At 49.4% G+C, this 59,129-nt stretch overlaps 2 long non-coding RNA genes and 1 other non-coding gene across 4 annotated transcripts; 1 reads left to right on the top strand and 2 right to left on the bottom strand.

Annotated features, from left to right (window-relative positions):
- Positions 1–25,275: 25,275 nt before the first annotated feature.
- LOC132249668 (uncharacterized) lies at positions 25,276–29,594 on the bottom strand. Its single transcript, XR_009461195.1, has 2 exons — positions 28,800–29,594; positions 25,276–25,733 (listed from the first exon to the last, which is right to left on the bottom strand). It is a non-coding gene; the product is annotated as an uncharacterized LOC132249668 (long non-coding RNA).
- Positions 29,595–30,587: 993 nt separating this feature from the next.
- LOC132247909 (U2 spliceosomal RNA) lies at positions 30,588–30,778 on the bottom strand. Its single transcript, XR_009459305.1, has one exon. It is a non-coding gene; the product is annotated as a U2 spliceosomal RNA (small nuclear RNA).
- A 12,196-nt stretch (positions 30,779–42,974) lies between these two features.
- Positions 42,975–53,703, top strand: LOC132249663 (uncharacterized). Of its 2 annotated transcripts, none has more exons than XR_009461189.1 (3): positions 42,975–43,262; positions 47,141–47,245; positions 52,994–53,703. It is a non-coding gene; the product is annotated as an uncharacterized LOC132249663 (long non-coding RNA). The 2 variants fall into 2 exon arrangements; XR_009461188.1 differs by lacking the exon at positions 52,994–53,703 and adding an exon at positions 48,938–49,915.
- Positions 53,704–59,129: the final 5,426 nt, after the last annotated feature.

The raw sequence follows: 59,129 nt of genomic DNA, 5'->3' as shown, positions 1-59,129 counted from the left end.
GATAAAATTCAAGAGTTAAAACTTTAAGCAAAGTCTGGATTTTCCACATGTAGTCCAAAACAATGACCTAGATAAGGAGATAAATCTTATCTTCTTCCTGAAACTGGCTAATGGGCAACCATCACAAACATTCAAACTATTTCATTCAATATGACAGACCTCTAAATCAGATCCTTGCTCGGGTGCACATTAAGAGTGATAGCATGCAGTGGAGCATGTATGTACAACTGCCAGCCAGCTCCACAGATGCAATGGAGAATCAAAACCTTAACTGTTCTGTGGCTCAGCCTAGTCCTTTTCCTTTGTCACCTCTTTTGTCCTTTGATAAACTGAGTTTTTTGTCCATTGATAGACTGATTGCAATGATGTCTCTCTAGACTGAATATTTTTCGATCTCATTTCATTCAGCACAACAGAGCCCTGCTCTCAGATGGGTCTCCGGGTACTGTTGTCATACAAAGAATTAACAATAGCCATTATAACTGGACTCTGTCACCCTAGGCTGGCCAAGAGAAGTGGAAAGAAGGGGTAGTTTGCAAAGAGGTTTTGGAAAAATGTAACTTCCTTTCACCTAACAGACACATCGTTTGTGGATCAGAGGTCTATAATAGGGATGCTATGGGTGTAAAGTAGAAGAAATCTGGCAAAACCCCCCAAACTAGAAATCTATTTATTTTAAGCAGGTGGGGCAGCCATGGGTGGGGGGGCTGGGGGAGTGGGTGGAGGTCAGGGGGGCTGAGGGAGCAGGCAGAGGATGGGGCCTGGCAGGGGTCCCCCCATGGTCCCCTCCCCCTCCTGCCGCCCCCCTCCCCCACCCCTACTTACCAGCTCAGAGTTCAGGATCAGCTCCCTGCTGCAGTAAGCAGGGACTACCCAAATCCCTGAAGCTCTCCAAATCTTTTCCAAATTGATTTGGAGAGCTTCGAATCTATTCAGACCTTTTAATTCGTCCCCTGATTGAATTCAGATTTGGAGATTTGGCCACTGAATCAGGCCAAATCTCCTCTGAATCGAATCAGCACACCCCAGGACACAGGCAAGCTTTAACATCTCCATGCTGCAAAGGAGGAAAGTATAGCACAGAACAGTTAAGCGATTTCTCCCACTGTTGTGGGAGCAGCACAGCTAGGAGAAGAACCCACGGCCCCTGTTTCCAGACTTACCTTTGCCATCTCTGACTTTAAATACTTCACCAGGGAAAAAAATGTTCAGTCATGATGTTTGTGACCCGCTGTGAACATGACCAGGTGCAGTGGTACCAGGCCAGGTTGCCAGCCTAACATATTACTAGGGGGTTTTTTTTAGTGTTATGAGTTCAGAAGTGGGAAAGCCACCTCCTCCAGAGGTGCATGCATTCATGATGCTATTCAGTTGAGAAATGATAACCAACCAAAAGCTGCTTCTCCTGTCTCTCCTCTTACTCTGTCCTCCCAACACAGGGCAGGCATGACAAAAAAATGTCATGTGCAAAACAAAACAGGCCACATAGTCTTCTCTCTGCACATTTTCTGTGCTGTTGTAACTTAACCAGAATTATCCCTGCTGATGAGCATCAGTCTGTGTGAGTGGAGAAGCAGGGCATAATCCAAGGCAGACTTCTGCAGAAGTCTATGGGCTTGGGAAGGCAATGACCACAGGAGGGGATGGGGCACAAGTACTGATGTGGGCAGGGGTGTGGATGAGGTATGCTGAGAGGGACTGAGCTGGGTTTTGATGACCTGAGAGGGCAAGTTGTCAGGGAGACTGCAGGCAGGAAAGTGTTCCTGGCCCAGAGAAGAGGGCTCCCAGAGGGCTCCTCAGCAGCCAGGCCTGCAGTAAGCCTCAGCTCCTGACCTCTGCGCCGGGTTAGGAAGAGTGAGCAGCTTACTTGGCTGCTGGGAGCTCTGCCTATCCATGCACCAGCTGGAGTCCTGGGTTTGCATGCCAATCAAAAGCTCTGAGCCACTTCTGCTGGGACAAGCCTCCTGGTTCCTGCACTCTGGTTTTGGCTTATTTCTGGACTTCAGCTTTGCATTTCCCTGTGGTTCTGCTCTCTAGCTCCTCAACCCAATTTGGCTCTCAGACTTCAACATGTGGATGATCCCTTGGCATCTGATCCCTGGATCCTGACCCTGGACAGTGTTGTGTACTCTGCTCCTGGATTTCCCTCTAGATTTTAGTAATATGGCTCCCATCCTCTGCCTCAGCCTCAGCCCTCTGCTTTCCATCCGTGGTCTAACCACCAGGCCAGACCTCCTACCCCCTGGTCCCTTACAGTGGCTGAGCCCTGGGATGCTATTTACAGAGTGGCATCCTGAGATCAGTGTACACCCACATCTCCCACTGTGCACCGAGGTGGTAGGATGCCTTCCTAGAAGTGCAAGCTCAGGCTGGTGGCATTGTCTCCCCCAGCTCTTACTTGGACTTCTTGGAAATCTTCCTCATCTGCCAAGCTAGCCCGAATACCAGTGGCCCACCATGGTGTGGAAAGGACAGCAACTCACTGCCCTCACCAGCCTGCAGCAGTCTCTGGACGTCCTTTTCCTTCTCCTCCATTGCTGCTGCTGTGGCACAAAACTTCTGGAGAGAGTTTCACACGCACAAGTATTCTCAAGGGATGGGGAGTGCACAGTGCAGGTGAAATCCTGGCTCTGCTCAGGTAAGTGGGAACTAACTTTGCCCTTAACTGCTGTGGGGCTGAGATTGTATTCCACACACCCAAAACCAGCCTCAGCTCCTTCCATACAGCCATCCCCTCCCACAGTCCTAGAGAAATGCGTCAGGGGGAAGCCTAAAAACAGGGAGACCTGATCTGATATTTAGGTCAAATTCATCAGTCACAAGATTGTGATATTTGAAATAATAAAACCACATAGACACAAGCTGGCCTTGTTTGGTATTTTCCATGTCCCTGAGAGCAGAACTGGACCCCTTGCGGGATGTTTAAAACATCCGAATGCCGTTGGGTACCCGACTGCTATGGGACAGGCCTTATCACGTGACTTGCTCCTCCAAGCTGTATTTAATACGTACAGCCATATTCATACGGTCGTACCAGACCAGGGGATGACAGAGTATTGAATCCAGGGCATTAGTTTCTGACTTCTTCCAGTACCATAAATTGTAAATATGCTAACTGCCTCAATGTAAAGTCAGCAGATTTTCTGCAAACAAGACCTTGCTGACTTGAAACTTCAGGTGGAAGCTGGAGAGCAAAGCACATCACAGCCCGCCGTCTCTTTCCAAGACTTTTCCCCAGTGATTGTTAGGTAGGAGAGTCTACTTGTCTGCTTAAAGGATTCCAGACATTTGCACAGCGGCGCCCAGGTGTTTGCATACCATGACCTGCCTGGTGAAAACTTGGGGCCAGCCTCTCACTGTGCTGCTGCTAATCACCCCCTTTCTCTTGAGTGTTTTTTTCCTAAATCCTAATGGAATTTTCTTTGTCAAAGGAAAGGCTGCAGAATTGTGCATTAAAAGTCTGTAAATGCACCCAAGGCCTGACCCTGCCTTTTCTGAGGACAGAATTGCCCACACTGTGAGGTAAGGGGATGGCCCCGGGAATAAAGAGCCTTTCCCCTGTCTAGTAACCAGGGATCCTGGATTTCTCTGATAAAAAAAAAAAAAATCCCCAATTTTTGGATGTAACCCCCCCACCTCAATGGCTCCCCCGGGGGAGCAAGGAGGCACGTGGTGCCAGGGCCAGGGAGCGGAGCAGTGTCCTTGAGCCAGAGGAGCTTCACTGGGGCAGGCAGTGGCTCCTCCCCAAGTTGAGACAAGGCAGGGACGGAGGCTGGGGCGGGGAGCTGGCGCGGGCTCCACCAGCTCCGGGGAAGTCCTCCACTCCCCACCCCTGATGCAGGGGATCGGAGCACTTCCCCGGAGCCAGCGGAGCTTGTGCCAGCCCCCGGCCCCAGTTTCCAGCATCCGGCCCCCAGCATTCAGGCCTCAGCCCCCTTCGGTAAGTGTCCAATGCTAGACCAAGGCAGCACGCTGACGGACCGAGGTGGAGCGCTCACAGACCGAGGCGGCACGCTCGCGGACCGCTACTCCTTGGAGGGAACGTTGGTAGCCAGGCTGGCTCATGCGAAGGTGGAGCTTACAATGGGGGAGACAGATTTGAAGACCTGGTGCCATAGAGATGGGTCGAGCCCTCAGAGCAGAAGGAGACAGGGCATCTTGGCTGCATTGTGCTTTTTTCTGCAAATAGTACAAAGTTCACAGGACTTGCACGAAGGAGGCTTTGAAAGCAGAGCTGTTGAGGAGCACAGATCTCCAGGGGAGTGTGGAAGAGCTCTGTACGATGGAGGACAGCTTGCTTGTGCCCGAACTTGGCAGCTGAAGACAGAGAGCCTTCTCTCTAAGAGCCCCCCAGCACAGTGCTCAGCCTGATGCACTGAGTAGCATTAAGTGGAAAAGGGCTTGGAAATGGCCACTTCACTGCCAACACCATGTAGACATGCCTGTGATTACTGAATGTGCTGAATGACTGGTGAAAGCCTGAATTAAAACAAAGATGAGGGAGTGGGGAGTGAGGTGGTTCAGTTTTTGCTGATTATAGGATAACAGATCAGAAAGCCTTTTGGATCCTCCCTGCCCAGCACCCTGGTAGTATGGCCTGGCAGGACACACCAAAGACTCTGGCGTCATGGGTAATACAGAGTGCACTGATCTGTGCAGACCCCACAGCTTTGTGTCGTTGCAATGGAGGAAAGTAACTGCAATACCTCTGTTCCTGAATGAGTCAGTTAAGGAGGATCTCACATTTTAAAGCCAGATGTGCAACCTAGTGAAATGCTCTGTCTCAGGTGAAAAAGGCCCCTGTCACAGGGTTGCTAGTGCTGGGAGGGAGCAGGTGCTGCCCATCTGGCCCTGAGGAGGAGGCTGGGGCAGCAGCTGAGAGCGGATAAAGAGGGCACAGGAAGGGCTACAGCTCTGCATTGCTGTAGGAGGAGGTGATGGGAGCAGCTGACTGGGGCTGGGCAGGGCTAGGTAGGAGTTCATGGTGAGCAGCAGCGGACTCTGGCCTTGGCTTTACCTGAGTTGTGAGCTGGAAGTGGCAAAGGCAGAAGGGAGGAGAGGCAGCAGTGGGACTGGCTTGTTGATCTGCCCTTGCTGGATAGTCAGAGCTGGACGCTTGGGGCCAGGAGAGCAGCAAAGGGTTTATCTGCTGGCTTCTCTGGGGCTCAAGAGGGTTGAGAGGCAGGGATGAGTGAAGGGGCTTGTGTCCCTGGGCTGGGGAGCAAGAGATGGAGAAGACTGTGAAAGATTGCTGCTAGGTCAGGGACTGAGGAGCTGTGCTTGGAGCAGGGGAAGAGTGTGTGCAGGGCAACAGGACTGAATAGGAAAGAGATCACTTGTACAGTGTCAAAGGTTAAATGGAGCCTTCCTCCCCAGTAACATCCTCTTGTCTTTCTCCATGTCTGAGAATTGCAGATGGGGATTTTATCCACCCAGAGAACAGGAATATTGTGTGCGACTTACATGACATATTGGCATCATTAATTACTCAAGCAGTTACAGACAATTGTTAACACTGTATTGAAAGAAAGAAAGAAGAGTGAAAAAATGACATTAATAGCAGTCTTCGCTCCTCTTCTTCAGTCCTCTGAGGTCTCTACGATAAATGTGAAACTTGAGGAATAAATCCCAAATAAACACCAGGAACCTGATTTTCCTCTCAAAGCAGGGAACACACAAGTGGTGCTGTCAAGGCAAAAGGGGATACATAAGGTTGCTTGTAGTATGGAAAAATGGCAGCCTTTAACTAGAAAAGACAGAAATCCTGAACATTGGGAACCCCTTGCATGAAGAAGGCAGGTACTGCAGTTATCCTGGGAGGCACTAGAGGGTACTTTCTAATAGGCATTGCTCTTGGGAGGAGAATGAAAATGTTTCTATTTTTTTATGTTCTTTAAAAAAAAATAGTGGGGAGGGGCAGGACGAAGAAGGGAAATTGTCTGCAATCAGGAAAGGGTCTTCTAGTAAACAGTCACGTGGAAGGGCCCCGAGGGTCCCAAAGAGCAGTACCAATGAGCAGCAGTCAATAGGCTGCAGCTGCAGGAAGAAGTTGGGAACAGATGTCAGGGCCTGCAGGAGAGGAAGGAAATGCCCAGTTCACGCCTAGCAGAGGCATGGCCATGACAGCATCCCCGTCCAGAGCGGAGTTGCTGTGGCCACAAGTCACATGCCCCGAAAGCTTTCTGGGGAGTGCCAACGAACAGCTTCCCCTGGAAGAGGCTGATTCCTCACATAAGCTCAGAAGTGGTAACTTCAAGTCAGGGTGGGATCCTGAAGTTTGCTTGCAGGTCTCAAGTAATGAGACACAATGGAGCCAGACAACCATCTGCCCCAACTTACTGTAGAAGTTGAAATGCAAGCCATTGGGAAAAGTTAAACAACTGTGTGTGGTTAGGGTGTAGAAAAGGAGATGCAGGGGAGGTATTATTGAAATTTATGGGACGAGTCATTGGACTGAACTTTTAAAATGACCAGTTGGTTGAAGGATAAAGTGGGTACCAGAGCAGAAGGAGGGCACTGAGCACAGTGCCTCGGTTTACAAGAAGTGATGGCTCCCAACAGCAGGACCTTGAACGTGTGTCAGACAAGATGGGACACTGGCAGGAACCTGTTACGCTCCCCCAGATCAAAGGAGAGAACCGACCGAGTTGTTCCTGAAGTGCCGATCTGCAAAGTGAAGAAAAGGAATCAATATGAATTACCTTCGGGATGTACAAAGACAAGTAGGAAAACTAGTTCTGAAAATTTGCAATCATTTTCTAAAACACAAGATATCTCATCCATTATAGGGTAACATGGTTTTAGACCACATTGTGATGATGGCTGGAAAGAGGTTGTTGGAAACATGCTGGCTACACACCATGACCTGAATACCATGATTCTGGAAGAATGGAAAACATGTGCAAACAAATTGACTTTCTTCAGCTCTGGGAATTATGTTTGGAAAATGTGGGAAAATGTTGGGAGTTTTTCAAAAAGGGTTACTGTAAAGTCTTGTAATCTTATTTCCCCATTACTTTCCTTAAAAGTCCAGCTCAGTTAAGAGGAGAAACGGATAAGACAGGTGGCAGGGCAAAAGAATAATAGAGAGATTTTAATGCTCAAAGGAAAAGAAAAGAGAGAAATGATGACTCCATTATATGACTGTTAACAATCACGCAGGGAGCTGGAGGCAGAGGGAGCCCTTGGGCTTTAAAACTGTATTGACTTGCCCCGGCTCCTGTCCATGCTGACAGGAGCCAGGGGCAGTAGGACCAGGAGAAGCCTCAGCAGGACCGACTAGTGCAGCCCGTCCCACCCCCAGCAATTGCACTCCCTGCCTACAGCAACCCCCTGCTAGGGTGTGTGTGTGTGTCTGGTGTGGGTGTGTCATGGGGGTGTGTGTGGGGTGTGTAGCCAGGGACAGAATGGGTGGGTAGGTGTGGTTGTGGAGCAAGAAGCACAGTGTATGGGTGTGTGTAGGTGTGCAGCCCAGGGCACAGTGGGTGGGCAAGTGTGTGTGTGTGCAGCCAGGGGCAGAGTGGGAGGGTGGGTGTGCAGCTAGGGGCATAGTGGGTGGGTGGGTGTGGGTTTGCAACCAAGGGAAGGGTGGGTGTGGTTGTGGAGCCATGGGCAGAGTGTGTGGGTTGGTTGTGGGTGTGCCGGCCCGGCTGCAGCAGGGCCCAGCCTGGCTCCGTCGCTGCACCTCAGACCGGCCCCAGGCACCGCATGGGGGTTCAGATGGGGGCAGCCAGTGTTTTGTTGGGGGCATTGAGCTCCTGTTACGGGGTCCCCCCACATCTGGCCCTGGGGGTCTCGGGGGTCACCAGTGTCGCTGGTTTTGGGGGGACCTTGAAACAAAGACAGGAGCAGGATCTCAGGGCTCAAGTGGTCACCGTTTCTTCCTGCATGGGAAAATATGAAGCTTTCATTTCAAAACATCGATATCTACAATTCGATATTTTCCATATGTCAGATATCCACCTTGTAGCCGTATTGGTCTAGAGGAAAAGGCAATCAGGACTCGTAGTAGAGATGATCTCTTTTATTAGATCGACAAGATTTTTGCAAAAAGTGTCTTTAATTGCAAGCCCGACCATCCCACACAAGCGCTTGTCTAGCCTATTCCAAACACTGCACAAATGACCCTCTCGCACAGGTAAAGCGTGCGCAGCCTGAGGACCCCAGGAGCTGCCTTACCTGACGTAAATAAAGCAGGGGACAAGGACGCTCGCTATATCCTGCCACTGCAAGGCTGTTAAATACACTTCAGAGGTCCAAAGGAGAGAGCTGTGCCCTCTGCCTCCCCCCACTGTCCTGGGGACGGGAAGGCGACCCGTCCCCCCATGGTCTGCACCATTAAGGTCCCAGGGGAAACTCCTTCCTGACCCCAAAAGAGGGGATGGATTAGACCCTGAGCAGAAGGGCAACACCCTCCAGCCGGGGACCGGGAACTATGGGATTCTTGCGCCAGTGACCATGATGTTACTGCGCACCCAGGGAGCTGCACCCCTGAGTCTCCCAGTCACCCAGAGACCCTGTGTGCACTGTGGGGCTCTGCAAGGAAAAGCCTGAGCACACACAGGCAGCGGGGAAGGGTTCAGGTGGCTGTGGAGGGTCCAATCTGACCCCTTTTAGACACAGGCATTTATAGATGACCTGGTTTTCCCCTGCCCTGAGCCCAGTCATGCAGGTCCGACTAAAGCAATACCGGTGCTTGGCTAAAGCCTGTCATTGAGAAGCACCTCCTGGCTGGAACAGAGCACACCTGGAGAGGAAGGATCCAGGTCATCCCAGGGGAGAGCATCCTACGGCTTTGTCCTGCCCTGCTCGCATCTTGCACCTCCTTTCGAATTCCAGCTACTCCAAGTTGAAGACTCTGCTCTGGACTTTCATGTTTTGTGCAGTCCTTACAGCAGTGAGCAGTGACTCTGGACACTCAGCCTGGGACACCCCAGAGGTTCTGGGAGTGGAGATGTGCTGAGCACCTGCCTTTGAACACCAGGCTCCCTCAGGTGTCTCTGCTGGGGTGCCCAAAGCGGAGGCACCCCCAGTCCGAAGTGGCATTTGCAAAACTTGTGCAGGACTCACTGCCTGACCCCACCTGGCTCACCTGGGCTCAGCTCTCGGCTCAGCCACAGGGTGCTTGGCCTGAGTCCTGATGTCGGTGGCGCTGCAGACTCCTGTGTCCCCGTAAGCCCTGCTGAGAGCAGAGCAGACGGGCTGTTGTGCTGCCCGGGGAAATGCCTCACTACATGTCAGACACATGAGCAGTGATACCCCCTCCCCACCCTAACGCCGTGCTCAAAGTGCGGCAGGCACTGACCTGCAATACTGATGGTCCCTGTTTTCTCCTGGTTCAGGAACAGGCTCCTGACAGAACAGGTCATGTTCTGGTTCGACTCTGCCATGAACACAACCGAAACCTCATGAGAAATAGCCCGGCAGCGTCTGTGAACATCTTCTCAGAGGTGTCCTGTCCTGAGTGGTGCTGAGTCGGGGGCCAAACTTGTGGGGGGCACATGCCCCCCGCCCTGTGCCCACTCTACCAGTTGCCTGTGAACACACTGCATTTGTCTCAATGTAGTCTTTTCAAAGGTGGTAAGTGTGGAGACCAGCAAACATCCCCTGGGCTCAGCTAACGGCATGTGAACTGGCTGATGTTTAGCAAGACAGGTGCCGAGCCCAGAGCCCCCAGTGTTTCACCCTTATTACAGAAGGGTTGGAGGCTGGCGAGAAAAATCCAGCAAAATACTCCATGCAGAGATTAGGACTCTCATGTCTGCATCAATACATGGGAAAAATCCCCACGCTCCTCACAGCTCACTTTCCGTAGGAGTGCAGCTTTGTATTGCTATGTGAGAGACAAGGGTTTGCATCTCACCTCAAAATCAATATATGAAAAATCACATCAAAATCAGTCTATCCAAGATATAGACAATTATCAAAATATATCCAATATCATCAAAATTGCAGAAAGATCAATATAACCAGGAAAGATATCAACCAAAAACTCCTTGCCTCTCACGTTGTTCCTGGACCACAGCTACAGCATCCCTCCACCACCGCCATTACATGTGACATGTCAATGAAATGAAGCGTTAAAAATTCTGTCCAACTCAAAGCTTCTGCCCCAGCCCCATGGTCCTGCCCCAGCGTGCGCCAGCTCTCGACTGACCGCAGCCTACCCTGAGGACAGGATGTGAATGGAAACCCCCCGGGGCTGCTCTAGGGAGCACACGCTGCAGGAACTGGAGGCTGAGACGGGACTCTGGGGACTGATAGGTGAATTATCATCTGCTCCCATTAAGCCCTCCAGCCTCTTTCAGTGCACCATGGGCAGGCCCAGACTGTAACAGGAGGTACCCACCTGTCACCTGCAGCTCCAGGACAGCTTCTTCAGAGGAGACACGGGACTGGAAGAAGCAGGTGTGCTGCCCGTGGGCAGAGGGTCGCACCCTATCTATTCTTAGGGAGACACTCCCAGAGGTGATGTTGTCCTTCTGCACCTGAGTCCTCCGAAATGTGCCTGCATCTGCTCTCCAGGCTGATCCTGACCTCCCCGGTACAAGTGCACCACTGAAGAGAACCGGGACCTGAACCACCACACCTCCATGCTCTCAGCGCTCGTCGCAGGGGAGAGGCGGCAAGGAAGGGCTGCGACTTCTCCCACCGATGCAACAACTGGCTGGGCTGGGCTGGTCCAGTCACTCTGAACTGTGCTGGGCAAGAGTGCAAGGCCAGAGGGAAATGAAACTGGAAAGAAGCCATGAAGGGTGTCAATGCCATTTCAAAGGCAGCATGACATATAGATGGACACAGGCAAACATGCATGCAGAGCAGCCTGGCTGGAGCGGGCAGAGGACAATATGGCCTCCCTCGGCCTTCCTCTGCTGTGGGTCAGCTCTTCGGTCCTGGGCCCAACAGTGACAAAGGAGAAGGGACGGGGCCCCTGCACATGCAGGGACAGGATGCAGCCAGGTACATAGCTCTTGCTTTTGGATGTGGGCAAGATGGACCTGTTGTGCTGAGGCAGAACAAGTTTGTAGGACAAAGCTCACAAGTCTCTGCCCTGCCTCATTCGAGCCTAGCATGGCTGCTTCTTCCAAGTTTTAGATGAGAAGAGATGGAGAGGATCAAGGATGGGTGAAAAATGGCCTTGTGTCGAAGTGCAGAGGAAGGAGGAGAGCTTAGTCCTCACCAGGGATACAGGAGGCAGATAATGACTCCACACAGAAGTCTGCAGCAAAGCTGTCTAACAGGAAACTCCATTTATTTTCTGAGACAGACAAAAGCATAATGTTCAACTAGGCAGAGCAACCCAGCAGGACCAACGGTTGAGTGCAGGTAAATCAACGCCACGTGGCATGCTGAAGACACAGAGAGGAAACGGGTTCGAGGATGCTGCGTCGTTCTCATGATATTTCTTGTCTTTGAAGAGCTGCACCAATATCAAGCCCCCTCCAGCCTTGCAAGCCAGCACTAGCAAGCACATTTTGCAGGTGGAAAAGCTGGGAAGAAAAGCGGCAAGCTAGCAGCAGAAGCCTGGATAGGAGCTGAAACCCCTCTCTCTCTCTCTCCTTCCTCTCCACAGATTGCTGACTTACGCCTCTTTCTCAGCTGATCAAAATAAGAGCTACCTTGGTCCTTATATCTGCACAGCCAGCTTTCTGAGGACCTTCTCATGGCTTTTCCTACACCAGCAGGGATGCCAAGAAAGTCATGGGAGATTTCAGAGAGCTAAAAAGAAGATAGGTGCAGGAAAATCATGGCAGTACAGACAAGAGGCAGACTCTCACGTACACCCAAATACTCCTTAAAATCATTGTTCTCTCGCATATACACATTGTACACAAACACACACGTATGTATACACACACACATCTACACACAAACAATTACATAGATACCCAATTATAAAGTGTGGTTTATCTGTGTTTCTAGGCAGAAGTGACTTGCATCTCAAGTGTGCTCGGTCCAGGCCAGGATGAAACACCATCTAGCCTACACGTCTCGGTCTGCACGTATTTTGAGCAGGGACAGCAGGAGGCATTTTCATTTGTACCGACAGCAGAATTGGAGCAGGGGAAAGGAGACCTTGCTCGGTGTAAACTCGCTTTGCTGCAAGCAGCTGCTGTGAAGGGCTCCATAGGCAGGACCCCATGACGCCCTTTGCACCCCGGGCAGGCGGGCGCTGGGCCTGGCAACAGCCCGCAGGGGATGCTCCGCCGTCGGTTCCCCGCGACTTCATGCTCCCTTGTCATGGGCATGCGCGGCTGCCGGCTCACGCGGTCGTTTGTATCAGCGCGGCCGGTGCCTGGGGGGGAAGAGAGAGCCTCTGGGGGGCTGGGGAGCGAGTAGGGCGCAGAGCGAGGCCGGGGGACGTGCAGGGGCACAATGACGACGGGTGTCTGGAGCCGCGCAGTCGCCGTTCTGTTTGAGACCTCAGTGCTGACGCTCCTGCCCTGGAGCTGACGAACTGTTGGCTGCGGATGACCAGGGGCAGAAATCATACGAATCAGAGAGAAGTAGGGCTGGAAGGGCCTCCGGAGGTGGGGGCCAGGGTCTCACAGCCGGAGGCTTGCCCCTCGAGAGGGCATGCCAGGGCTGGCTTCAGGGGGTCTTTGGGAGAGGAGTCTGGATACTGCAATGTGCAGCCGTTTGCTATATCATCCATTATATGTCAAGACACAACAAACTAGGCAGAAAAGAATCCAAAGAGGTTGTTTCTTTACTCCTGATGCCACGATAATTAAATGAATGTCTCCCCCAGATTCAGAAAAACCAGTCTAGCCTTCGTGAGTATCCTAGTGTATCTAATGCCTCACCAAACGTTATTTCCACACCTGCACTGATGTCCACATGACTTAATGTTTGCAGGTTAACCATAATACTACTACAGTAAAAGCCCTGTTATCTGGCCCGAGTGGGGAATTGGGGTGCTGGGTATCTAAAAATTCCTGTTACCTGAGGCCAGACACGGAGCGGGGGGAGGAGACGGACAGGGGGTGGTGGCCGGACGTGGAGCACCGGCAGCACAGGATGGACATTTTGGCTGGACGTGGAGCAGCGGCAGTGCAGGGTGGTGGGTGGTGCCACTGACCGCCCTACACATACTTCCCTCCCCTCCGCATCCGGCTGGCCAGAAATTCTAGTGAACAGAGTATTCTGGTTAGTGAAATGCCGGATAACAGAGCTTTACTGTGCTTTCACAACCATGATTGCCCTGGGATCAAGAAGCATTATATGCATTGTATACACGATTTACAATGCGCTTAATAATTTGTACAACACTGATTGCTCATGCTGTTAATCGCATAAGGACCTTTCCACTCATTCAGTTGCCAAGAGTGGTACCATTTGATCACCTTTTTCTTCTTTCAAGGCACTTGTACCCCATACACCATTTTATCCACAGTTAGGAAGGGTCCTTCCCACAAGAGCAACAAGCAAAGTTGCTGCTGTTTATAGCACTGCACCTTGACTTTAGTTCCCACATCCCATTCAATAACTCTAAAAGGTACAAAGTGCTTGTGCATCTTCTGCTGTTTTGGTTCAGATTCCTGGTGAATTGTAACTGGATTTATTTAATACTTTTGAGCATGGCATTAATCCACTGATTATTGCAAATTGCAGGGTTGAATTCAGTTGGTTCATCATTAGTAACGAACCATGCCCCTGGCATTCTCATCTCTCATCCAGTATTCACCATGTGCGGAGTGTAACCACGAGCAGCTAGAGTTCCTCATAATGCCATTAATATTCGTGGGAACTTTATATCCCAATCCTTATCATTTGCATTAATAATCTTTCTAAATGCCATTTTGATGGTCTGATTAATTCGCTGTACCAACGCTGATTATTGCAGGTGGTAGGCGATGTGTAATCTTTGGTCAGTATTAAATACCTTACATGTTTGGCTTGTAATTTCCCTGACAAAATGCAGTCCCTGATCACATTCCATTATTACGGGCATTCTCCATCTTGTGAAGACTTGATGAATTAATGTCTTAGTGGTAGCCATTGCAGTACATGGTCTTAATGGGTATGCTTCAACCCACTTGTTAAATAAGTCTATAATTACCAGGCGGTACCGGTTGTTAGGTTGCGTGACAGGCAATGGATCACTTAAATCTATCTGGATTGTATGCCACAGGTCTATAATCCTATGGTGACATAGGGGTCCCTTCTGTACCTGAAGATCAGCATTATTAGCTGCTCACGCAATGCAGGTATTAATGAAGTCCTGAGTATCCTTTACCATAGCAGGCCACCATCCAATTTTGAGTAATCTGGGCACTGTTTTCTCCAAGCCAAAATGACCAATGCTAAAGTCTTTGCAGACTTGTTCTGGAGGCACCCACACAGCGGGCGAGCCGGGGCACTGAGCCATCACTCCACGGTCACGGCATAGCCCAAGGCACAACACCACACCATGATGTTACCAAATTTGCCCATTACTTTGGGGTGTGCTCATTTATTAGGGATAGTTTCTAGGGTCTTGGTGATTCTGTCAGTGTGCTGCTTGTGTTACTGTACGGAGCTGTATCGCTCCCTTCTGCAAGCCCTCACCCCCAATGGAGCTATCTTGCAGGACTCCATCTCAATGGGACTGGGTTCCTCCAGTCACCAAATCAGTCATACACAGAAACACACACAAATTAACGTGACACGCCTGACCTGGCTGGGCTGATCAGCATGGACAGTTTGACACCCTCATATGCCAAGAATCAGTTCATAAGAGCAACAATAAAATGCAGTCAGACACAAGCACACAGGTGAACAGAATCCCTCTGAATCCGGCTGGGTGTCCAGCTGACACCCTCACGGCCCAGCATGCAGTTCATAAGGGCATGTCTGAGGCAAACTGGGTCAATCAGCCTGTACAAGCTGATCCCCTTATGTGTTTCAAACTCAGCACATCCCAATCTTTGGCCTCTTGATGAGCAGACCCCACAATATTTTTGGCCTTCACAGGGATCTTTAGCTTAGGTAAAAGAAGCATTGCTGCAGAGCACAGAAGGAAAGAGAAGCAGAGAAGGAAAAATATACCCAGTTACTACCAGTTTGACTATAAAAGTTATTTATTGCTAAGCATATGAAATATATAATGGTACTAGTAGTAATAGATATGCAAAAGAAAAACAAACACAAACAATTACAGTACTACCCTGGTTTCACTAAGTAATTGGGGAAACTTAGCTCAAGCTTACCTAATACAGTTCAGGTTCAGAAGTTTATGCCTAGACAGAAAAGAGAGAGAGAGCGCTGGGATCTCACCAGTCCAAGGTACTGAGGCTGCAGAGCTGACGGGCATAGTTCGTAGCCGAGTTCCTGAAGAGAGAGACAATCTGTTCTTCCAGCATCCCAAGAACGACAGGGGATGGTGTCAGCACAGGAGTTTTCTTCTTTCTTTCTTTCTCTCTTCTTCTTTGTCTTCTTCTTCTTGAAGCACACACAGTTTTTACAGATTTTTATACCCTCAGTTCAGCTGCTTTAAAGCATCCTTAACTGTGTAAATCATTGTCTTTTCTATTGACAAGGGGTTATCTGGTTTGGAACATCTCAAGAAACTGATTGATAATCAGGAAACACTTAAAATTAGGGAGTAACCAAATGCTTGGAAGCCAGCTTGAGATTCCTATGGATGGCAGATATACTGATGGGATATCTCATGGTTTCTTCAGAAATAATAGATAGCTTGCAGCATCAGGATTTTGGATTTTTACTTGTTGTGAACAAGCCTCAGCTTAGCATGACTTTTCCAGATTTTACTAGAGTCTTTTAACAGACTTAAAGCAATTATTGGAGTGCTCATAACCTTTTGTGGAGAGGACTCCCACCAGTCGTCTCGGGAAAAGTATGACAGCACCTGTGATTAGGGTTCCAACAGGCTGGATGTTGTGATGAACCCTTAACCATTGTTCAAATGTTGCCCATATCCCCTCTGACTCCGTCTCTTGCCTCAGCATTCCCTAACCAGGCAACCGAGTTTTAGTCAATCAAGTTTAAATAAGCCTCCCATAGTGGGACCGGGGAATGTACGGCCCGAGATGCCTATTCAACTTAGAGGTGTGTGTGTGTCTGGGGGGTGGAAAAGTCCTTAGTAAATCCAGATTAGAACTGGTCTGATAAATGCTGAGCTGGGTGTGTGTGAAGATGGGTTGATTAACATTTCGAGCACAGATTCCCCATCATGCAGTGCTCCCCTGCTTCTCTGGTCCCAGAATTCACTGCAGTCTCTGCTTCAGGCTTTCTGTTCTCCATCTCTCATGTAAATGAATCATCATCTGGTTCCATCTCGGATGCAAATGAGACCTAGGGCAGTTGGTTCACTCTTGTCACCCTTATCTGGAGGGTCTTAGGTATGTCTCTCACTGCATCTTAATCAGTTTCGTTTAGGTAGAGGAGAGGAGGGGGTGGGGGTGAGTCATTTGTGAGTGAGACAGACTGCATCCTGTGCCAGTGTTGGGCCCCAGCTCAAGTCTGGGATCGTGCCCGCTATGCAAAGGCCAATAAAGATACCAGGGGTGAAAGTATAAAGAAGGTTTATTGCTAGCAATAAAAGGTGCGAGCGGAATAATTTCACCTAACAAGCACACCAGATCACTACCACTAAGCATCTTTTATACAGGAGTTTTCAAGTTCTCACCAGCGTATTTGTTTGCTGATTGGTTGTAAGGTGTGACGCAAGAAGTTCTTTACTAAGCATGTCTCTATACCTGTGTTTTAGCTATGTATCTCATTTACATACATATATGTTTCATTAGCATACTTTTTCCCCACCTAGAGGCGTGATTTTTAGTATTTTAATGAGCTCTTTAACCCAGTACCTTGGCTTCTGCTTTTGTTTTCAAGCCCCCTTTATCTAGGACTGTCTCCTCCTTATCATCGCAGATGGGCATTCGTCTCATAACATTCTCTTTTGCTTCGTCTCCGAGTAGTGGTTTCTAGGTCACTCCTTACACCAGGGTTCCCAAGAACACACAGCTGAGACATAACAATTCCCCCCGTTGATGGGATGCTTGCATTGAGCAAGTATCCCCATCACGTTCTTGCTCCATAGTACTGGTTCTGGCCTTCTATCCATTGCAATCGTCGCATCAGTTTCTGGATCCAGCAAACTAGTAGCATCAGACTAATTACTAGTATAATTTGAAAACTAATGATTACTACAATGGGGTGAAGCATGACATTTAAAAGACCTGTTGCATTGGGGCTCCACCCAAACAAAACCTCCCACCAGGAGTGATGGCCTGCATTTTTAACTGTAGCTGCTAGCTTAGAGATCTCCTGACTGTGGTGTTGAATCTTGAGTTTGCCATTCTTTCCCAAAGCTTTGAGTCTTTGCAGTTCAGCTTGTAAGGAGGGATGAGTTAATAGTTCCTTAACAGTGATGAGACCCATTCCTAGTAAAATGGGGGACACCTCTTTGTAGAGCTCAGGGTAGGCATTCAAACGTTGTATGGTCCATATACGTACAGTAAACTTAAGATCACAAGTAACAATAGTGGTTACATTACAGAAACAGCGATGAATATAAGGCACCATAGGTTGAATCCAATATCCATTAATTAATACAGTATCACATCTTGTTCTCATGCACACACATGCTTTACCCACATAAACAATAGCAGATTCCCTTTCTTGGATAACATCAAAGGAACAGTGAGACTTTTTCCCAGGTTGTGGGAAAAAACATTCATCATGCTCCTCCAATGCTTGGTCTTCACAGATGTAACCTAAACCTTCTTTTCTCCTACACCCTTTTACATTTACTGTTTTCCACGCACTATCTTTCTGCCAGGCCCAAGTGTTATGATCCCTGGAGTACATCACTGAGCTATCATCAATTTGTAATCCCAATGGGACTACTGGGTGGATTGTTCTAATTTCCTTGCCTGCCACAGTTACAAGGAATAACTGCAAGCTTTGCTGGTGGTGGTTGTATGAAGCATTAACTTATCTCCACCAGGGCTGGAGGGCTAATTCTTCCTCCATTACATGGGGCCGAATTAGGTTGATTGCTTCCATGGGAATTTTTCCCATCATGGCTTGCCGAATCATTCCCATGATGACATTTTGGGTGAGAGCCTGAGCTTGCTCACACGCTAAAACCAATGATACATTATTTTGGAGGGACTGTATACCAGACAACATTAATTTTTCATCCCCTTCTATGAGTTTTTCCCACCCAGGAAATACCTTACTTATTAGCTGCTGTTCTTCGCTTAACATTTTTAAAGATGCAGTTAATGGAGTTCCCATTTTCCCCATATTTTCAGTGGCATATGACAGCTTATTAGCAAGAACTTCTATATTTGCAGCATCAATTAAAGAGACTCCTGCTCCTACCAGTGCAATTTAATAACTTATGGTACAGGTTCCTCTTGAGTCCATGATGGCTTACAGAGCTGGTAGCAATGCTGTAGGGCCAGGGGGGTGCTTCCATTTCCATAGAATCCATGCATATGGCACAGCCATTTTATTTCCCAGGCTCCAACTGGCAAACACTTCCAGAGTTTCAGAGGCATTGCAGGTTCAGAATAGAGTCTGGACATCAGACTCCAGATACCTATGCACAGCAATGCTTTGGTGCAGCTATGGAATGTCATAATTCGTGTTTGGAGACCTGTGAGGGGACAGAGAAGAGAAAAACAAACTCCCACACTCCCCCCGTATATACTGGGAGAAGCTGGGATCAACCTTGCAGGGGAAAAGCGGAACATTGATCTACAAGAGGGTGGCCATAACAAGTTGAGCGCTTCTCTGGCCTTTTCCTGCCTCAACATCGGGGTAGGCACTGACAAGCCTATCTGATGCATATTTTCCAACGGCTCAAAGCCGTTCCTTCCTGCTAGCCAAGAAGGGTGGCCGGCAGGATAGAGAAGACTGTTTACCCTATTCCTTGAGGGTCAGGTGGTTTACCCTTCCATTCTTTGAGGTGTGACGAATGAAACCATTTTTTCCAAGGTTTTCTACCTTTTCCATTCAGGATTTCAACCTGATAAACATTGGGGCTGGCTCGATTTACAATAAAGCAAGGACCATCCCAGGTGTGAGTCAAAGAGTGTTCCTTTGCTGAAAACTTCCTATACATTACTGGTTGGCCTATTTCCCATATTAAGGGAGGTTTTTCCCATCCTAGCTTCTTGTCTGTTTTGCTGTACTAACCCTAGCTGTGTTGCCACTTGTTTGTGTAGAGCAGCTACTGTTTCCACAAGAGTCTGTACCCATTCATCTGTCACCACCTTCCCTTCCCAGGCATTAGGCAGTTCTATTCCTAACCACCAGCTTTCAGGCATGCGCATGTGCCTTCCAGTCATGACCTCAAAGGGAGTGTACCCATGTATTGCCTTAGAGCCTCTTAGGGCCATCAAGATGATTGGTAACTTTTCATCCCAATCTTTTCCTGAGCTTTTTACCTGTTTTTCAAAAGCTTCCTTCAGAGTGCGATTGGTTCGTTCTACTTGTCCAGAGGACTCAGGGTGTCCGGCTATGTGGAAACGTTGCTTAATGCCGAGAGCCTTACATAGCTCTTGCATAACCTCTCCCACAAAGTGAGATCCTAAATCTGAATCAATTACTCTGGGAATTCCCATTCTTGAGAAAACAATGTTGAAGAGCTGTTTAGCAGTGACAGAGGCAGTGTTGGTTTTAGTAGGGATGGCTTCCACCCATTTGGAGAAGGGATCTACTATTACCAGACAGTATTTATTCCCTCTACTAGTGGTGGGCAAAGGACCTATATAATCTATCTGAATTCGGGACCAAGGACCCTCTATTCTTTGATGCCCCAATGCATTCTTTTGAACTTTGTGATCAGCATTAACCATGGCACACTGTAAGCAATTATCACACCATTGGTCTACATCTGCTTTCATGCCTGGCCACCAGCCTGTATCTTTAATCCTGTTCAAAGTATCCTGTTTTCCTTTGTGTCCTTGCTCATGCACAAACTGAATCAGATCCCCCCATACCTGGCTGGGGATTATCCAGTGCCTTTGACCATCTGTATTTACTGCCCACCAGACATTATCAAACTGCTCAATCTTGTATTTGCCAGTAAGATCTTTTCCTGCTTTGGCTAAGGACTGGATTTCTGTATCCCCATGCTGAAGGGTACTTAAGTCTAAGGTATCTATTCCTTTAGTCCCTAAAGTTTGTCTCTGGGTAGTTACTGCATCTATTTTCTTTACCTGGTCTGTCTTCAGTGTGGTTACTAGTAGCAGCATTTTTGGCTAAGGCATCAGCTTTATTGTTCCTTTATTGTTCCAATGTGCTTCTTCTGAGTGATTTTTCTGGTGCCCCTTTGTGCGAGTCACCCAGGTGTCCCCAGTTCTTTCTTTGATCAGGTTGGCAATTTTTCTCCATTTGTCTGAATGAGAAATGGGACGCCCATCTGCAGCTACCATTTCTCTAACTAACCAAAGTGGGAGCCACACAGTGATTGCTCTGGCTGTCCAGTCAGAGTCAGTATAAATAGCAACAGAAGTGTCCCAAGATTCATAAGCTAGGACAGCTTTAACTGCCTCTACTTCAGCTGCTTGGGCAGAATGAGGGCGAGCTGGTCCTTGGAGCACCTCTCCGTCATTTATGCGGATGGCTCCATACCCTGTTAGGGGATGCCCTTTATGATAGAAACTTGATCCATCTGTAAACCAAATTACAAACCCCTTCTGTTGTGCATCTGCAAGCCTCTTATCTCCCTTGACAGGCCATTCAAGGTGTTTTAGAAGAGGGAGGGGGCAGGTATGCTCCTCTCCTTCTATGATTAATCCATATGGGGCTGGTGAAACAGCTTGCTCTTTTTTAAACTCTACTCCTCGGTTTACTAGGGCGAGGGTCCACTGAGCAATTGCGTGGGTTAGAAACCTGGCCGTCTTGTATTTTCCCTGATATGATGTACTTAAGCAGGGAATGCACAGTCTGAACAATGACCTTTGACCCTCCAATAATAAAATTCCCCAATGTGCAAGGCTCCAGACCAGAGCAAGACACTCCTTTTCACAGGGGGTGAAGCCTTGCTCTGTTCGATTAAGGAGCCTGGAGGCATATGCAATGACTCAGAGCTTATCACATTGCTTTTGACTAAGAGTGGCTCCAATACTTGTTTTTGAAGAGGCCAACTGAATTACAAAAGGAAGGACAGGATCCGGATAGCCCAGAGCTGGAGCACAAACTAAATCTTGTTTTAAGGTAGCCAGAGCAGTTTGTTGGTCTGCTCCCCATTCCCAAATCCTGTTTTTCTTTAATAATTTATACAGAGGCTTAGCTTTGTCAGAGAACATTTCAATGAACTCTCTGGAGAAGTTAAAAAGTTCCCAGAAGAGCTTGCAAAGAGTGTGTATCTGGGAGAAGGCAGCTTTCCTACGGTTTCTACCCTTTGCTGATCTGGAGTCCTGCCATCCTCTCCAAGACATACACCCAGGTATTTCACTTGTTGCTGCACTAACTGAGCCTTTTCCCTATTTACCTGAAATCCAGTTTCCTGTACTATAGTCAGCACCTCCTTAGTGATTTCTCTGTTCATTTCTGCAGTGGGGGTGTGTATCAAAATGTCATCCACATATGAAATTACGTGCGAGTGGTGCTTAGGGCTCAAACGGTTCCACATTTTAGTGACATGGGCATGGCAAATACTAGGGGAAGAATGGAAACCTTGGGGAGTTCGGCTGAAGGCATATTGTTGTCCCCTGTAGGTGAAAGCAAAAACTTATACCAACATGAAGGATGGAGAGGTATAGCCATGAAAGCATTGGCCAAATCGATTACAGGGAACCATTTGGAGCCGGCTGCTACTGCTGCTAAGATCTCATTGTATTTAGCTACCACAGGAGCAGCGGCAGGGGTGGCTGCATTTCAGGCACGGAAGTCTATTGCCATTCTATAAGTGACCCCGTCCGCTTTAAGGACTGGCCGTACTGGCGCATTGCAAATACTTTGCATAGGCACAAGCACTCCTTGTTCTAAGAGACTATCTATAGTAGTTCTAATGCCTTCCTCTGCTGCCGCTGGGTATTTATACTGTCTTTGAGGAGGGGGAATCTTTTCCTTCAATCAAAACTTCAGCATTTATTTTTCCACACTCTGCCTTATGTTTAGTCCACACACTGGGAAATTCCTGTACCCATGGATCACTAATGGAGGTTAGGGTGGCAGTAGGTGCCTTTATGGTAGCACAACGATGCACAGCAGAGACTTGTGCAGGTCCTCCTTTTAACTCCCTTAACACCCCATTAGCTAGATCTACAGTTAGCTGAAATGCCTGGAGGAAAGGAACTCCTAGGATTCCCTTCTCATTTCCCTCATGAGCACAGCACTCTACTTTTCCTTGCAATCTGTCAATTTGCAAGGGAACATCCTGCCAGACAGGAGCTTCCTGAATTTCTCCCCCATATCCGCTGAGCTGAACATGTTTCATGGTGGGTCTCCCTCCAGAGATCCACCGGGGACTTAGAATATTTACCGAGGATCCAGTATCCACTAGCAATTGGGCTAACATCCCTGGGTTCCCCACTGTAGCCCTCACAGTGGGTCTCCCCCATGCATCACACTGAAGTCTTGTGACCAGTTGGGGAGGCCCGAGGAGAACCGGGCACCCCTATTGATCAGCAGACTCCCTCTGGAGCCTCCACTCAGGAGAGGAGGCAGGGGTCTGGCGCTGACAGGGAGCGGGCACATGGGATGCACTCTGTACTGGGGCAGTGGGCTGAGGAGGTGCTCCCTGCATTAACTCTGCTTTCCACATGGCTTGAGATAAAGCATTAATCAGGACACTAATGGGCTGACCATCATATTTTCCCATATCTTCCCCTAAATTCACTAGCTCTTTCCAAATCATTCTCCTAAGGGTCTCTTTGGGCTGTCGTTGCCCGGGGTTGTGAGGCAAAGGGGGATTAGAACTGGGAGGGCGACTGGCAGAGTGAGGACCATTATTTGCAGAGGTGATAGCCTGCACAGGCTCTGAAGTAATCTTTTTGCCTGCTTGTCTCTCTAAAACACCAGTCTCTCGCAGCAAATCTCCTGCTTGTTTGATTTCTGCCACTAGTTCATTCCATCTTATGTGTTCTAAATCCACAACCCCATGGTCATTTTCATCTGGGAATTTAACCCTGCATAGGTGCTCTGTATTAATTCAAGTCCCTGATAATGGAAAGTGATGACTCCATTCTGTTCTGTCTGGGGCAATGAATCAGAGAGAGCTGCTAGCATTTTCTTTCGGATCAGGTAAGATTCTGGGGCTTCTCCTGGCTTCTGCTCTTCCATTACATACAATTTCTTAAGGGAAGAAGCAGGCAGTAATATTTTAAGAGCACTTATCATCCATTCCTGGGGTCCAGGAGCAGTTCGCTCCCAAGAACTTATGCCCATGTCTAAAGCATCTGCATCACAAGGAGAAGCACATAACTGAGCTACTTGAGTTAAGTCTGTGCCATCAGCAGAGGGGTACATTTGCCAAACCTGAGCCAGCCATGCAATAGCAGTGTCTCAGTTCAGTGGCCCCAGTCTCTCAGCAATAGCCTTGGCTTGCCTGGGAGACCATCTCACTATGTCAGTGACTATTTCCATTGTGGGAAGATCATCTCCTGCAACTAGGCGTTTAACCTCCTTTGTGGAAACGGGCAACATTATGCACATAGGGCCAATCGGGGTTGATTGGGCTCTTGGGGACTGCTTCAGGGAGTGCCTCCATTTTCCCAGGGGACTCAAAATCACAATCCTCTCTCAGCCTTACAGCTGCTATCATTCCCTTATGGACACTAAGTTGGGCATGCAATTTACTGATCTCTGCCTCACACTTCTGATGGCTTGCTGCTGTCTTTGCTGCCTTTTTTTCCTCTGCCAGGAAACGAGTTGCTGCTCTCACTTCTTCTAACAATACATTTGTGTGCGCTAATTCTTTCTTATACAGCTCTAACGTCTTGCTTACCTTGTCTCTGTCTTCCTGCATATCTCTAAGTAACATTACCAGTTTAAGCTTTTCTGCTACAAAAATCACACCCGTTTATCTCACAATCTTTCAAACGCTGTTGTAACTGTTCTTTTTCAAGCTCCATCTCAATTATTTCCAAACATGCATAAAACAATGCCCAGGCAGCAGCTTCATCTTTTGCACTACTACATGGCTTAAGAATGGTGCAATACTGTTCAAAACTCAAACCTGCCTTAGTCAGGGGATTCTCACCCTTGAAGCACCCTTTTTCCCAGGGACATTTTCCCTTCTTCATTACCCATCTCTCTAACCTGCAGGGTTTCTCCTGCTTCAAACCGGCAGCTAAAGGAGTTTTACCAGACATCTCCATTTCCCTTATCACACTAATGATCACTATCAAGAAGCCTCTTTTACACAGTCACTTAGATTCCACACTGCCACAGTATTACTCCACAATCCTAGTTCTAAAGTACAACTCTTAACTCTACAGCATGGTCTTAAAGTTATTCCAGCACAGTTCTTAACTTAAAAGTTACAGGAGGTCTATGAGAGAGGGACCTAGCTGAAGGAGCTTGGTCTGATAAGAAAGAAAAGAGAAAAAAGGAAAAGAAAAAGGAAAGTAAAGCTTTCAGGTAGGTGCCTCAGTTTACCACTCTGCAGCAACTACTCAACAATTACCATGTGATTAGGGTCACATGCTGCCAGCTATCTCCACCAATTTTGTTACCAGATTTGCCCATTACTTTGGGGTGTGCTCATTTATTAGGGATAGTTTCTAGGGTCTTGGTGATTCTGTCAATGTGCTGCTTGTGTTACTATACGGAGCTGTATCTCTCCCTTCTGCAAGCCCTCACCCCCAATGGAGCTATCTTGCAGGACTCCATCTCAATGGGGCTGGGTTCCTCCAGTCACCAAATCAGTCATACACACAAACACACACAAATTAACGTGACACGCCTGACCGGGCCAGGTTGATATGCATGGACAGGCTGACACCCTCATATGCCCAGAATCAGTTCATCAGAGCAACGATGATGTGTCTGACAACGAACTGCAGTCAGACACAAGCACACAGGTGAACAGAATCCCTCTGAATCCGGCTGGGTTCAGCTGACACCCTCATGGGCCAGCATTCAGTTCATAAGGGCACGTCTGAGTCAAACTGGGTCAATCAGCCTGTACAAGCTGATCCCCTTATGTGTTTCCAAATCAGCACATCCCAATCTTTGGCCTCTTGATGAGCAGACCCCACAGTAATTTTGGCCTTCACAGGGATCTTTAGCTTAGGTAAAAGAAGTGTTGCTGCAGAGCATGGGAGGAAAGGGAAGCAGAGAAGTAAAAATACACCCAGTTACTACCAGTTTGACTATAAAAGTTATTTATTGCTAAGCATATGAAATATATAATGGTACTAGTAGTAATAGATATGCAAAAGAAAAACACACACAAACAATTACAGTACTACCCTGGTTTCACTAAGTATTTGGGGAAACTTAGCTCAAGCTTAACTATGACACTTCAGGTTCAGAAGTTTATGCCTAGAGAGAAAAGAGAGAGAGCGAGCACTGGTATCTCACCAGTCCAAGGTACTCAGGCTGCAAAGCTGACAGGCACAGTCCTTGAAGGGAGATGTTCTTGGGACGCTGGAAGAACACATCAACAGAGGATGGTGTCAGCGCAGGAGTTTTTCTTCTTTCTTTCTTCTTGAAGCACGCACACTTTTTTTTTTTTTTTATACAGACTTTTATACCCTCAGTTCAGCTGCTTCAAGCATTCTCAATAGTGTAAATCATTGTCTCTTCTTTTGACAAGGGGTTATCTGTTTTGGAACATGTCAAGAAAATGACTGATAATAATCAGGAAACACAAGGTTAGGGAGTAACCAAATACTTGGGAGCCAGCTTGAAATTCCTATGGGTAGCAGATATACTGATGGGATCTCTCATGGTTTCTTCAGAAACAATAGATAGCTTGCAGCATCAGGATTTTGGATTTTTACTTGTGCACAAGCCTCAGCTTAGCATGACTTTTCCAGATCTTACTATAGTCTTTTAACAGACTTAAAGCAATTATTGGGGTGTTCATAACCTTTTGTGGAGAGGACTCCCACCAGTCGTCTCGGGAAAAGTATGACAAGACCTGTGATTAGGGCTCCAAGGGGCTGGACGCTGTGATGAACCCTTAGCCATTGTTCAAACGTTGCCCATGCCCCCTCTGACTTGGTCTCTTGCCTCAGCATTCCCTAACCCGGCAACCGAGTTTTAGTCAATCAAGTTTAAATAGGCCTCCCATAATGGGACCGGGGAATGTATGGCCTGAGATGCCTATTAAACTTGGGGGGGGGGGTGTCTGAGGGCGGGGGGAGGAGTTCTTAGTAAATCCAGATTAGAACTGGTCTGATAAATGCTGAGCTGGGTGTGTGTGTGAAGATGGGTTGATTAACATTTCGAGCACAGATTCCCCATCATGCAGTGCTCCCCTGTTTCTCTGGTCCCAGAATTCACTACAGTCTCTGCTTTAGTCTTTCTCCATCTGTTCTCCATCTCTCATGTAAATGAATGGTCATCTGGTTCCATCTCGGATGCAAATGAGACCTAGGACAGTTGGTTTACTCTTGTCACCCTTATCTGGAGGGTCTTACGTGTGTCTCTCGCTGCATCCTAATCAGTTTCATTTATGTAGGGGGGTGGGGGGGGTGAGTCAGACAGACTGCATCCTGTGCCAGGGTTGCCCAAGAACACACAGCTGAGACATAACAACCTGCTCCCCTTCCCAAATGTCCTTCGAACCCTCCTCCCGTATCCAATTTCTTAACCACCTCCCCGTGCTGTCCATTGTTCCCCACCTCCCCGACACCTCCCTCCCTATCCCCCTCTTCAATAATACAATTATAATCCCCAACAAATACCTTGTTCCCTCCCCATCCCCCACATATCCCCAGCTTCCAGAAAAATCCCCTGTGCTCAGCCCTCAGTGCAGATGCATACACATTAAAAATCCCCACCTCCACCCCCACCTTCAGGTGCTGCAAGCAACCCTCAATTAGCGTTTCTACTGCCAACACCCTCACCTGTGCCTCCTTAAGTAAAACACCCACCCCCGCTGTCCTATTCCCTTCTGCCCCCGCCCACCAAGATTGCCCCTTCTCCCATTGTTTCCTTAAAAACCTATAATTCCCCTTCCACCCTATCCCACACTCCTGCATGCAAATTATATCTGCTGAAATAGTTCCAAACACTTCCACACCCTCTCCCACCTCTTCCTTGTCAAAAGGCTCCTCATGTTTAACGAGGCCACCCTCAACATCATTTCCAAAACTTTCAAAAGAAAAGGAACACCCTTATTCCCTTACCCCTCCTCCCCACTCCCACTCTCTAACTCACTCTGACCCTTCCGCCACAGACGGAATCCCTTGTCTCCATATTCCCGTAGTCGCCACCAAACCCTCCACTGCCCCAGGGCTCAAAAATCCCACCCTCTCCTCCCCCTCCCCTGTTCTGTCTCTTCCCCCTTCCACCTTCTCCTTCCGTTTCCCTTCCCCCTTCCTCCCCTCCCTCTTTCCCCAACTCTCCAGGTTCGTCCACTTCCACTCCCACTCTTTTCTTACCCCCTTCCCCACTCCCCCCCCCCCCCCCCGCTGCTTCTTCCTTTTCTTTAAACCCCCCTCCTGCCCTTGCTCCAGGGCTTCCATTCCTTCTGCCCAATCTCCCCCCTTGGGCTTTTCCGCTCCCCCTAATCGCTCCACCATCCCTCTCAGTTGTTTCAAAGCCTCACCCCCACCTTCTTTCTCTCCCTTTTGTTCTTCTCCCTTCCCTTCCCCCTCCACTTCTTCCTCTGAAAGCCCCAGCACTGCTTCTTCAATCCCTTGTTGACCCCCCTCCCCCTCAGGTGTCTCCTCTACAAATGATCTCCTCCTCCTCCACCTGCACCTCCAGCTGTTCCTCATTCCCTCCTTCCTCCGCTCCCCTCTGTTTCTCCCCGTCTCCACCCACCCGTACTCTGTTTGCGTAGGAGTACGGGCACTCCCGCTGAATGCGACCCTCCTGCCTACACCCGGTGCACATCAGTTTTTCTGTACAGAACTGTGCTCTGTGCCCCATTCCCCTACACCGAAAACAAACTGTTAACAAACAAAATGCAGCCAAGTTCCCCCCCAACCCACACCTGCTACACACCTTCGGCTGGTCATGGTATGTAACATACCCCCTGCAAGGTCCAATTTGAACCACCAGCAACAAATGCCTCAGACCCCCAGGGTTCCCCACCTCTTCATGTAATAAAACTTGTGCCCTCCACGACCCCGTCCAGACCCTCCATCCGTCAAAAACCCTCTCCACATTCAGCACATGCTGCACCTTTCTCTCCAGCCAATCCACCACATCCCCTTCCTCCAAAACATCAGTGTACAACTTAATAAACAACACCCGCTCCCATGCTTTCTGGCCCACTTCAAAATTTAGCCCCTCCAACTCCCCGCACTCCACAGGTGCCTTATACGCTTCCCAAAAAGCAAAGTAGGCCTTGCAGTTCCAAAAGGACACGTGCCACTCCTTGAAATTATCAAATGCCACCACACAACTCAAGTCCACAGGCTCCACCTTCAGTGTGGCAAACGGTACCCGCGCCATAAAGTCCACCCGGCTCAAAGTCTTTGAGCTGTTAAACCCCTTTCTAGCCAAAGTCACTTTGACCCTCCATCTTTTGTCCCTCCTCCGGTCTCCATCTTCCTGCTCCGGCCCAGAAGGTACCGCCGTCCACGCCACCATCTCCTGCCCACGAGCCTCCTGCCGTCCGCCCTCTTCGGGGGTCTTCCTCCTCCCCCCCGCACTCTCCCGGCTGGTCCTTCCCACAAAGCTCCATCCCTCCTCCACCGCCATCCACTCACCTCCGTCTCTGCTCCGCTCACCTCCTCCCGTCTCCCGACTTCTCTGCCCACTCTTGCCTGGATCTTGCTCTCTTTGCCTCCGCTCCGCTCCCGTCTGCTCCACCAACTCCATTGCCACCGTCACCTCCATCATCGCCCTCGCCGTCGCCATCCCTGCTCTCCTCCCAGCGCTTGGCCTCCCGAGGCCCGACCAGGCAGTGGCCGGACCTGCGCCTGACCGCCAAACTGATCTTGTGGTAAAAATATAGCATAATCTATATTTTCCTGCTTTTATAATTGCTTCTACGTATTTTCATAATTGCTTTTGCTAAGGCATATATGCTAATGATAGATTTACGAGTATGCACAAAGACTTCTACAGACAGAGCCAGGAACAGATGCAATAAATAACTCCTTACGAGAGATAAGAGAAGAGGGGCAGGGAAGATGCTGAGGTGGAGAGACCAGACCCTGACCGAAGGATGACCGCGAGGGGCTTAAGAACTGCCCCTGGGAGGGGATTTAAGATGTAAATGAGACATGTATGTAAACCATCATAGAACATGTAACTGCTAGACATACGATGCAAGACGTAATGCTAAGTCTGCCAATAATTGCACGATACGTTGAAATCTATTGTTTACCTTGGCTATAAAAAGACGTTTCAGACCCAGTTTGTGGTCAACCCTTGATCCGAGTGGCACAACTCCTGGGTCGGTCTGTTTGCAAACAAATAAATCTGAAATTGGACCTAGCCTGTGTGTGACTCTCTCCTGGGGTGGATTGGACAAGCCTCTAGGGGCACGAAACTAGCCGTTTGTGCAACAATCTGAGCCTTCAAGAGGCTGAGAAACGATAACCCACCCAGGGCTGGAGGGGGAGCGGACCCCCCGGGGCCAGCAGCCTGGGGGGCCCTGCAAGCAGGGCCAGGAGTGGCCCCAGCGGTGTGGCGACTGACTGATCAGCTGGCTGGCTCTCCTGCAGGAAAGCCACCATGTGGGCGGGGGCTAGCAGATGTGTGCCGCTCCTTCCTCGACTCGACTCCTTGCTTCAGTCAGTGTGCCCAGGTTTCTAGCATCTTTTTAATCCTCTTCCAGGTGATCCGTCCTGTGGCGGCGTGGTGACTGGTCGACTGGCTGGCTCTCCTGTGAGAAAGCCACTGTGTGGGCAGGCCGGGGCTGCCAGGTCAGGTGTGCCGCTCCTTCCTTGACTCGACCTTGTCCTCAACTTGACTCCTTGCTTCAGTTTGCCCAGGTCTCAGTCTACTGCCTTCGTTCAACTGGACTGGACTGGCCTGGCTCGCACCCCACTGCTGTGTCTTTCATCGTTGTCAACGACAACACTCGACGAAGGCAGCATCTGGTCTTAAGGGGCCTTGCGGGCCGAGCCAGGGAGCAAGGGGGGGAATGGGGGGGGGGGAAGCTGCAAGGCCTGCCAGTAGCGGGGAAAGCTCCAGCCCCCCAGCCTCCCCGGCCCTCCGGGTGCCGCCACCCAGGCCATGGCAGGCCCCCTGCAGTGTGGGCCAGCTCCCAGCCCGTGTCCCCTGCCCACCCGGGCCCAGGCCTCACGGCCCCCCACCACTGCCGGCAGGGTAGGCCCGCCAACAATGCCGCCCGGGAGGCCAGGGGGGCAGGTGGGAACGTGCCCACCCGCACCCCTGCTGGCCTCCCGGCTTGCTGCCCAGTGGCTCTTTGCATAGGGTTCACCCCCACCCCCCACCCGGGGTTGGCCTGGGGTCACCAGCTCCAGGAGGCCCATGCTGCTGCTGCTTTTGGAACCGACAGAGGAGAAAGGCGCTCCCCCGGAAGGGGAGCGGGCACCGGGCCCCGAGGCACTGCAATACCGGGCCGATGAGCGGAGGCGCTGGAGCAAGCTCTGAGGCCCGCTCCCAGCACCAAAAATGCGTTTAATGTGTCAGTCCTCATAAATTGAGGACGTATCAGCAATTAAACTGATAAGAACAGATTTTTTTTTTTTTTATCATCAAGTACCAAAAATATTTGAAAACTTTCAACACAAACAACAAGATCTCCAAACTTTTCTGATTCAAAATACAACGTATACATTAAACCCCGTAACATAACATTCCTTTCAAGACAACCAAAACACATTACTTCCCCCCCAAACAACCAAAATAAAACACTTCAACATATCCCTCCCACCTTCGCCACCACCAATTCAACCTCTTTTTCATTTCAATCACTCCCTCTTTCAGTATTTAACACAAAATCATAATATATACATTCCCTTTTAGATTCCCATTTTCCTCCTTCCCCTTATCCCAACTCTCCCTCCTTCTACTCAAATAACCTCCTCCACTCAATCCCTTCCCACTCCCCTTCCCCTCTATTTCTGTAATACCCCAACTCCGCATTCAACAAATAAATACTCTCGTGACGTAAAATAAAGCCCCTTTTGCACTAACAAACACCTCACCTTCCATACTGCCACCCGTGTACAAAGTAACAAAACCCTAATTTCCCATTCCCTCTCCTTGTGGTTCACTAACCCATACCAAGCCCCCTCAAAGTTAACGAAAGCGGCCCACCCTACCGTTCTACAAAACCTACTCACCCTCTGCCATACCCTTTGTGCAAAACTACATTCCCATAAAACATGAAGAAAAAAAATCGCCTCCTCCCTCGTGCACAATTCTCGCGGACACTCCGCCCATCTCAGCAAACCCCATCGCCGTTGCTCCGCCCTTACTGGTAACACCCTTCGCACCACCCGCTAAGCAAAATCTTCGTGCTGCCCCTTCCACCTCTTTCTCACCATTCCCTTCCATACCCTCCCCACCTGAGCACACAACTCCCCTATATCCGTCATCCCATCCCTTCCCCTGATCTCCCTCAATACCCTCTTAGCCTCCCCCAACCCCTCACACCCTAACCCCTCCAACCCCTTTACCCTCAAGAAATTCCACCCCCACGTGTACCACTTCACCCGTCTATCTGCCCACAACCCCGTCCACTGTCCCCCATACAACCCCAACCTCCTTAAATACCTCCCCACCCAGTATCTACAAAACTCCCCCACTTTCCTCCCTTCCAACCTCGCTACCCTCACCACCCCTTTCCAAAAATACACATAAACAAAGGCTTCCAAATCAGGTAACCCCCACCCTCCCAACTCCTCCCTCTTGTACACCTCCTGCCTTGCCACCTTCTCCGTCTTCCTCCCCAGAAAAACAAACAGACTTCCCTCTGTACCCGCCACCAGGTGGGTGGGTACACCACCGCTACAAACAACACCATAGGTAACAAAAATTGTTTAATTATCCCCACCTTCCCTCTAAATGATAATTTCCCCATGCCCCATATCCTTAACACCTTCTTCACCCTCCCTCTAACCTCCTCCCACGCCCGTTCCCCTTCCCCTCCTACATCCATGTACACCCCCAACACTTTCAACCCCTCCCTCTCCACCTGCCACCCTTCCTTCCCCAACCCCCTCCAATCCCCCACCACCAGCAACTTGCTCTCCCCCCTATTCACCCATGACCCCCCCCATACTCCCTAATTCCCTCTACCACCCTCCTCAAAGACCCCCTCATCCCAAACCATAAATGTAACATCATCCATATAGTGTCAGCCTCAACTCCCCTCCCCCTGGCACCGATATTACCCTCACCCTCCCATCCCTTCTCACCCGCTGAGCCAACGGCTCCATCCCTCACACACACAGTCCTGGAGAGAGGGGGCACCCCTGGCACACCCCTCTCTCCACCCTAAACTCCCCTCCCAAAAACCCCTTCACCAATATCCTACTATGTGTCCCATCATACAATGCTCTCACCCACCCCACAAATTTCCCCGGAAACCCCATCCGCCCCAAAACCGCAAACAAAAACCCGTGCTCCAAACCGTCATATGCTTTTTCCAGATCCACACTTCCCACCACCACCCTCCAACCCCTCTTCCCCACATACTGCATCATATCCCTCCAAACCCACTGTGTATCTACCATTCTCCTACCCTTCACTGCACACGTCTGGTCCTCCCCCACCACCTCCCCCAACACCTTCCCCATTTGTGTCGCCAACGCTTTTGAAAATAACTTGTAGTCTACGTTCAATGACGTGATCGGCCTCCAGTTTTGCAGCATCTCCGTTTCCCTTTTTGTGCAACAGCACCACCACCCCCACCGCAAACCCCTCCCCCACCACCCCTGACCCCATGATTTCCTGAAACACCCCCACCACCTCCCAAAACCTCTCATAGAATTCCACTGGTAACCCATCCACACCCCGTGTCTTCCCCTTTTTCAACCTCCCCAGCACCTCCCTCACCTCCTCCTCCGTTATATCCCTCTCCAGATCTGCTTCCTCCCCCTCCCCTAACCTCTTTTCCAACTCCCCCAAGAACCTCTCCCCTGCCTTCCCACCCACCTCCCGCTTCTTATACAACCCCGCATAGAACCTCGTCACCTCCTCCAACACCTCCCCTTGCTTCTCTACCCACACTCCCTCCCCCATAACCACCGCCCCCACTTCCCTGCTCCTCTTCTTCACCCTTTCCGCAAAATACTTCCCCCATTCCTACCCCTCCCCCACCCACAGTGCCTGTGCTAGAAACATCCTCTCCTGCTCCCTACTCCGAAACCATTCCTCCACCGCCCGCTTCGCCTCCCCCAACTCCCACTTCACTTCCCTCCCCACCCCCCCACCCCCAATCACCTCCCGGACCAGATTTTGAACCCTTCCCTGCAGCCTCCCCAACTCCCTTCTCTTTTTGCACGCCTTCCATTTCCCCACCCGTATAAACCACCTTCTAATCTTTTCCTTCGTCACCCTCCACCACTCCCATTTGGATTTAAACAGCACCCTCATTGTTCTCCACCCCTCATATTTCCTCCCAAAAGCCCCACATAATTGTTCATCCCCCAGCACCCTTGTATTTACCTTCCACACTCCCCTCCCTAACCTGTAAATCCACCCTCAACACCTTGTGGTCACTAAACCCCACTTCTTCTACTTTCTTACCCTCCACCCTCACCCCCTCAGAAACTAAGACAAAAAAATCAATTCTCGACACCCTCTTTCCCCCCTCGGATCAATCCTCATTCCCATCCACTCCCCCTCCCAAACATCCTGCAACCCCTCCTCCCGTATCCAGTTCCCCAACCACCTCCCCGTACTATCCAGACGCCCACCCCCAACACCCCCTTCCCTATCCCCTTCCTCAGCAATACAATTAAAGTCCCCCACAAAAACCTTCTTCCCTCCCCCCCCCATATCGCCAACCTTAAAAAAAACTCCCTGCATTCAGCCTTCACCGCAGGCGAGTAGACGTTGAACACCCCCACCTCCACCCTCATGAGTTGTAAACAACCCTCAATTAACCTCTCCACCCCAATCACCCTCACCCATGCCTCATTAACCAATATTCCCACCCCCACCGCCTTCTTCCCTCCCACCCCAGCCCACCACCATCTTCCCTTATCCCATCTCTTTCTCAAAAACCTATAATCCCCTTCCCACCCGATCCCACACATAATATCAGCTTGTACCATTCTCAAATACCCTCCCACCCTCTCCCACCTCTTCCTTGACAACAAACTCCTCACATTCAGCGAAGCAACACACAAAGCACTCTCCATTTTAAACATTTCAAACCACAAACTCCTTCCCCTTCACACCTCTTCCCCACTCCCACTCTCCAAAGACTCCACCGAGGACTCTATACCCTTCCTCCATATCCCCGTTGTTTTGACCAGGCCTTCCACCGCTCCTGGACTCAAGAATCCCAACCCCTCCTCCCCTTTCCCTCCCTCTCTTCCATCTTCTTTCCCTTTTTCTTCTCTTCTTCCCTCCCACCCTTTCCCCTCCCCTCCCCTTCCCGTTCCTGTTTCCAACCCCAACATCTTCTTCCCCCCCTTTCTCATCCCTCTGTTACTTTCTTTTCTTTAAACCCCCCTCCTGCCCTTGTTCAATCGCTTCCATTTCCTCTGCCCACTCCATCCCCTTCTTTTGCCCCGTTCCCAATTGCTCCACCATACCCTGCAGTTGTTTTAACACCATGTCCCCCCCTTCTCCCTCTTCCCCCCTCTTCTCTTCCATCTCTATTTCCTCCTCCAACAACTCCATCACTGCTTCCTCTATCCTTTCTCTTCCTCCCTCACAGGTGTTTCCTCCACTACCATCTCCTCCCTCTCCACCGGCACCCCCAGCTGTTCCTCCTCCTCCTCCATTCCTCCCTCCTTTTCTTTCCGCTCCTCTCGATTTCCCGCCATCCGCACTTTATTTGCGTATGACAACCGGCACAGCTGTTGCGTGTGCCCCTCCTGCCCACAGCCCTTACTAACAAAACTCTCTTTGCAAAACTGGGCCGTATGCCCCATCCCCCTACACCAATAACAAATCATCAGCTGGCAAAATGCTGCCAGGTGCCCTTCTTGCCCTCGCCTATTACACAATTTAGGCTGGTCACTGTAGGTAACATACCCTCTATAGGGCCCAATTTGCACCGTCGACATTAAATGCTGTACGGCCCCAGGCCTCCCCACCTCCTCATGAAGTACCACCTTTGCCCTCCATGCCCCCGTCCAAATTCCCCCCCAGTCTCGCTCCTTTTCCACGTAGAATCACCCTTTGCACTTTCTGCTCCAACCAAAACTTCATCTCTCCTTTCTCCAGCATGTCACTATACATTTTTATATACAAACACGCGTTCCCGCGCCTTTTGCCCCATATCAAAACATAACCCCTCCAATTCCCCACGCTCCGCCGCCTTCTTATGAGCTTCCCAGAACGCTGCATAGCTCTTTTCGCTCCAGAAAGGAATATTCCAAATCCTCCTGTTCTCAAACGCCACCACACAACTCACGTCCTTCGGGCTCACTTTCAACGTGTTAAATAACACCGAAGCCATGAAGTCCCATGCCTCAAATTCTTACATCCCTTATGTCCCTCATGGTCAAAGTCACCTTCACCCTCTATTTTGTCCAAAATCCTCTATTTTCTTCCTCTGATCCAGCAGCTTTTGCCGCCCCTGCCGTCTCCTTCTCCTGCCCCAGGGTCTCCCATCGACCTCCCTCCGCCGCTGCTGCCTCTCTCTCTTCGGGGGTCTTCTTCCACCCCACTCCCGGCTGGGCCTTCCCTCGCCGCCACACTTGAGTCCACCCCTCCTCCGTCGCACTCTCTTCCAACCTCCTGGCTCCCCCTCCGATCTTGCTGCTCCTGTCCTCCGCTCTCCTCAGCTCCCGCCTCCGCCTCCGCCAAAACCGCCGCCTTGGGAACTGCAATGGCTATGGCGGTAACAGTCTCCTCCATCCTCCCCGGCACCCAGCCTCTCAAGGCCCGACCAGGCAGCGGCCGGACCTGCGCCTGACCACCAACCTGATCTAAGCCTTCAAGAGGCCGAGAAGCGATAACCCGCCCAGGCCCGGAGGGGGAGCGGGCCCCCTGACTAGGCAGCCCAGGGGGCCTGGCAAGCAGGGCCGGGGGTGGCCCCGGCGGTCGGTCCTGGGGCCTGGCGATTGACCGACTGGCTGGCTGTCCTGCAGGAAAGCCGTGTGGGTGGGCAGGGGCTGGCAGGTGTGTGCCGCTCCTTCCTCGACTCAACACACTTTAAAGTTCTCATGCGCAATTACAGAGCTCAAGTCCTTCAGGTCCACACCACAGTCCCCAAAAAGGACCTTTTCCATAAACTCCGTCCTTTGGAGCCTTGTTGCTCCCCCAATGCCTTTTTTCAACAAAGTCACTCGGACCCTTAACTTCACCCACCACCATGGGTCTTTCTCTCCCCACAGGGATCCTGCATAGTCTCCTTCTTCTTCTCCACGTTCTTCCTTTTTCCCCCAGCCTTTCCCTCTCAATCTTTCCTTCCTCTCACTGTCCTGCTGGTCCCGCCGCTCCTTCCTTTCTTCCTTCTTCCCCACTGATACGACTCTCTCTGCCTCCTCGGCCTCCTTTTCCCTCAGCCGCTCCTCCTGCTTCCTCTTCCTGCCCACCACAGACCAAATGCCCTCCTCCATTGGCTCACTGTTTTTCATCGTCTCCGTCCTCTGCTCCTCACCATCTTCTGACATGCTCCATGGGCCTGAAGAGGGAGCCTGGTGAGGGCTGGGGACATAGGAATAGAGGAGCTTTCCCCCACTGTCACCCTGAGGAAGAGGAAAAGGAGGAGGCACAAGCTAGGTTTGTGAACAAGGGGTGAACGAGGGATGCCTCTGAGGGCCAACCCACCTCCTCAGCTGCTGCTGCCACCACTGTTGGGCAAGGACAAGTCCTGTGGTGACTCTTCTGCAGCAGACAGACTAGAAACCAACCCTCAATGTCCTGTAATCGTTGTCATCATTGCCAGCTGCCTGCCTTTGCCTGGCTTTCAGACTGTGGCAGTGGCTCAGGAGGCCTCCCAACAGGCAAGCAACTGGTGCTGCTGCTTTCTTCAGCCTGCTCTTTGGAGATTTACCCCCTCCCTATCAATTGACATTAGCGGTGGCAGCAATGATAATGCTTGATGAGGGTAGTATCTTGTCCTGCCTTCCTTGCAAGGGTCTGTCTGATGCTACCCCAGGCTCTGCTAAGCTGATGGAGAACAAAGGGCCTGGAAACAGGGCTCACCTTACCCTGCCATCTGCCCCACTGTGGCCTGCTGCTCCCAGCAGTGGGCCGGGCCCCTGACTGGCTGCGAGGACTTGGCCAGTGGCTTGCACCACTCACTCATCTGCCTGTCACCTGCCCAGCCTACCTGGGGCCCACCCAGCCTGCCTGCAGCTGGGCCTCGCTCCCCCAGGTGGGCATGACTGCCACAGGCGGGTTCTGGGCTCTAGCTTGCACTTCAAGCAAGTAGGCAAGCCTGCTTACTACCCTGCTTAATAGGCAGGGTGAGGGTCCTGGCTGGGGCTAACCCACCTTTGCACAGGGCCTGCCTCCTGGGGTCAGTCAGGAGTCATAGCTCAGGTTCAGGCTCAAGCTCCCTCAACCTGAGCCGAGCATCTCAGGAAGCTGCTGCTGCTGCTGCTTTTACAAATCAGTGGGAAGTCGCTCCCCCAGGGGGAAGAGGGCAGCAGACATGGAGACCCTGCAGTACAAGGCCGATGCATGGAGCAGCTGGAGCAAGCTCTGAGGCCCCCTTCTAGTGCCAAAAATATGTTTAATGCATCAGTCCTTCTCGGATCGAGGATGTAGCAATGAGAAAAGCGATAAGAACAGAGTTTTCATAGCAAAATATACTCATAACAAAATAAAAACAAAACCAATGTCGCATATCATCGAGACTAAACACAAACTCCTATCTATCCAACTCAAACAGCATCTTCAGCTTCAGATTTATACCTATACATCCATAGTGGCAACATAAATAGCATTGCATAATATTGACGTGCATACTAGGGCTGTGCAAAGCTTTGGATTGCGATTTGGATTTGGAGATGATTCAGAGGCCGAATCTAAGAATCCAAATTGAATTGCTAGAAGCTTTAGGCTTTCCGAATCGGTTTGGAGCTTCAGAAAAAAAATTGGCGTTTCAGCCATAGGGTGCAATGGGGAATCAATAAAATATCTATAACTTGGTTGTCTTTTGGACGATTCGGATGAATCTTGAAGGATGGCAGCTGCTGCAGAGGGCATGAAGCCTGCCATGTTTCAGGGTGATAGGCACAGGGGTTTCTGGGAAACTGCACCTCAAAGTCCTGAAAGCAAAACTCATGTCATCTGTGTGTGTTAAGGCACAGGGGGTTGAAAACTGCAGGCCTGCTAGGGCCTTCTGAGGCCTTGGTGCCTGCCAGCTGTCAAAGAGAGAGGTGCAGGGGGAGTCTGGGTACTGGGGCCCTGCACCTCTGGCCGCAGGCAGGCAAAACATGTGACATGGGTGCTTGCGGGACAGTGTGTGTGTGTGTGTGTGTGTTCATTCAGGTGTGCCCTTCCTGGTGCTGCGGCCTCTGCACAACATGGCAGTGTGCCCCTGTGAGGTCTCCTCCTCCCCTGCAGATGATGACAGGTCAAAGTAACTTAACTGGCTCAACACCAATAGCACCAGCAGCATCAAAGAGAGGGGGAAGTGGGATGTAGCAGCCCAGGTAGAAGTGCAGAGGTGCCTGGGGAGTCGGATGTCCGGCAGGAGGCGGCGTGCCAGAATTCCCCTGTCTAATCTATATTGAGCCCATGAGTTTCTGTACCTAGGAGACTGATGAAGTTCAGTTCATAGGCCCGGCTGTGAAAAGTGGTTTGTAATCTGTTCCCTCTCAGGTACAGGCCTGAGAGACCGGAGGCAGAGTATTTTTCTGGTGAGGAATGTGCCCCCACAGGTAGTTGGGTATTGTTGTCTTTGCTCCATCCAACTCCCCAGCTACCTCTGCACTTTCACCGGTGCTGCTACATCCCATTTCTGCCCCTGCCCCCACCCAGCCTGTCCCTCCCCCCACGACGCCTCTATTTCCATTTCCACTGACTGGCTTTCTTGTCTGCATTGTATGCCAGGCCAGGCTCTGGCTTCTTTACTATTCCTTCCATCCAGGGCCAGGAGACACACCAACTGTGTGCACTTCCTCAGCCTGACAAAGGGTTTTTCAACCCGAAATCCCAAGATAGATTTTTTATTTCAGTTTTTTCATTATAAACATAAAACATAAAAACACAATAAAAGCCATCATAGCTTGAGAGCTGCAGCAGGACCTAGCAGGCCTGCAGTTTTCACCCCCGTGTCTCAACACACACACACAGTGTCGCCTGTGTCATGAGTGTTGCTTGTCAGCAGCTTAAGGTGCAGTTTCCCAGAAATCCTTGTGCCTATCACCTTGAAACTTGGTGGGCTTCATGCCCTTGGCCACAGCTACCACCCCTGGAAGATTGATCCAAATCAGCTGAAGAACAACCAAGTTATAGATATTTCATTGATTCCCCACTATACCTTATGGCTGAATCTCCGAATCAGCTCCACATCTTTCCCGAATCGATCCCAGTGCTGGGTAGGGAGGGCCACCCCACATGCTTTACTCATCCTTCCTTCCAGGTATTGCCACTCTGCTCTGGGGACTCCACCACCTACACCAGGCTCAGTAGTAAGTACCGATTAGGGAGGCCAGTGCTGGAGTTGCTGTCCCTCTGATACAGGGCAGCGCTGCTCTAGTCAGTGGAGAGCGCTACCGGGGAATGCTGCTCTGACCATCCTCAATGGGTCATCATCACCACCCCCAAGGCTTGTCACTACTCCACTACTGGCTCTCTTCAGCCTCTCTGTGGAGCCCCAGGCCTTTCAGACGCTGATTACCCTCATCTGCAAGTGCACAGAATTTCAGCTCATTTAGCAACAGGAAGTATCAGGTGTAGCCCTGGACCCACTACAGGGATTTTTATTGACTTAAAAAGACCACACAGGAAGTGAGTGACTCCTATCTGGGATCTCTCCTCTTTCTCCCACGTACATAGCAGCTTTCTATTAAATCTAAGGGTCACCCCATTGCAGACCTGGCACTGCTTAGAGGAGGGCTGACCCATCAGTGACCTTTGTCTAACTTTGTGTTACCAACTGGTGTGTGCCTACAGGTGTCACTGATTTGGCAGAGAAGGCCAGTGGACACAAAACGTGATCCACCTGCCCTTTACAGTAGCCTGTTTTAGACCTCGAGCAGTAAACCCAAGGCCACAAACAGTGAGAAAAGGTGTGAGAAGCCCCCTCCTGAAGCATGCATACTAATGAGGGTGCAGATCAGGAATACATTTAGTTGCCATTCTAGCACATAACCAGAGTCAAGCATGGAAAACATGAGTAGAGTGACCCTCACATAGTCAGGTAAAAAGAGGTCATTTTTACAATCAGTTTCTGTGGACAATGCTGAAAGTGTGTTGTAAGTAAAACCTCAGGAAAGTCTCTGAAAATAGGTTGGTCTTCCCTTCTTTGTTAACAGTAGTTGGGACAAAAGTTCTGCCAGCACCTGTTCACTCCTGCCCTCTGTTTTACAGGTAACAGAAAAAATTACCCCTTCACTGGATTTATTCACTTGGGGCCATAATGCTTCTATTACAGTTTCCACAATTAAGTTACAGAGGATTAGGAAATTATTAAGAGAAGTTTTAATAAAGAATCAATTTGAGATCAATAAAGGTAATGAGTTGTGGTACTTGTAACTACTTAAAACACTTTCAACTAATGTACTCATAAATTCCCAGAACACATACTGCTCCTGTCTGTGACATGCTGATAAACTAAGTGTTCATAAACCATTTATATGAACTATCAGACTAAGCAAGCAAATGTCCATGCTACAGAGTTTCTGCTGTGAGACACCTGGTTAAACTGTTTCAGTGATCACTGTTGTTGAAGGTTTATCTCAGCTGGGCCATTTCATGAGATTAAAGTTGTTAAAAACAGTTTCTGCTGGTGCTGCATGCACAGGAGCAGACAAGCATACAGTCTCAGTGGTCTAAAGACCTTTTTTTCTTTTTCTACCTCCATGTTCTCACTGGAAAATCTAAAAACACTTCCTTTCTGTCTCTAGTGGGTTATGGAATAGAGAAAATCCCACACAATTTACTGATTCCTTTTGATGCACTGGCTGGGGGAGTAGTTAACTGATTGCACGATTTCACAATGATTACACACTTAATTTATATAACACAATTTTATTTTAAAACTCTTTGCTACGTATATAACACTGCTTAGCTTTAAGAAACACCACAAACATTAAAACACAATAATTACATATATCAGAAACAATGCCCCGAATGCACTTCCATCCCAAACAATACTATAAGAATTAGTGTTACAAAAACAACAATTACAACTAAAAGTTAAATTTAAATCAATACTATTATTTTTCATAATATACTTACAATCCTAGAATTCCGAGAAGCCAAATACCAAAATATGGTTTCATTCCTCAGTAGTACGATTCAATGGGTTGGCCTCAGTAGTACAGTTCAATGGGCTCGCCTCAGCAATACAATTCAATAGGCTGGCCTCAGCAGTGATAGGACTAAGTCCCCTTCCTTCAGTCCCTTTCAGGTGCTCCGCGGCTTCAGCTTGAACTAAGAGATTCGTGTTCATGGAGAGGTTAGTTCAGGTGATCGGTCTGACCCGGGCTATACTTACAATTCTTTCTTCGTTGTTCTACAAGTATAGTCACCTCCAAATTGGGACAGTAAGTTACAGTTTTTATTGAGTGAGCTGCCGTCAGTGGGCTCCTCCTACTCAACCTGTCATTACCCCCAAATTTGGGCTCGGATCTTACTCAACAGATTCTTTTGCCTTTGTTGAGCATTTTAAATTACCTTTGGGAAGCTTCCATATCACTGCAAATGCCCTTTTCTTACCAATCTGGTCAAAAGGCCTTAGGGTTTGATCTCTCGGAATTCAGGATATTTGCTCTCTTTGTGAAAGGCTTCTGAAGATAAAATTTAAATTAAGACTTTAAACAAAGTCTGGACCTTTTGCACGTAGTCCCAAAACAATGACTTAGATAAGGAGATAAATCTTATCTTCTTCCTGAAACTGGTTAATGGGCAACCTTTACAAACATTCAAACTATTTCATTCAATATGACACTTTCTTACAGCACAAATATCTGGCATCTCAAGGAAAGACTTCCTGGTATTGCCTTTGTTGCCATAACTGGCAGGTCCCCAGTGAGTGGAAGCCTCTTGTAGAAAAGACTTGGAGGCTGATTGCTTTGGTCCAGAACATTTACAGTGAAAGTCCTGACGTTAATTGTGTTCAGCTGTGGTAGATAACCACAGCCTTGCAATGGCCCGCTGTAAGAACTGCTAACTAATGTTCTTGGGTGTGATGAGGCACTAGCCTAAGGGAGACACTCCAGCAGTAGCAGAGAGGGGGACCAGATGAGCTGTGCTTTTCTAATTTCTTATTTCTATAGGGGGAATGTGATTATTCCTTCTGCTAGTGTGGACTGATGGTCCTAGCCCCTTGTACTGTGTGGTCAGAAAATGTGTTTCAATTACCAGCTCACCTAAATCATGCCATGAGACTACAGCAGGTCATTAGTTAATTTGCAAGGTGTTTGACATTAGCCAGAAGTGAACAAGAGGACAAATAATGCCTAATGTATAAGTGCAGCTCAGAAACTTCACAAAGGAAATAAACTAAGCACAGATTTAGTCCTTAAACAAGGAACAAGAAGTATTAGTGCAATTCGCCAAAGAGATCACGCAGCTTAAGAAGTGCGGGCAGCCCTAATTGCTGATGAGGTGCAGGTGGAAAGGATCAGGCCACGGGGTGGACCCCGCCCCCTCCCCCGCAGTTGAAAGAGCCTAGCTGAGAGCGCATGAAGGGGAAGGTTGTGGTTGTTGTTATAGTTAATACGGGGGAAGTGGTTGTTTGTTTTGCATCTAGAAGGGTACTGTTTCTGCTTGTTAAATTTGAGGGATTGGGGTTTTTATGTTCCTCTCTTTTCTGAGAGAGGCTCAGAATAGGTGGTGTGTTAAGGGGTTTGGAAAAACATGTGATTGTGTTTTGACGAGCTCAGTTTGCAGGAGTTGTAGTTCCTATGTTTTCAAAGCTGTGTGGACTGTGTGTTTACCTGCAGGTATGTAGTGCTCTCAAATATTTTATTTATCTTGATTTAGAAAAATATGCTAGTGCCCCTTGTTCCCTTAATAGTTGTACATGTGGTGTTTGGTCACTCTAGTCACTGTCACTAACTTTTCTGCCCAAGTATGCTGTGGCAACTCGATGCTTCTCCTCTTGAAAGGAGGAGTACTTCTGGGCTCTTCTGTAGTTACAGCATGCTAAATGTTGAACTGTATGATTTTTAACTTGACAAGAGTCTTGAAACTTGCTTCTTGCAAAGAGGCTGGGACAATTGGAGGTATCTAAAACAGTATAGATGGTATCAATGAGCAGTTTTCAACTCGGTTTAATGGAGGTGGCTTCAGAACTAGTTGGAGCGCTCCTCCAGTGTAACTCTGGTTTTGTAAGCCCTAGGAGCTGAACTAAATGCTTTGCTCTGCGCAGCTGATTCGGAAAGCCTGTGTATATTTAGTGTAGTCGGCTTTGGACTTTCTGTACTTCCATTTGCTCCTCATGTTACTACATATGCATATATCTTGAGAAGCTTAATTCCTAAGCCTGTAAGGTGGGTTGAGACCTGTGGCTGCAAGGTGTACTAGACTCCTCTGCATACTAACCCTTTCTGGAGTTGCTAGATGCCATTCAGGTTTAAAGAAGGGAAAATGGGGGCTTAGGATTTGCACACAGTGGAGCGTCTGGAGGGCCAAAGCTCGGTGTAGGCCTAAATGCAGAACAGGCTCAAAGCAATAGCCCATGATCCTGGTGATCTTCTGAACTATTCCAGGAGATTTAGATCACTGTCAATGGGCTTGTACACCTAGACGCTTGTGGTTCATATGGCATTGGAAACTGTCTGCCTTTTTTGTTGTGTCCATGGCCAGCAGTACCTGTTCTTATGGTTGATTGTGATGGCACAGTAGTCTTTCCCCAGGTGCTGCTGCAGTTGAGGGAGTGGGTAGAATGAAAGCTTCCAGTCCAAGCAGCCCCTCAAATCTAAATCTTCTGCCTATGACTGCCCTGCAGTTAATGCTGTAAGGGCTCTAGCTCACTTGCTCCCTGTCATGCCAAGCAGTCTTGAGTGTACTCCTAAGGTGAAGTAATAAGGTCCTATCACTAAGATGCTTCTGTGACCACCTTTGTGACTGGAGAGCCTGTGAGCTAGAATGGACCAAAGCAGGGTGATGTGGCCCACAAAGCTGTGTTTTCGTATTATTTACTGTCCTGTGCCCCTAGACCTTAGAACCACCACACTTAGGAAATATGAAGCATGGTACCCAGATGTAACTAGCCATGCTTCACATTACAGGTTGGAAATGCCTTGTTTAGGGCTGCCCAACTGGGGGCTAAAATGTGAAAATTGGGACTGATGGGTGTGGGGGTTGCTCAGCCATTTTAGTACTGCTACTGTAGCAGGTATTTCTAGGGCTGCAAAAGATGTCATGTGGTGTGTGGAGATGAAGTGGTTTGCCACTGATGATAAATCAAGTTCTTTCTTCCTCTGTATTTGCTTAAGCATGGTGCTTGCATGAAAGCCTGAGTTGACCCAGGGTTGTATATTTGGGGGTGGGAGGGAAGGTGCTGCTTGTTGGTTTTCTGCTCTCTCTGGCTTTGGTTTTATTTGTTTAGGGCTCTTCCCCTTGCCTGGAGTTAGGGCCACTCCTATCCACTGAGGCATTTTGAGTCTTGAAATGCCTCCTTAACAATAAGAGGGAAATGTTTTTAACCAGTACCAAGCCCTATGTAGCACCCATCTCTGGTAGTAGCTAAGCAGGCTACTGTTGACCAGTGAACTACCAGCATGGCTGACCTCTGCCTCTATGCCAGGCAAGGGATGGGGCACCCTCTTTGGAGCAGAACTCGCTTGAGCTCTATGCTAGTGGAAGCTGGGAGAGTAAAGCTAGTTAGCTGGGTAGCAAGTAGGGTGGCCATCCTAGCAGAAAACCAGGATGTCCTCTAATCGGTCTTCCATTGATACAAAACTGGATGCCTTTATATCCTCTATTTCTCTCCAAGTGAAAAATAGGGGACATAAAGGCATCTGGTTTCGTATCAATAGAGGACAACTGGACTCTTCTCTATGATGAACACTCTACTAGTTAGCCCCTGGGGTTGTCCTTGCTTGTGCTCATGCAACCTTGCAGAACTCTGCTTACCCCAGAGATTGTAGCACAAGTAGGTATGTGGGTTCAATGTGAAGATGAGGGTGAGACACAGAATCTTTTGCCTGTGCTGGAAAAGTGGTCAGGAACACTTGCAAGGCTGGATTGGGGCCTGAAAGGCCAGGGCTAAAATGCATTTTGGGATGCAAGATCATCTGTCGGCCTTGGAAAAGAAAGCAAAGCTCTGTGAAATCCAGTTGCTTGGCCTGTTTCGTCATCTCTGTTCTTCCTAGTTCTGTGCACACCACGCTTGGCTGTCCAATTCTGACCTAACCAAACTTGGGACAAGACACTGAGGCTCTCCACAGTCTTTCTGGCTGCTCCAGCAAAGCCTGCCTAGACTTGCATATAGTTATCTTCTCAGCAGTAGCTGAAGAAGTATTGGGTGTGGCTTACCTTACAACCTCACATCTGCAAATCCTTGTATTTGCCAGGATTTCTCCTGAGCATTCTTTGCCAGCCCTTCGAACTCTGGTGTGTCTGCTGCTGTGGCTGACTAGGCTGCCGGGAGTTGGGGGAGGCAATGTTCTAGGCAGGAGCTCTGCATCAAGCAGAGAGAGGAAGAGCAAAGCTTGAGGGGATATATGTGATCTCCGTAGTCTGGAAGAAGTTGATTAGAAATGCTTCTTCAACCATCTTTGCATGGCAGGGAGGAAACCTGCAGCGAGTTGAACAAGTCAAGTTGACTTGTCATGGGCAAGAAACAGTTGAGTGAGGGTTGTATATGGAGGTAGTCTGCCTGTGCAGGGCTGGGTTGTAACAGCCCCTTGAAATTGACTTCTCTTCCCCAGCGGAGCTAGCTGTGGAGCTAGTGGAGATCTTGGAATGAGTAGCCCTGGCTGGCTGCCAGGGGAGCACAACTCTGCCACCCAGAAGTACACAGCAGTGACGCATCCTCTCTCTACTTATCAGCAGGGTTCCTGCAGAGTGAGCTACTGTCTTCTGGTAGCATCTTCTCTTTACTGGGGGTTAATTTTGTCCCGTGTCCCCAGGTGTGCCACCTTACCAAGGCTTGGGATAGTGCAGATGGCACCTCCCTGCAAAAGGCAATGGCCTGATGGTCAACTAAGTAGCTTCCTGTTTGGCAGGGTTTAAAATGGGTGTTGCCAAAAGATGTGAGGCGGTTCTGCCTTTTCTCAGCTATTGCATCCCTCCAGTCTATATGATCCTGGGGTGGGGGTGGGGAGGGGGTTAGAGCTCCAAGCTTCTGCACATGGGGGTGAGTTGTAGTATCAGCTTGTAGAGGATGAAGGACAGCAGAAAACCTGGTGCTGCTTGTGAGGCAAAGCTAATACATCCTTATCGTACACCTCTGACCATTAATGCCTTTTACAAGAGCGAACCCAGTTTCTCTTCTAGCTTCTCAGGTGCTGTGTGTTACTTCAGTGTCAATGTTGTTCCCGTAGCTTAAACCAGGGCAGGGAATGCTCTCACTACAGTTGAGCAAGAAGAGAATTAACCCAACCATCCTGAGATCAGCATCTGGATGGATACTCCACCAAACACCTGGAGATTTTTATAGCTCTCTTCTCTGCAGACTGTGACCACTTAGAAGAGGATAGACATTTCACCTTCATCCTGTGCTGCTGCTTCCCTCCTTTCTTTCATGTCAGTTGGGCCATTTTTTTTTTTTTTTTCTTCCAGATGGTTTCTAATATGGTCAAATCAAGGGTGGGGGTTTTGAGTATAAGGCCAGGACTTATATATTCTCTGAGCTTCTCTCTCCTGTGTTTAGTTGCCAGGGCATAGACAGAGGAAAGATCTTGGAGCATCCAAAGAGGAACGGGAACTTGCAGTGGATCTGCTTGGAGGACAGTGACTGTTTCTGTATGGCTGCATGGTAAGACCAAGCTAGGTTATGATGTGGAGGGGTGAGTTGTTGAGGTGAAGGTTCAAGTTGCTATAGGGCACCCATGGTGATAATATCAGCTGGTGCATGCTTCCAGGTAGCAAGTCTTCCTCCCCCTTCATTTGGTAATGATGGATGAAGTCATTATACCAGACATATGACTCAATTCATGGGAAGTGACCTGTCCTGCCAACTCGACTAAGATGTGTAGTGCTTGTAACGGAACAGTCCCCCGCTAAGAGGGCTTACCAAAGGAGGTTATAACCATAGGCAAACATGGGTACCTCTTCAGTCTATGCCTACACAATTTGAGGCAAGTGCAAGGATCTATACATGGATGAGATGCCTTGAGATCCAGTAGTGATCATTTAAAAGGAACTGTTCAGCCATGGTTGTACTCTTGACCCTACTGGAAATTCCATTAGTCTTGTTAGGAACCAGCCGAGGGACAAGACTATCAAAATACGGTGAAACCATCTTCTAATGACTAGTGAGAGAGGCATGTTGAGACGCTTCCATGGTATAAGGTTGCTGGCTGATTATGTTAGTTTCTTTCCCTAAGCCAATAGCCTCCTTGGTCTTGTCTGACTGGAGAGAAGACTTGTGAAGGGCTGGAAGGTTACTCCAGAGATCATCTAGTCTAACCTGCTGCTTGTGGCTGGAACATCCCTACCCTGACCATCCCTTTGAGCCATAATCTAATCTCTACACGAGACTACCCTCAACACAGACCTAATGCACTGACCTGCTGCAGGTAAAGCAGGGGAGCCATGGCTGCCCATGTCTTGCCCCTATAAGGTGGTGTCAATACAGGCTGGAGAGATCCTGACCAGAGGGTTGTGCCCTGCAACACAGAGGAAGGCGGCAACCCCTCTGCCCCACAGCCCACACCAATCTAACCCTGGGGTAAAAGTCTTTCCTAGAGACCCATGTGTCTGACCCTGAGTAGAGGGGTAAAGGCCTTTATCCAGGAGCCTCCAGCTTTGCTCCTAGCAGGAGAACTGGCACACTCCAGGTGAAGTCCCCAGTCTTGGTTTAGCCAACCCCCAATGCCTCTGGGGAGGCTTAGAAACACCCTGATATACACAGCAGAAAAAAGAGGTGTGGAAGATGGGGATGGGAGCAACAGGTAAAACACAAGCATGGAAAATACCCAGAGTAGAAAATGGGCATATGTATGCCTAGATTATCCCCGCCCAGTGGCTGCCCCACCTCTTCTTGAATGCCTCCAGGGATGAAGAGTCCACAGCTTCCCTAGGCAGGCTGTTCCACTGGCTGGCTTCTCACGGTGGCTTTCTCCCAGATATCCACCCTAAACTTACTTTGCAACTTAAAGCCATTGATTCTTACATCCTTCTCTCTGCAGTGAGTGAGAGAGAAGGTGCTTTTCCCTCCTCCTTTCTGGCAGCCTTTCAAGTAATTCCTTCAAATGCCACTTGGGTCAAACTGGTCCCTCTAGATTATGAATAGGATACAATCTCTGTTTTGAAACCTTTGCTGAAACAACATGCCGTCTCTTAAGAAGGAATGGGGCTTCAAGCCAGTGTTTCAATAAGGCAGTGAAATGATCTTTCTTAATGACATTGGCTTGCCTGTAATCCTCCGTATCGAATTGGGCATGTTGGAAGCATGGTGCTGAACCTCCCAGTCTTATCATTAATCCCATGATACATATTTCTGTAGACCTGTGTGACTGACTGTATCAGCTCTGTTTGAAGAAACAACACCCAAGAAGAACCCTATTTTTCTGCAGTAAACCCAGATGAAGAAAAAAAATAGCTGGGACACCTTTTAGAAGCTTCGAAACCAGACGGCAAATAAAGGTGTTTTGGAATTGCTTGATTCATTAAGCCCCTTTCAAGGATGCTTGTGGGAGCTGACTTCTTTCCATGTTTTGGAGTGGTCAGTACTACAAAAGCAACCAGGTTTTCATGGATAATGGAGAAGATGTGTGCATCTATGACCCTCTGAAAACAGGTTGGTCTTCCCTTCATAATTAACAGTAGTTGGGACACAAGTTCTGCCAGCACCTGGTATTGTAGCTACATTTGCCAAGAAAACCATCTTCATTGGTGTGCAGTGATGCTTTTAACATTGGTCTCTTGGCTCACAATTTTGTGTGAGCTACAGCTCATGATGATGCTTGCCAGTTCTTCCTTGTTCTTCAGCGTGGTGGCCTTTCCTTGAGCTAAGTTTCCCGCAAGGGAATGGTAACCATCTTGCCTGCCTCTAAGGGTTTGGGAACATTGGTTGTCAGTCCTACTTGAATGATGGCCCTGAGCAGAGATGTCCAGAACCTCAATCGGGGCCCGTCTGAGAAGTGAGCCAACTCGTAAAGTAAACACAGGTTTTCAAGGCAAGTATGAAAGTACGATATAGTTTTAGCTACTATGAGCCCCTCGGGAGCCAGACTCCTGGAAATACAATTTGGTGGCTGTCAATTTAGCCATTTCTCAGGACTGAAGGGTTTTGTTTTTTTTTTTTTTGTGTCCTCACAGTAACTCCACCTTCAGTACAGGCAACCTGCTAAGGAAGTGGTCTCTTTGTAAGCAATGTGCTACTCTGATAGATTGTCAGGTCTGTTGTCTTCAGTGCTGAAACTTATTCCTCCCCCAAGCCCTTGCTATCTGTCAAGCAGTGCAGCTAGGGCAGGCTGGTCTTGTGTAATTGGTAAAATTCAATAGTAATCTTCTCAAAGGTTGCAGTGATGATGCCTGTGCAGAACTACTGCAAGAGAATGCCATTGCGCATATTACCCAGCTGGGAGAGCTCCCTCAGCCTGACTAAGGGTGTTTATACCCTGAAGCTTGCAAAGAAGAACTTTTTTTCCAACTGTTGGCTTGTCTAATAAAGGATGGGTAAATGTGATACAAAGAACCTTGTCTTGCTGTCCTTAAACTAGCATAGCTCCACCTAAACAGCCTGGAGAGCTGCTTTTTCACCTAGGGTGGAGCTGAGGGGGTTGATTTAACTTAGTGGCTCAGTAGCTGCCTGATGCCTCCTAATCCCTCCTCTCCACAGGTGTTAATGGCCCTTGACCTTGACCTACTTGTGGTAGCTTCTCTTCTAGGAATTGCCTTGTCTGTCATCCACTCCTGGTACTGTTTCTCGCTCCCCCCAGCATGTTCAGTAAGGGTGTGCAGCTCTCTAGGAGCCGGCACCTGGTGGTGAATGGGAACAGTTGGGACTAGGGAGAGGGGCAGGGCTAGAAGCAGGCTGAAGTGGGTAGTGGTGCAGCAGTGGGGAGGTGGAGGGAGATGCCAAGGTGAGGTGAAGGGAGCTCCTGCAGTGACCCTTTCCTGGGTTAGTCCTGGAGCACATGATGGAGCCTGAAGCAGTGACACAACCAGGGTGGCAGAAAGCCCTGCAGAGGTGGATGGGCAGGGCTGTCTCCTGGGGTCGGGATGCTGCCAGCAGCTGAAGCGAGTTCTCCCCTGACAGTGTCTTAGTCTTGGTCTGTGGAGGGTGGAGGCCAGATGGCATGGTGCAAGGTGGGGTGGGGGTTGGGTGGGGCAAGGTGAAGCTTTTGGTGCCCTTTATCCACAAGCCTTGTGGTCAGGGTCTGTGAAGGTGGTTGGGAAAATGGATTTGGAGGGCTTTGAGGAGAAGGGACCTGAGAGGCCTTAAGTGTCTAAGTGGGGGGGGGGGGGGCAGTTGTAAGCAAGGGGCCTTAGGGGGCAGTGGGCCTTGTGGGGAGTGCATGGTGAGTAGGGTTGGAGCCTAGCCAGTGCAGGGAGGTGTGGGGGCAGCTGGGTTTTGGGGGGGAAGCTGGGTTCTGAGAAAATGGAAAAAGGTTTGTGGGCGAGGGGGGAGCAGGGTTTGCAAGGAACAGCAGTGAGGTTTGAATATGTGGAGGTGCCTGAAAGGACCCAGAGAGCTGGAGCTGGGTAGTGAGGAGTCAGGCAGGCTGGGCATGAAGGGTTGCATCTGTGCAGGATACTGTGGCTTGAGAGGGTAGGGAGGAGGCAGGGTAGGACTTGGAGGGGTGTGAGGAGATTGATGGGTGGGAGAGGGAGGCCAAGGAGCTCTTGAGGTGGCAGGGGCAGCATAGGAAGGGCAGGGAGAAGCACTTCAGGGCCTTGCAGAGGGTTGGGGTGGGGGGTGGATGAGTGTTAATGCTGGGAGCATATCAGGCTGTGGGCTCGGGCAGGTATATCTCTGCCTGACGGGCATCATGTGCTCCACACCACTGGAAGAAGCAGTGAGCAGTCAGGGCCTGGATGTCTTTTCCTGTTTTTGCTAGGATGACAAACTGAATAACGTATGTCAAGACCCCTAGCATAGTAGTAAGGCTTTTATTTCCTTCATCACTGGTGGGGGGAAAAAATATTCATTGTGCTGATAGAGCAATGCACCAGACAAGGTAACTGCCCATGGAGTCCAGTGATACCAAGTACCCAGCTGCTCTCTTCAAATCACAAGTGGTATGACACGAGCTGCCCTGAAATACCTACCTTGAATTCCTCTTCTTTTACACTGTCTCCACACCCTATGAAGGTGGCTGGCCCTGTATGCATGTATTATAGGGTTTGTATGCAGCCTGCTAAAATTTCAACCAACACTTTCTCATCCCTGGTCCCCAATCTCGGAGAATGGGGCAGACGCATGGATGGAGCAACTCTTCTGTAGCCCGGTCAGTAGAATCAGCCCTACCTCCGAGTGAGCCTGCTGGTTCCCTGTGTAGGAAGCGGCCAATATTTGAATGCAGTGGAGTCGAAGGACTTGATAGTGATCCAACAGGCTTCACCACTTCTCCTGAGATTGTGTAGATCATATATTGAGACCTTGGGGCCTTCAAAATTTGTAGCAGCTCTAGCATCTCGGGGGCAGCAGTGGCTCTTGGCCTTGTCAGACACGAGGCATCCCTCAGTAAATGTCTCAGCTCTCTTTCTTCTGCTTTTGTTTTTATACTCTTGGCAAGAGAGCCCGCTTCATTGTTTTTCCCTACTTGAAAAGAAGTAGGGAAGATGGTAAGAGGTCAGGATGTTTTTGATGCTGTCCTATTTGCAATCTGTGGTGCCTATTTATCTCCTGAGACGCATGTTTGCATGCTTCACAGTGCAACCTTGTGAGGTCCCCTGTGGCAGCTGTGAGAGGATCTCAAGGCACTCTGCCATGCTATAGCATCCTGGTAGAGAATCACTGCACTAAGGGCTCCCCAGATGAGTTCAGGAGCTTGAGACCAGCATCACACTTCCACAGCTTGGTGCTGTATAGTATTGCAGGTTAGGACTGTCCTGGAACAGCCTCCATCCCAGTCCACTCATGTATTGCCTTCCTTATAAACAAAGGATGCTAAGTTTCTCTTTTTGCTGGGGTGGGGGCAGGGGCGTGACTCTGTGTGTGTGTGTGCGCGTGCTCATTGAAGGAAGAGAATATAATGGTATTTACAGTAATGTGTATGTGTGCATGCACACCTATAATGGTACCTAGATGAGCCCAAGTCAGAAACCCTGTGTTTGGGGGAACTTCAGATCAACAGCACAACTTTGCATATGTCTTGTTCTGGTGCGCCAAGCTTGCTCATGGTTCTCCTGGTTGGGATGCTTTGGGTCTTGGGTACAGAACAGACTTGACAGCTTCTATCCATCACCAGTGAAGGGAATCGCAGTAATTGTGGGCAATAAAACTTGTGGCTCGTTCAGCTTTATAGGCATATAGGTCCTTCATCTTTTGCATTTGTAAGCATTTAACTATTGTCTTGATGCCACTTACACCCTTGTGTCTCTTTCTCTCCAGAGCCTCAGGCCTGACACCAAGCAGAAGTTCTGAAGTGTGAGGCCCAAAAGAGGCTTTCCAAGCTGGTGACCTGGATGAAGAGATGTGGGAAGTCTGAAGCCTGCAGGAAGTTTGAAGCCTCTGTGAGCAGATATACCAAAGACCTGTCAGCTGTTGCTCGACTAAGGCAGTGGAAGATGGAGAGCCAGCCCAGCTGCCTTTAGCAGCGGACCAGAGTCCCATGGCACTGCTCTTCTCCCCAGCAGTGGGCCAGCCACCTGTTTTCCCCAAACCTTGGGACTTGCCTCATCTCTTCACAGCCTGACAACAGCCCTTCTGCTATCAGGGCTTCTTTTGCAGGCTTGGACAAAGACTCAAGGTACAGTCACAGTTCCCATAACTATCATTGCCCAGTTGAGAGAAGCAGCAGGTGACGCATCTTCAGCCTGATGCCCTATTGTCACATACCAGAAGCAAGAGAACACGTGCTTGCTCCAGCACGTGTCCAACACCCCACAAGAGCGCAATAGAGACCCTCGCTTAAACCAGTGGGGGAACTTGGGAGGGAGGTAGCACGCACTGGCAGCAGCTGACTTAGAATCTGGGAAGTTCTCCAACTTTCCCTTCAGTCTGCCCTGTGTTTTGAGGTGGCTTGTTCCAGTACCATCACAAAGGCTGTGACCCCTTCTTATTCACACTGCTTGGTTTCTCTGGAACTTTTTGCAACTGAACCAAAGCAGTTCTCCTTTGGATTGCAAAGGTGTCAGTTAGGTGGGGTTTTCCCCTTCCTGTGCAAGATGCAAAATCCTCCCTTCCAGAACTGTCTCTTCTATACCATCATGGAACGCTGCTGCTGCCTGTGGCTGTCGTGTTTCCTTTTGACCTTGGCTTACGGTCTGTGCTGACATAGCTGCTAGTGGGGTGTTTTGGTTTTTAGCTTTTTTAAATGTGGGCAGGGGGAGGGGGACTGTTGCACGGAACCTGACGCATGTATAGAGAGATGTTGGCTATAATAGAAGCATCTGGTTAGATCAGTTCCTGCTACTAACTTTTCCATGCCAAAGGGCTGATGATCTGCATTGGGATGGTCTGTTTGATCATGTTGTCATGTTGCCTTTGCTCCATTTGCTCTGGCTTTGTTGGCCAGCAAAGGACAGGAAGAAATGAGTACATCAACTGATGGTCACACCTGTAATACTTGCTTGGTGGTTTGATAGAGACAGTCTATTAGACATCTCGTGCTTCAGCCACATGTCTGTAGTGTGGCATAGGATTTGAAAATGGGCAAGAGTGGCAAAAGTAAGGCTTACAATAATATCTTCTCAAAAGATGAAATAAGAAGGTACTGCTACTAGTGCTTTCCAAGAAACAACTTTTTTTTCCTTTTTCCACCGGACCAGTTCATGGTATCCTTGACCAAGAGATTTCCTTCTGTTTCCCCAGGCTGTGGCTTCTTAGTGCATAGAGCATGCTGATCTAGACTAGCATGAGCACATAGTATCCCTAATACCAGCTCTTGCAAGGTCCACAGTCTGCACCAGTAACTGGAGCCACACAGTTACAGACCACGGCTCTGGCTTGCTGGACTGCTGTTGTTGGTCTACTTCTGGATCCTGGAGCCTCACTCTGCCCCAATGCAGTGAGATCTGACTGGGCCCAGGGTGTTGTATACAGTGCCTGCAGGAGAGACTTCCTACTACAATGGTGTCCTCAACTGAGAGGCAGCAGGCCTGTAGGGCACTGGGTGATGACTGCATCGGGAACCCTTCTGCCACTCCCCTCAGCAGAGGGGCTTGAGGCTAAGCTCCTGGTGGAGGCCAGAGTGAGACATGGACTACAGCTTCAGACCAAGATGGCACAGAGTCCAGCCTGCAGGGAAGTGGGACCCAGACTGCCTTGAGCTGATGTATCTGGCTAGCTGAAGCAAGTTTTGGCTGCATGCCCAAGTCCTGGAAGAAGGTAATAACCTGGCTCCTCCACAAAAACAGCGAGCCTGATCTTCTGCATCCCTGGAGGCCCATCATCCTTTACTCTACCATATGTGTAAACAGTATGCTGGGCTACAACTCGGCCCAGATCACATACTAGGCAGTGAATGGAAGGGTCACTGGTCTGAATCGGGAAGCTTTCATGTCCAGTGAGGGCTGTTGAACACAACTTTGCTGCTGGTGACCCACAAAAGCACCCAGAGAGCACGGTGTCCACATGCAGGTTGGTGCAAGCTTCTGGCGCAGTCCCTTACCCAGGCATCTTCATCGTCTTCCAGGAGCTTGGGATGTCAGGCCAGACTTCCCCAGCTGGTCCATAAGGTCTACAACAGCTACAGTATCACTTCCTGCAAATGGGTGTGAAACACTGTTCCTGACAGACTGTACTACTTTCAACCAAGGCTGCCTCTAATATCCCAGCATCAGAACACTCGGCCCATCTTTTTGTGCAGGGGTCCCAGGCAAAAAGGTAGATATCCAGGTCTCTGAGGATGACTTGATGAACTCCTGAAGGTGCTGAGCAAAAGCAGTGAGGCAGCTGACTGAGCAGAGCTCTTGTTTCCATGCAGTCCAATGTGTTTCACTGTCACCTTTGGAACGAAATAGTTATGGCTCCCAGTATCGCAATCCAGCGTGCACCCACAAGACAGGTGGCAAGTAGTTAGGCCTACCTCGGCCTTAGTTCATGCGTGGGTCATTGAGCATGGTGAATGCAGAAGGACACCATGCTGGGCATGGGGCAGGATGCCTACCACCTGGACCAATTTGTGGGTACCCTGGCCAAAGACGGAAGGAGTACCATGTCTCTGGCTGCAGCTTTTGGGCTTGTTCCATCTCAGCTGCAGCTTCCAATTCCAGAGCCAGACCCCTCTATTCACAGTTTGTAGGAAACCATTTTGGACTGCCCTCGTACTCCAAGCATGTAATCGCTTATCCAGACCACCAATGCCTTGGTCCCAAACAGTCTACCAGGGCCAGTCCTTTCAGAGCTGTGGGGCAGGCCCCAAAATGGACATGCAAACTGCATTCTGCTTGAACATCCCCAAAAGCCCTTTGTAGCCCCTGACTCCCAAGAAATGATGGTCCATCTTCAGCAGGCAGTTCAGCAGCTCCAGGCCCTGATTGAATCCCTGAAGGGGAAAAACAGGACCTGTTTGCCTGCCTGGAAGAGGCACAGGCCAAGGCTGGGCAAGACCTGGCAAGAAGACAAACCCACATGGGCAGTAGCAGCACTTGCTTCTGGCAGGAGGGCTTTAGCTGAGGCTCAAATCCCACTCCCTGAGCACTTGAGCAGGAGCCAAGGAAGTGTTCTGGGATTCCTGAATTGGCGCTGCCTTCTGTTCCCCCTGCGCCCCATCATTTGTTCCACAGACCAGGCCAAGATGGGACTAATCATGAGCCTGCTTGCAAGGGGGAGTCCTGGTCTGGGTCACCTGCTGATACCATGGAACCTCGCTACTGATTTTTCTGATGACCCCCAGAAAACCTGTAGGCTATGCCCTAAGTTGGGCCTCTGGGGGCATGATAGCCTTGTGATAGGGCATCTCAAGCAGGCCTTCCTCAGCAGTCCCATCCTTGCACAGACTTCTTACATTTGTGATGGGGGCAGTGTTGTGGGGACAGGTGTCCCAATATAGCGGAGCCTGAAGATCTTTAGTACCCTTCTACCTGCTACTGAGGATAAATAGCATCCGTATGATCTAGTTTATGGTATTTGGAATGAGGAGGCCCTTGACATCAAAGCAGGCTTTTCACAGTGGTGTCCCCACCTGGAGGGGGACCGCACCCCATAGAGGTCCTCGTGGATAAGCACCACCTGGAGTCTCTGACCTGCAAGAAGCCTGAACCAGAGACACTGGGCTGGTTCCTAGCTTGCTAATGGCTTCAGTTCTTCTAATTGTGTAGCAGCCAGAGACCTGCATTGGCAGGAGGGATGCCTTGTTGTGGAAGAAATACCGCTGCATTGCCCACCACAGCACCTGTCAATTTTTCTGGGGCCACAGAAGCTCTTATAGGCAGCACTGGGGGAGGGATTGGATGGAAACGCTCCAATCTCCTTGTCAAGACCTTCTGTTCACTGAGTAGTGTATTTGACTGGCAAGGTTACAGACTGTCCGACTGCTTCTAGAAACTTGCAGGAAATGCACGTGTTGCCGACCTAGTCCAAGCTTTCCATCAGAGTTACCCAGAGAAGGTTGTCCCAGAAGCCCTTGTCCGTGCATTGTGCTAGGAAATGTACTGTAAGGAGACCAGACTGGAGCCCTGGAGTCGGGGGCTCCGTCGGAAGACCAGAGCTACTCATCTCCTGAGCAGGTGCCACCTGCAGCAAGCCCAGAGCAGAGGCCTGGTCCCGCTGGGCTGAGTGAAGCAATGCAGGCAGCTAATCCCCCTACAGTCACTATCTGGCCTTAGACAAACCAAACGACAAACAGTAGGCCTGTTCTTGCTTTTGTCTTGTTGTTAGTGGTCCCTGCTTCATCCCTGTGGATGGTGTTTTTAAAGGGTTGACGAGAAGGGGAAAGAATGAAGATGAGGGTGGAGGTTGGGGCCCAGGAGTGGTCATGTATCTCTTTGTACTTTAGCTGGTGCCCAGGATGTTTTACCCTTGGGTTTTACAGACCATTTTATGCTAAAAGGGGTGGTGGATATGGAGAAATGGTGTGTAACAATGCGTCTTATGGAAATATAAATTTGTGGCTTTTAGGGGCTGTGGAGAGCTCTTGTAAGGGGTAGCAGGCACTGAAAATCTGTGTTGGGAACATGTGGGAATGGTGGCACACGGTAAAGAAAAGAACTGAGCAGTTTGTCATGGGAGCGGGTGGTAGAGGATGAGGGCAAGGAGGAAGAGCTTGAGGTGAATTTGTGCTCCAGTGCTGCTTAATGCCTGTGGAGTGGGGCAGGGCATTCAGGACTGAACTAGATGTCATCAAGAGGGCCATGGAAAAGGGTTGCGTTTTTTTTCTGCTCATGTCACATGGACAGAGAAGGGGAAGGGCTCATCCTGCTACTGTTGGATGGCCAGAAGGACTTGGCTATTAAAAGGGTGCAGCAGTGCACTAGACTGCCGAGGGAAGCTGTGGAGCCTTCATCAATGGGGGTGTGGGGGAAAAAGAGGTTAGATAAACATGGATCAAAAATGATCTAGGAGTAACTATACCTATGCTCTACTCTGGCTCTGTCCCATTAGGCAACCAGTGAAGCCCAGAAGCAGGCGGCTGGCAAAGAATGGTTTTCTTACCCTTTGTGTGTGTCGTGGGAGGTATTTTCATTCCTCGGAAGCACTGGGTGTTGACTACCACCAAGGCTGGAGATTGTGCCAATGCTCCTGCCTCAAGTGAAAAGCAGAAGTCCATGGCTAAAGCATCTTGGCCCCTTGCTCATGGTCATACTGATTTGCCACGTTTGGAGTGAGGAAGGAATATTAGCCCCTCATAGGGATTGACCCATATTGTGGGCATAGGTGCCTTCCTGTAGCAGGGGCACAGCCCTCTTGCTTGTTCATCGTTCTGCATCTTCTAACAACCCTTTTAGGAAAAGGACATGGGTTACTTGCCATGGCTTCATTTGTGGCAAGTTAGGGTTTTATATGTGGGGGTAGTTCTAGAAAATAAGGTGGGGATAGGCATGATCCTGCTTCAGGCCAGGGTTGGACTAGAGGACCTCTTGTGGACCTTGCCAGCTCTTTTACCTCCTTTTGAGGAAGAAGGGGTGCAGTGATTTGAATATGCTTGTGGAGGAAGGGATGATGGTTGGAAGGCGTGCAAAGATTTCACATGGGAGTTTGAGAGGAGGGAGTGGGCTGTGGTAAGCAATGGGCTACTGTGCCTTCGTGTTAAACCTGCTGCTTCCCCACTTGCTGTGGTGTGCTGTAATGGTTATTCTGATGACAGCCTGTCTCTTGCTAGAATATTGTGTGTGCTGTTCAGACTACATGAACAACTTCTTGCTCTCTACTAGTGGCACTCCAGCTTCGGTTCATACTGCTTTCAATTCTTTTCTTCTCCCTCAGTTTCATCAAGAAATAGTTGCACCATCCTTCTTCCTTCTCAACCCAAGGTGCCTTACCTAAAAAAAATAAAATAAAAGAAGGTAATTTTATATCTTCCTTTTAATGCAATTGACAGAGGAATGGTTGTCTTCCAGACCTCCTACTTGTGCACCTTGTACAG

Source organism: Alligator mississippiensis, chromosome 1, assembly GCF_030867095.1.
Source record: "Alligator mississippiensis isolate rAllMis1 chromosome 1, rAllMis1, whole genome shotgun sequence".
Taxonomy (NCBI): Eukaryota; Metazoa; Chordata; order Crocodylia; family Alligatoridae; genus Alligator; species Alligator mississippiensis.
This window is presented reverse-complemented; position numbering and strand designations above follow the sequence as displayed.